The 70,606-nt window shown below is 50.9% G+C and overlaps 1 protein-coding gene and 5 gene segments (V, D, J or C); all 6 read right to left on the minus strand.

Annotated features, from left to right (window-relative positions):
• Positions 1 to 5,834: 5,834 nt before the first annotated feature.
• LOC132243497 (immunoglobulin lambda variable 6-57-like) lies at positions 5,835 to 6,427 on the minus strand. The segment is given in 2 exon segments: positions 5,835 to 6,265; positions 6,382 to 6,427. Coding segments are annotated over 2 exon segments (477 nt in total).
• A 1,451-nt stretch (positions 6,428 to 7,878) lies between these two features.
• Positions 7,879 to 9,051, minus strand: LOC132243498 (immunoglobulin lambda variable 8-61-like). The segment is given in 3 exon segments: positions 7,879 to 7,926; positions 8,566 to 8,879; positions 8,980 to 9,051. Coding segments are annotated over 3 exon segments (408 nt in total).
• A 23,847-nt stretch (positions 9,052 to 32,898) lies between these two features.
• Positions 32,899 to 33,908, minus strand: LOC132243540 (immunoglobulin lambda variable 8-61-like). The segment is given in 2 exon segments: positions 32,899 to 33,431; positions 33,579 to 33,908. Coding segments are annotated over 2 exon segments (573 nt in total).
• A 951-nt stretch (positions 33,909 to 34,859) lies between these two features.
• On the minus strand, positions 34,860 to 36,654 carry LOC132243499 (immunoglobulin lambda variable 8-61-like). The segment is given in 3 exon segments: positions 34,860 to 35,036; positions 36,129 to 36,484; positions 36,582 to 36,654. Coding segments are annotated over 3 exon segments (579 nt in total).
• A 4,344-nt stretch (positions 36,655 to 40,998) lies between these two features.
• On the minus strand, positions 40,999 to 42,048 carry LOC132243541 (immunoglobulin lambda variable 7-43-like). The segment is given in 2 exon segments: positions 40,999 to 41,831; positions 41,975 to 42,048. Coding segments are annotated over 2 exon segments (399 nt in total).
• A 10,915-nt stretch (positions 42,049 to 52,963) lies between these two features.
• Positions 52,964 to 57,587, minus strand: LOC106739251 (uncharacterized). The gene is made up of 2 exons (XM_019499137.2): positions 57,353 to 57,587; positions 52,964 to 57,251 (listed from the first exon to the last, which is right to left on the minus strand). The coding sequence occupies exons 1-2, from the start codon at positions 57,498 to 57,500 to the stop codon at positions 56,638 to 56,640; spliced, it is 762 nt and encodes a 253-aa protein (XP_019354682.2). The 5' UTR covers positions 57,501 to 57,587; the 3' UTR covers positions 52,964 to 56,637.
• Between the last annotated feature and the right edge of the window lie 13,019 nt (positions 57,588 to 70,606).

Raw genomic sequence — 70,606 nt, forward strand, 5'->3', positions numbered from 1 at the left:
GGACCAGGGCCTCTCAACACTGGATACACTCATTACAAGCAAGCAACACAGTGGAAGGGCAGGAAGGAGCCTTGCAGGCATCCCCAATTTAATGTCAACAGAACTGAGTGCTGACGGTTTGTGTCCTGCACCAGGGCCTCAGGCCCAAGACCTCTGTCCCCCTCATCGCCCTTGGTCAAGAGCAAAGGACAAAAGATGGCAGGAAAAGGACGTTGTTTTAGAAAGGGCCAATTCAGAAACTGTGCAACATGGAGCAAATCAACAGTTAGGCCATACAGAAGTGGAAAACTTCATTGCCCATTTCCCCTAAGGCCAGCTGGCATTCACCCTAATCCATTGGTGTTGCGTAGGGGGTGCACCCTCGCCACCCCCCTGCCCACCGCCCACACTGCCAGCTGCATCTGGGGGATCTCCCCACTTACTGCTGCCATGCTCCTGCTGCTGCTAGCACTGCCCTGCCCCGCCAGCTGCCGGGGGCACGTGCCATTCATACCCACATCGCTGCAGATCTGTACGGCAAGATTGACATCCAGTGGTCATGAGAACTCTCTCCTCACACATCATCTAGGAAACAGAGCGGGGGAGCTCTGCAAACATAAGCAGAGATCATTTGCCCTGCTTTATTGTCGAGAGTCGCCAAGGGAAACACCAGGAACAGGCTGCATGTAACCAATTAGTTGCTGGTCACAGCCCCTCCTTTACCCAGGAAAGCTGAGTCGTCTTCTTGTCCTGGGACAAAGCCCATGAGAGAATAACAATTCTCACTCCATTTCCAACAGCACAGGGATTTCTCTACTTAATTTCTCATGCTACAGTTGTATTTATTGTCATGCAAAAGCCAAATAAACACAGAAAGCATATAGGAAAAGGAGCAGAATTGCATGGCTTTAGATGAGTTCTCTGGGTGTACAACAAAAATGGTTTGCTGGATCCTCCATTATATGTTTCCAGACTATCCTGTCAGAGCACTCCATGGTGTGCATGTATACATGCATGCTTGAGTGTGTGTGTGTGTGTGTGTGTGTGTGTGTGTGTGTGTGTGTGTGTGTGTGTGTGTGTGTGTGTGTGTAAAATAAACCTGGATGAAGTACCAGATATAACTGATTTAGGTTAAATTGGTTTATTGAATGTCTGCCCCAGATGCTTTGCACCTCCCCTGTAAGCCCCTCCACCTCACAGGGTGGGTGGGCTAGCCTTTTCCCAGACTGGCTGCTCCAGCTGAGCAGGGAGGCGTGCTCTACAGCCCCCTTTGGCTTCTGGCCTAGGCCGCTGCAGGTATGTGGTTGCATTTCTAGAATCAAATGTGAATGCCTGTTCACTTGCTTATTGGTTCAATCTATGCAGCGTAGGCTAACCTGTGAAGATTGAATTGATTCAGCCTCAAGCTTTTTGACTGTCTGAACTTAGCCAAATGGCCTGAAGACATGAGTAAGGAGAGCAACAAGTGGCCACTAATACATTTGCAGCCTTCATCTCCTACTCCCTGTTAAAGAAGAGTACTCTTAAACCATTTGTTACCAGAGAGCTCTTTGTGGGGCTATCTCTCTCCCACTCCCCTGTCTAGGCCTGCACATCTCTTGACATCAGCATTAGCAGAGAATTATGGACACAGAGCAGTAATGAACTTCTTCAGCGTGAGATGTGGGACAACCTGCTCATGCCACTGCTATCTCTGTAGCTGAGCTTGCTGTTTTGTTGCTGCCCTGGCAGATGGTCCCCGTTCCCCAGGACAAGGCCCCTCACTCAAGCCTTGAGCGCTCCCTTCCCATGATTTCATTTCCAAGTAAGCTCTCAGCAGCTCAGTTCTCCTCCCCTCCTTGCTGGCAGCCAATCCAGGCTGGGAGCCAAGGCAGTTGTAATCTCTCAGGGAAATAACTCCAGTGGCTTTCCTTAGGGGTGTTCCTGCTCCCTCTGCACTGGTCTGCAAACAAAGCTCTTCTCATCATGTGTCACCCCATAAGGAATATTTCATAGATTTCATAGATATTAGGGCTGGAAGGGACCTCGGAAGATCATCGAGTCCAGCGCTCCGCCGAAAGGCAGGAAGTGAGCTGGGGTCATGGGACCCCAGCAAGATAAGCATCCATTTTTTTCTTGAATCTCTTCAATGTAGGTGCTTCAACCACCTCCAATGGCAGGCTATTCCAGATCTTGGGGGCTCAGACAGTAAATAAATTCTTCCTTATATCCAGCCTGAAATGGTCTTGCAGGAGTTTATAACTGTTCAACCTTGTCATCGCTTGGGGCGCTCTGGTGAACAAATGTTCCCCAAGATACTGGTGCTCACCCCTGATAAACTTATAGGTGGCCACTAGGTCACCCCTGAGCCTGTGCATTTCCAGGCTAAAGAGCCCCATAGCTCTCAGCCTGTTGTTGTAAGATCTGTTTTCCTGACTTCTTATCATACGCGTGGCTCTTCTCTGGACTCTCTCAAGCTTCTCCACATCCTCTTTGAATTGTGGGGCCCAAAACTGGACGCAGTACTCCAGCTGCAGCCTCACCAAGGCCGAGTACAAGGGGAGAATGACATCCCGGGATTTGCTTGAGAAGCATCTATGGATGCAAGCCAGTGTTTTGGTCACTTTACTAGCCGCAGCATCGCACTGCAGAGTCATGTTCATCTTGTGGTCAATGATGACCCCCAAGTCTCTTTCTTCCGCAGTGCTAGCCAGTGTAGCACTGCTGAGCCTATAAAGATGCTGCAGGTTTTTCCTCCCAAGATGGAGAACCTTGCATTTTTCAGTGTTAAACACCATCAGGTTCTCATCCACGCATTTGCTGAGCCTGTCGAGGTCAGCCGGGATCGCCCTTCTGTCCTCAGGTGTGGATGCTTTGCCCCAAAGTTTGGTGTCATCAGTGAACTCGGCCAGTCCACTTCTGACTCCAATGTCCACATCATTAATGAAGATGTTGAACAATATGGGTCCAAGAGCAGAGCCTTGGGGGACCCCACTGGTCACAGGGCACCATGACATTTGACTTCCGTCAATTACCACCCTCTGGGGTCGACCATGGAGCCAATTTCCCAGCCAGCAGATTGTGGTGGACCCAAGGCCACAAATGGCCAGTTTTGGCAAGAGGTGATCATGGGATACCAGATCGAAGGCTTTTTTGAAGTCAAGATATATGATGTCAATCTCCTCTCCTTTGTCCAGGTGATAGGTCACCTGGTCATAGAAGGAAATGAAATTGGTCAAGCAAGACCTACCCACAACAAACCTGTGCTGGCTATCCCTCAGGATGTTGGCGCTGGCCAGTCCATTAAGGATGACCTCTTTAATAAACTTTTCTAAGACCTTCCCCGGGATAGAGGTCAGGCTGATGGGCCTATAGTTTGCCGGATCCACTTTCCTCCCTTTCTTAAAGATAGGCACCACATTGGCCCTCTTCCAGTCTTCAGGCACTTCACCAGAGCACCAGGAGTTCCCAAAGATCCATGCCAGGGGCTGGGCTATGATGCCCACCAGCTCCTTGGTGGAGCTGGGGCAATCTGGGGTGCAGATTGTCACGGCCAGCTGACTTCAAGGTGTGCAGCCTCTCAAGGTGTTCTTTCACGAGGTCAGCATTGATGGAGGGCAGGGAATCTCCCTTACCTGGACCTCCCTGCCCCATAGTGGGCATGGGCATCCCATGGGACTGATGAAAGACTGATGCAAAGTACCCGTTTAAAAAGGTTGGCTTTTTCCTGGGCATCAGTTGTCAGTTCCCATCTGGTTCAGCAGGGGTCCAATGTTGCCCTTGCTTTTCCTCCAGCTCCCCACATATCTGAAAAAGGACTTTTTACTGTCCTTGATACTCGAAGCTAGTTGGAATTCAGTTGCAGCCTTGGCTTTCCTGTTTTGCTCCCTGCAGGACTGGACCACTGCAGAATATTCTTCCTTGGAGGTGAATCCCATCCTCCATCCTTTGTAGGTCTTTCTTTGTAGCCGCAGGAGGTCTGCTAGATCCCTGCAGAGCCAGGGGGGCTGCTGTGCCCTCTTGCTGCCTTTCCTCCAAGATAGAATAGAATTAGCTTGTGCATTGAGGATCACTCCCTTGAGGAGCAACCACTCTTCATTTCAAACTGACCCTCATGGCTTCATCACTATGAATGGCTCCAGTGCCAGTGAAACAGCCTGCAGTGAAAGGCGTGCATGTCCAGCATCAGTTACCACCCTCACACCTTCCTGCATGGGTGTCTCCAGTTTGGGAATTCACACCAGCAGGACTCTCCAGAAACCCTACCAGAAGAACACACAATCTTTTGACTCCCTTCCCTTCTCTGCACACACCAGCTAAACTGAAGTGGCAAATCCAAACTCATCCCAGTTCCACACATGTGACTGAAAGCCCTGGCAGTGCTAGGAGCAATGCAGTACATGGGGAGGGTGCAGGGGCAGCTTCCTCATGCCTGCAGCTGCATAGGTGCCAGGCACAAGAGATGCAGGATACTTCCTTGGAGTGCTCAAGGCTGGAGTCAGCCAGTACCTGGGGTCACTGCTCAGCTCTATTGGTGATGTGGCCAGAGAGAGTAGTGGATGCACACGCAGACCCCTTTGGATAGGCTCACATCTGGCAGCAGGGACTGGGAAAAGACTGGATGCTCCTTTCGCCAGAACCACTCTCCTCAATCCTCTGTGCTCTTATCTCCCTGCATCGATCCCATGCCAGTCCAGGGCATCCCTACAGGGCTGTTCTTTAAAAGCCTCCACAGCATTATGAGGACAGAGAACTGCCTTCAAATTAACCTCAGTATTTGAGCCCCTAACAGGAATGACAGGGGAGTGGCAGTTCATGTGGTGGGCTGGCTGCTTTTGCATGGCAAGCCTGGCTTGGAGAAAGACGCTTCCACCAATCAGGTAACAGCTAGGAGGGGCTTGCCCCGCCCCTGCTCAGAGGTGGGGAGGATACGAGGAGCCCCTGGACCTGATTGAAGACTCTGCTTGCAGGTCCGGCAGACTTCAGGGATGGGGTCTCCAGTGTAGATAAAAGCCCATTGTGCCGAGCACGCTGGGCAGATGCAGTGAGGGATGGTGAGGAGAGAGGGGCTCTAGAGAAGACCATCATCTGGACCCTGCCTGAGCCTTGACAGCGCGCAGGTCGGCACATGGAGAGCCGGCCCTGGGAGCAGCTTGAGGCTGCCCAGACCTCACACGGTGTGCAAGTTGGCACACGGAGAGTCAGCCCTGGGAGCAGCTTGAGGCTGCTCAAGTTAGCTCTAGGCCACCAGAGCCCCACAATGTGGCTCAGCATTAAACTAAAAGACCCCTGGTGCCCAGAGCAGGGCCTGAGAAAGGGAAAGACCCTTGCCATGAGGCTGGGGAACTGGAGCCAGTGAGGGCTCAGCCGCCATAGGAGCTCCCTGGGTGCCCAACGTGGGGCACTGGCCCCAAGGGAAGAACCCTCGACTTGAAGCCAATGGCTCCAGTAGACCTGAGGTGGTGTGGGGACCCAGAGGCCTGATTGACAGCACCCAGAGGAAGGACTATGAGTTACCGGGATCCCAGGTCCTGCAGGGGAGATACCCCCAGGCAAGGGACCTTGGGGGGAGTGGCCCTAGGGGGAGGAGACTCTATCCCATTTGAGGGACCAAGTGGTTGGAACCCACATAGGCTGCATCTAATATCTAGTATAGTTATGTTGCCTGTTTGGTATCTATTGTTCTTGCTGGTGTGATAAATAGTTGGGTGTCTTAATTCTGTATAATGGGCTCTATAAGCAAGTCTTTGTTAGCTAACCCACTTGTGGTATAAACTTGCCGGATTGACTGTCCTGGGATCCACCCCTCTTCTGGACCTGAGGAACAGCTCAGCTCCAGAAGTGCCATGGCCAGGTGAGGAGGCAAGGGAACACTTTCAGACACTGAGGAACTGCTCCCACCTGGCAGCAGGGCCCACTAGGAATTGAGAATCTAGACTCTGTAAACCTGAGGGAGGTTTTTGTCTCAGTTCTCCTTGTGTCTGTAGCACTGTGGGATTGCTGCTGCTGCTGTCATACGAGAAACAGTAATAATCAGCCTCATCGTCCGGCTGCACTCCACTGATGGTTAACATGGCCGTGTTGGCAGATTCATCAATGGACCCTGAGAATCGGCTGGGGATCCCCGAGGGCCTTTCAGTATCCTCATATATAACCATCACCGGAGCCCTGCCAGGCTTCTGCTGGTACCAGGATATATAGTAGTCACTGATGCTGCCGCTGCTCCTGGCACAGGTGATGGTAGCTGTTCCTCCGGGAGACGCTGACACCGAGGGCGGCTGAGTCAGCACGAACTGGGCACCAGCACCTGGGACCAAAACAGGACAGAGCGAGAGGAGTGAGAGGAGCTGGAAGGGGAGTAAGAGAGGAGAGTGACCGTGGAGGAAATCATCTCAGAGACAGGTCTGAAAGGTTTCTAAATACCTGAGAAGTAAATGCAAAGGACAAGGAGGAGCGGAGCCAGGGCCATGGTGGGAATCCAAACCAGCTCTGCTTCCAGCGGCAAGCAAGTCTGTGTCTGGGACCCTCCAAATCCCTTTAAAACCCCAGTGCAGAAAACAGCCCCTTCATGCAAATCTGCCTCCTGTTTACTGGCTGCTGCTCTCTTCCCAGCCACCCTCTCCCCCATAAGAAGAGGTGCAAAAAAAACAGCCTTTGTCTAACGAGAGAGGGTTGAAGATGTTTCGACTCAACAATGCCAGCATAGGCAGAGCTGCAAAATCCCTCTAGCAGGATGCGGCGAGGCCACATTCAGGTGCTTATTACAGAATGCATTATCACATCTCAGGGCCTGAAATGAGCTATTCTGCGAGGTGGGGAATTGCATGAACAGCACATAGCAGCACTACTGGGCTGTCAGACAAACCCCATTCCCAACCAACACGGTGAAGCAGGGAAGGCTTCCAAGGGATCATCCCTGGGCACCTCACACCCGGCTCTGGGGGCTGCTCCTTCCTTTATTCCAGCAACATCAGAGCCCTGCAATCTGCACCAAGGGACCGTCCTCAGATGGGACAGGTGCTCATCACCTGGGCCTTTGGTTAGGGGCTGGGGACTCAAGAAGCCACGGCAGCTACTTCCCATCTCATTGTGCTGGGAGCAAATGAGGCCACTGTTTGGTATATCCCCACTCAGCAGTGATGGGCAAATAGTGGCAGAAGAGTTTGCTGATGTGCAAAGGAAAAACCTGCTCCTCGCCTCACCACATGAACCTGGAGCATTTAGTCAGTGGCATGGGATTTGGAGGCTGTACAAACACAGGCACTGTATCTTTTGTCCAGTGCCTCATGGCTTCATTCTGATCTCATTTATTCCACCACAAAACCTCACTGATGTCCATGAAATGACTTTGCATTTGAGGCAGCTGTGCAAGATCCTGATGTTACCAGTCACCTCCCACAGGCTGTAAGGATTGGGAGCTGGGGCATCCTAGCAAGTCAGAGTTGCAAGATCTAAATGAGAATCTGCTCTGGATCTGGGTAGTAAGGGTACAGAGCCTAGCACACCGCTGCTAGACCAACATGCTCGTCTGTCTGTGGTTTGAAACCTTTGTGGTTGTGTCAGGGAGCATGGCTTCTCCTGGCACTCTTTTGTGGGGGACTGCTTGGTTACACCCCTGTCCCACTATGTATCAGAGATGTCCAATGTCTCCACCCACCACACCCCCAGCAGAAGGCTCGACATTTGGACCAAGGCCACCCACCAACCCATGCCAGGCCAGGGCTGTAGGGCATCCCTGCAGAGCTCTATCCCCGGGCACCCACGGGAGTGCCCGGACAGAAGGCAGCTGCTCGACAGGTTCCCCCTGATTGGAAACTGGACTGTCAGAGCTTAACAAGCAACAGCTCAGCCCACTACCCAGCCTCAGGAACAGTTACGATTCCTGATTCCTGGATCTATCCTACAGTTTGTACCAGAACCCTACATCTCCACATGCTTGTGTTTTCCATGAACCCGCTTCAGTAGTCCCTTACAGCACAAGCGGAAACATGACATCTAGGGAACTGTCCTGCATTTACTTCAGTTCATCTGACATCAGGATCTGAACCAGTGTCTCAAACAATGACATACTGTGGTGGAAGAGGTGGTGCATTCCTCAACATGAAGATGTAACATGTGATGAAAGGCCAAAGTATCTTCTTTTTGAAAATGCCAGAGGCAACAATGCTTTTTTTTCTCAGATGAATTCAGTATGGACACAACCCTGGCCATCCTGGTTAAATCAGTCAGGCAATCCCAAGCTGCCAGCACCAGGGGGAGTATAGGGTGCCCAGTTTCCACTTCAATGGACATCAGTTCTGATTCTGGCTGCTGCTGTCACACGTGTCAACGTCAGTGATTGGTCCACAATGACCATGAAATATTGTGATTGGCAAATGAAGTTCAAAGGGCATTTAAAATGCAGTATGGTCTGCAGGGCTCTGTCTGAGCTGACCTGCAGGACATTTGCAGTGGAGACAGAGACCAGGGAAGGTCTATGAAAATCTTTTTAATGAAAAAGGAAATAGCAAAACCACCCTGCAGCCTGAGCAGGGAATTCGTGGTAGGGAAGAGGTGGAGAGGAGGAGAGGGAGGTTTATGTCTCAGTTCCTCATCAGGCTCTATCACCGTGTCCCATGGAGCACTGCCAACATACACAGCACAGTAGTAGTCGGCCTCATCCTCGGCTTGGACCCTTGTGATGGTTAAAGCGGCCTTCTGACCAGAGATGGACCCCGAGAACCGGGTGGGGAGCCCCGAGGGCCTGGTCATGGTGTCATATATAAGCAACCGGGGGGGAGAGCCAGGTTTCTGCTGGTACCAGCCAGGATGGTTGCTGCTGGTGATGGCTCCGGTGCTCAGGCTGCAGGACAGAGTGACAGTCCCTCCTGGGGACACGGACACCGCAGGCTCCTGAGTCACCACAGGCTGTGACCAGACCCCTAAAATCAACATCACAAACCCATTATTAACCACTCATTGACCGCACTGGCAGGAAAGCAACTGCCCCATGACAGTCACAGCCTGAACCCTTCTGCTGACCTGAACAGCACGTCATCAGCGCCAGGAGGAGCAGGGCACAGGCCATGGTGATGGATCCTGAAGTGTTTGACTTCCTGAGGCAAGTGAGTCCCTTGCTGGGACCCACGGAGTCTCTCTTAAAGCCCCAGAGCTGAGAATGGCCCCTTCATGCAAATCTGCCCCCTGTTACTGACTGCTGCTTGCAAAGAAGAATTTCTCCAACTATCTGAGTTGATCTAATAAAAGATATCGGTTTTACCCAAAGAACCTTGTCTGTTTATTCCTTCTGCTTCCACCGCTCCAAGAGCTGGCAGAGCAGAGCCCAGTGCACAGCACTGGCAGGGAAGTGCTTTACTGCAAACTCCCATGCATACCAGTGGTTAAACTTTACACTTTTCCTGCTTGATCATCATGGGGAAAGACTACAGGTGCGAGGGATATGATTACAAATGTGTACAACCTCCTCATTATGTTCAGGTGTCCTAAATTGTAATTTCTCCAGCTCCATGATAAACTCTGGTCTCTGCTCTGCCCCAGCTAAAGCACACTGCTTCATGGGTGGGACAACAAGCTGACATTGGTGTCCTAACTCCTGGCATGGGAGCATGGACTGCACACTGTTACACAGACCTTCTGCGAGACACTTTTCTTCCATGATCCAATTGATGCTAACAGGGTTTGGGATCTCTGTTCAGGACACCTCTTTTTAGCACTGTCCCAAGGATCCCATGTTCCTGGCATGGCAATGTACATAGGCCCTTACCCAGATAAAAGCCCAGCAGTGCTGGGTGCTGCACACAGACATACGTGGACATGGCCCCTGCCTGGAAGAGAACAGGCTACAGGAAGGGCTGAGGCTGGAGGCGAGGACAAATACAATGCACAGGTTCTAATGAGCAGCCCCAGCTTTCCGGATTAGTGCAGGGAGGCTGGTAACAGCCATGGGACCGTGCTGATGGGGAACGCAGGAGAAAGGCAAGAGCAGACAGGGGGAGTCGTTCAGGCTGTGAAGGCCCTGACAGGGAGGGTGAAAGGCAACCTGATAAGAATCAAAGTTTCCTTTACTTAGAGGAAACCCTATCATTTGGGCTGGTATTCTCCTGTCTATTTGCTCCATCCTCTTGAGTCCTTTGTAATGCCCCTGCTGATGGAGAAAGCAAGGCGGCTCCACCGAGGACCACGGCCGCTCAGCGCTGCACAAGCCCAGAGGGAGCTGCTCCCTGGTCTGAAGACTTTCTGTTTCAAACAGACAAGACAGAGGAAAGGCAAGAAGCAGTCATGCTGCTAGCCCCATTATCTAGGCAGGGCACAAAGAGGGGACATGGGTTTCCTCTGGAAACTGTGTGTCCATGGCAGAGCAGAGGCCTGAACAGGGATCTCTTGAGGCACAAACTAGATCCTCAGTCCCAAAAGCATCTCATCCCTCTCGATCCAGGACTAAAAGCAGTGTCTGAGATGCAGACCAGCCTGGGCAGTTGGGTGGGAAGGAGCAGGGCAGTCCTGTGAATCCTTCGTGTCGAAATCTCCTGCAGGACCTTCCCCTCAGACAGGTCCCAGACAAAGGCAAAGGCCACCAGACAGAAGTACAGCGGGAAAAGGACCCTGCTTCAGAACGAGCCATTCCCGAAACTGTGTGACATGGAGCGAGTCCTCAGTTAGACTTTGCAGAAGGGGAAACGCCAGCACCAGCCCTCGCCCATCCCCCCAGCCCAAGCTCCTGTCCCTCAGAGTCAACTCATGTCAGATCTGTGGGGTAAGATTGACACCTTGTGGCCACGAGAAAGGTCTGCTGGTACACTGCCTGGGACACCGAGGGCTGTGCACTCTGGTGTTGTGCAGCCAGCACCGAGCAGAGACAACCTGCCTTTCTTTATGGTCCTGGTTCAAAGGAAATGCAGCAGGGACGGGGACATGCAACTCATTCACAGCTGGTCAAAGCCCGCCTGACTGCCAAGGAAAACTGCCGCAGGACAAAGCCCATGCGGGGAGAGCATTTCACAGTGTGTTTCCTGACAGCTCATCTATTTTCTACTCAGTTTCCCACTCTACACTGAGTTTTTTTCAGTCAAAAGCCAAACGTGCAATGGAAATGGTATGGGAAGAAGAGCAGAATTGCCTTGTTACAAATGGAATGTGCACGTGGGTATTGATTATGGCCCCCTGGATCCACTGGGCTGTGTAGCTAGACTATGGAGTGAAGGGCTTGAGATGGGCCCTTGAGTCCTGGCTATCAACTGCAAGGAGCCCTTACATCTTGCATCGGACTCTACAGACAGTGTTCCCTTGAGAGGATGCAAACGTCAGGGCAGAGGAGGCAAGGTCCAAGCCCCCAGCTGTGTGCAGTCAGCAGATGGGCAGCCATGTCCTCATCCAACACTCCCATTGCAGCACATCAGTGTCCTGCTCTCCCCTTCCCCTCCCTCCAGCATCTCTCTTTAGCATCCTCCCTTTTGGCCTCCCTTTTTTCCTCTTCCCCAGATCCCAGGAGCCGCAGGACAACAGCACTGGGGGTGTCACCCATGGGACAGCTGCAAATGCTGGACAGGACTGATTTCCTACATCTCTTGTCAAGAACTGCTGTGGGACACAAACCTATAAACACACACACACACACACACACACACACACACACACACACACACACAACTATCCCATTTCCTTAAACATGATGAGAAGTCCTGGCTGATCTAGTAGAGAAAGGTGAGATGCCAGCCTTGCCACCCCAGGACCCTGGGGAGTCCCCACTGGCCAGCTCTCCAGAGGCAGCCACAGCCTTATCAGCATAGACAGGAGATGTCTTCTCATGTACCCTCATATCTGAGATAGTGAGAGAAGAGACTAGGAAGCATCAATTCAATTCATTGCTGGGCAACAAGAAGACACTCTGAATACAAGAGAAATGAGCCTGAGCAGCTAAAGGAGGTTTTGGACTTGGTTCTCCTTGTTTCTATAGCCCTTGTGGCCTTGAGACTGCAGCTGTCATGTGATGCACAATATTAATAATCAGATTTATTTTTGGCTTGGACTCCACTGACGGTTATCATGGCCATGGCGGCAGATTCCTCAACTGCTTCAGAAACTCTGCTTGGAAGCTGAGGGCCTCTGGCTACCTTGGTACATACCCAGTAGGGCTCTGTGAAATGTCACCAGCCATTTTGTTTTGATACTGTTTCAACCAATTTTGAAGTTGAAACAGCAAAATCAGAACAAAACAAAGGCCTTCAAAATAGCCTCGAAACAAAACGAGGCTAGTCGAAATGTTTTGACCACAGGCTAGGGATGGGAAGTCAGCCCAGCTGAGCTGACGCCCCATCCCCAGCGAAAATTGAAACAGCCTTTCTGTTCCAACGCAACGCGACGGAACAGCTGTTTCGACTCGAAACGAAACTCGAAACGGGACGCTGCTCCATCAAACCGTCGAAACTGAAGGCGAAACAGAACGGTGCCATTTCGCACAGCCCTAATACAAAGCACAGCAGTCGTTGGCCTCATCCTCCGCTTGGACCCCAGTAATGGTTAAGGTGGTCTCATGAGCAGAAAGGGACCCTGAGAACTGGGTGGAGATATCAGAAGGCCTGCTATTGGTGGTGTATACAATTTGCCAAGGGGGTGGATCCCGGTTTCTGCTGGTGCCAGGAGGGCTGGTTGCTGCTGCTGACGACTCCGGTGCTTAGGCTGCAGGACAGAGTGATGGTCCCTCCTGGGGACACTGACACTGATGGCTCCTGAGGTATCACAGGCTGTGACATGACCCCTGAAATCAAGATTGCACACACATAGTTAACTGTTTATTTCCACCCCTGGAAAGTAAGCTCCCCCGGGACAGCCACAGCATGAACCCTCCTTGCTCACCTGAGCAGCATCTGAACAGAGTGAGCAGAAACCAGGCCCAGGCCACAGCAGGAATCCAGACCAACTCAGCTTCTTTAGGCAAACAGGCCTGGCTGGAGAATGGCACCATCATGAAAACTGCCTTCCTGTTCAGGGCATGCAGGGTATGTTGTAGAGAAGGTAAATTAAAACAAAAGGGGGGGGGGGGGTCAACTTAAAATTCCCAGGCACAAGTCAATCCTGAAGTGGAATGAAATTGGAGAAGGGGAAGACACACGTATTCTTCAGACTTCTGGCCAAGCACAGGCGTCCCAGACTGACACAGCTACTCGAAGCATGACCGGTTGCTAATGGGAATGCCATTGGATTCCAGGTATCAAGCAAACACATTGGCGTGTCTGCCTCTGGCTGCCCAGCCTCTGCAATTCATTACACCAGGTGTAAGTGCTACTGCTCTGTGTTATGCTACCCCATGTGTTGGCCATGTTGGGCTCTGGATGCCCTGGGCACAACCCTGGCATGACACCAGGCAGGGAGGATTGACATGGGGGTGACCGTGCAGGGTGTGCCACATGCAGTGCCAAGATCCAGGTGAGAAGGCTCCAGCCAGACCCCACCTGCAGGTACATTCCCATTAGACTGGTCCCTGCAAACTGCCTGAGTACCAGACCCATGTGGAGGAGGGACAAAAAGCCCCTACCTGCTCACCTCTCATGAGAAGAGAACAGTGCTGCTCCACTGCCCGCTGTGCAGCTGCTGCTTCTTCCCTGCCCAGACCGGGGAAAGGATCTGCACAGGCTGCCTGCTCCCTGCCTGCCAGCCCAGCAGCCTGCCGGTGTGCACAGCCCCTCAGGTCTCCGCACCGTGTGGAGTGAGGCAGGGAGACCTGGCCCCTAAAGAAGCAAAACCTCAACAGTGAGCAAGTGGGTCACAGCCCAGCCCCAGACAGAGATCATGGAGGGGAGGCTGGGGGAGGCCCTGGGCAGTGCTGGAGCAGGCTGAATACTGGAGCTGGCCTGGACTGAGAAGCAGGGAGCACAGCGCTGGTCAGTAGGGCTGTGTGAAACAGCACTGTTTCCTTTCAACTTCCGTTTCAACGGGACAGTGTTTTGTTTCGTTTCATCGAGCCTGCTTCGCTGTTTGGAGGTTTCACCTATAGGCTATAATGGGGAAGCACAGCCTATAACTTGGTCATTTCTTGTCTGATTCAGATGAAACTTGCAGAGATGGAAGCCGCTTCTGAGGCCATGAAGTCTGTGAAGTGTCAAGGAGATAGATGCAGGTGTTTCTGGGAAATGGCACCTCAAGCTTCTAACAAGCAAAACTTAGGGTGTGTGACTGTGCATGTGTTAAGGTGCAGCTGTTTTTCTGTCCCTGCCCCAGAGCCCTGGGGTTGGAAGGGACCTCAGGGAAGGATGACAGTCACTGCCCAGCTACAGTCAGTATCAGAGCAGTCCTTCCCCACTTTTCCCCCTTCCTCTCCTTACTTTCTCATTCCCTGAAAGCAACCAAAGCTTCGAAACACGAAATGTTTCAAACCTTTAGAAACATTTTGAGTGTCTTTGTTTCGTTTCTAGGCTGTTTCAAAGCCTTTCATTTCATTTCAATTTCAGCATTTCAAACTCGAAAGGAGTCAAAACAGTGTCGAAATGAAACACCCAACGAATTTTAGCACAGCCCTACTGGTCAGTCTCCTGGCCAGGCCCTGCAACATCCAGGCCTGCTTGGACATTGCAGTAAGTGGCATAGCCTGACAGCCCAGGCCAGTGATTCTCTGCTAGGTGGCTGTGGTCCCCTTGGGGGCCTGGAGACCCTTTCAGGGGTGTGTGGGCTGCCACATGGTGCTCGTACTGTTAGGTACGCCCATGATTCACCAGATAAACCCAGGCAGAAATGGGAATCCACAGAGTTAAAACCATAAGAAAATGGGACCATGAAATACTCTGCTTGGCAAACAAAATTTACAGAGCATTTAAAACACACATCTGGTCTTCAAGGGCTGTCTGAGCTGATCTGCAGAGAGGAAGGTTTATGTCTCAGTTCCCCATGGGGCTCTATCACTGTGCACCACTCACTGCTGTACCACAATATACAGTAGTAGTCAGCCTCATCCTCAGCTTGAGCCTCTGGGATGGTCAAGGCTGCATTTTGACCAGGTATGGACCCCGAGAACCGGGTGGGGATCCCCGAGGGCCTGCTGCTGGTGCTGTATATAAGCTGCTGAGGGGGAGAGCCAGGTTTCTGCTGGTACCAGCCAGGGTAGTTGTTGGTGGTGATGGCTCCAGTGCTCATGCTGCAGGACAGAGTGACAGTCCCTCCTGGGGACACGGACACCGCAGGCTCCTGAGTCACCACAGGCTGTGACCAGACCCCTGAAATCAACATCACAAACCCATTATTAACCATTCATTGACTGCGCTAATGGGAAAGCAACTATCCCCATGACAGTCACAGCCTGAACCCTTCTGCTCACCTGAACAGAATGAGATCGACACCAGGAGGAGCAGGGCACAGGCCATGGTAACAAATCCTGATGAATTCGACTTCTTGAGGCAAATAGTTTCTTGCCTGGCACCGTCTGAGTCTCCCTTAAACCCATAGAGCTGAGACCGGCCCCTTCATGCAAATCTGCCCCTCTCACTGGCTGCTGCTGGTGCATCGCCCTGTCGGGACGTGTGTTTGTTCCTTCTGCTTCCACCGCTCCGAGAGCCGGCAGAGCAGAGCCCGGTGCACAGCGCTGGGAGGGGAAGTGTTTTCCTGTAAACTCCCAGTCATACCGCGGGTTAAACATCCCATTCTTCCTGCTTGATTGTTATGGGAAAAGAGGTGCTGGGTGTAGACTACCAATGTGCATGTCCCCTCACCCTGTTAAATCTTTGTCCATGATTAACTCTGGCCTAACGCACACTGCTTCACAGGTGGGGCACCAAGGTTACACTGGGGCCCTAACTCCTGGCATTGTAGCATGGCCTACATTGTGCAACATAGAGCTTTTGAGAGACACTTCTCTTCCATGATCCAGGTGACATGGAACAGGGTTTGGTGTGTCATGCTCAAGACACCTCTTCTTAACACTGTCCCCAGTGTCCCATGTTCATGGCATTGTCGTGGGCGCAGGGCCTGATGCAGATAAAGCTTCAAAAATGCTGGGTGCTGAACTGTGGCATGCAAGAAGATGGCCCCAATTTGGAAGAGCACTGGAGAGGAGGAAGGCAAGGGCAAGGGCCTCTTTTGGGCATATACAAATTTGTACACACTTGTTTTCTGAAAATATGCAATCATTTATGCAGTTAAGTCTCCCTTTCTTCCTGCTTCCCTGAACATCATATGCAGCCAGTGTCCTTGGGCCCAGCAGAAGAAAGAAGACTCAAAAAAGTTTTCGAGGAGCAGGCAGCAGCTCTCTAGATCCATACAGGAAGGCTGGCTACAGTCACAGGACTGGGCTGACAGGGATAGGTAGGAAAATAGAGAGCAGCCAGGAATAGTTGATCAAACTGTGAAACCCATGAGAGGGGGGACTAAAACTCAATTTGTTGAGGACAGAATTTACCTCTCCTGCCCTTTCTACTGTTCCTGCTGGTGATAAAGACAGGACTCAGCAGGGTCTGCCCCAAGCCCCCAGAATATATCAGGATTCCCTAAAGAACAGCTGGCAGAGATCAGTTTGTATTGCATGAAACCCAGAAGGCCCCACTTCGAGCCAGGGCCTCTCAGCACCAGGCAAACTCAGTGAGAGATGCTCCCTGCCTGGAGACTTCACGTTCCAAACCAGCAAGACAGAGGAAGGGAAGAAGGAGTCTTGCTGAGATCCCCAATTCACAGGCAAGAGAACTGAATGCCGACCACCTGAGTAGCGCACCAGGGCCCTAGTCCCAAGACCTCCCGCCCCCTGATGTCTTTGGTTCAAGAAACCAAGGACAAAAAGTTGGTAAGAAAAGGAGCTTGTTTCAGAAAGGGCCAATTCAGAAACTGTGCAACATGGAGCGAATCAGCAGTGAGATGGTACAGAAGGGGAAACCCTTGTTTACATAGTTCCCTGGAGGCTGCCTGAGATCCCTCAGAGGCATCTCCTGGCACCTCTGTACAGCAAGATTGACACCTAGTGGTCATGAGTAGCCTCTCATAGATTCACAGATGTTAGGATTGGAAGGGACCTCAATAGATCATCAAGTCCGACCCATGCATAGGCAAGAAAGAGTGCTGTGTTTAGATGACCCCAGCTAGATGCCTATTTAACCTCCTCTTGAAGACCCCCAGGGTAGGGGAGAGCACCACCTCCCTTGGGAGCCCATGCCAGACCTTGGCTACTTTAACTGCGAAGTTCTTCCTAATGTCCAGTCTAAATCTGCTCTCTGCTAGCTTGTGGCCATTATTTCTTGTCACTCCCAGGGGCACCTTGGTGAGTAGAGCTTCACCAATTCCCTTCTGTGCCCCTGTGATGAACTTATAGGCAGCCACAAGGTCGCCTCTCAACCTTCTCTTGAGGAGGCTGAAAAGGTCCAGGTGCCCCAGTCTCTCCTCGTAGAGCTTGGCCTGCAAGCCCTTAACCATACGAGTGGCCCTTCTCTGGACCCTCTCCAGGTTATCCGCATCCCTCTTGAAGTGTGGCACCCAAAATTGCACGCAGTACTCCAACTGCGGTCTGACCAGCACCTGATAAAGGGGAAGTATTAGCTCCTTGGATCTGTTCGTCATGCATCTGCTGATGCACGATAAAGTGCCATTAGCTTTTCAGATGGCTTCGTCACACTGCCGACTCATGTTCATCTTGGAGTCCACTAGGACTCCAAGATCCCTTTCCGCTTCCGTGCCTCCAAGCAGGTCATTTCCTAGGCAGTAGGTGTGCTGGACATTTTTCCTCCCTAGGTGCAGCACTTTGCATTTCTCCTTGTTGAATTGCATTCTGTTGTTTTCTGCCCACTTGTCCAACCTGTCCAGGTCTGCTTGCAGCTGTTCCCTGCCCTCCAGCATGTCCACTTCTCTGCAAAGCTTTGTGTTATCCACAAACTTGGACAGAGTACACTTCACTCCCTCGTCCAAGTCGCTGATGAAGAAATTGAAGTGTATCGGCCCTAGGACCGAGCCCTGCGGGACCCCACTGCCCTCACCCTTCCAGGTCGATACCGACCCATCCACTACGACTCTCTGGGTGCGACCCTCTAGCCAATTTGCCACCCACCGGACTGTGTAGTCATCCAAGTCACAGCCTCTTAACTTGTTGACCAGTATGGGGTGGGATACCATATCAAAGGCCTTCCTGAAGTCTAAGTAAACGACTTCAACCCCTACTCCTGCGTCCAGGTGTTTTGTAACCTGGTCATAAAAAGAGACTAGACTTGTCAGGCATGATCTACCTGCTATGAACCCGTGCCGATTTCCCCTCAGCATAATTTTTCCTGCCAGGCTCTTGCAAATGTGAGCCTTGATAATTTTTTCAAAGACTTTGCCTAAGATGGAGGTGAGACTGACTGGCCTATAGTTGCCTGGGTCCTCCTTCCTCCCCTTCTTGAAAATGGGGACCACGTTGGCCCTTTTCCAGTCCTCCGGGACCTGGCCCGTGCACCAGGAATGTTCAAATACTCCCGCCAGTGGCTGTGCAATGACATCGGCCAGTGCCTTCAGTACCCACAAATGTAGCTCATCCGGGCCTGCTGACTTAAATGCATCCAGTTCCTCCAAGTGCCTCTGCACCATCTCAGGGTCTACACACGGTAGTCTGGCGCCTTGCTGCTGCCTCTCTACAACCCCAGTGAGAGACTTGTCCTGCCCCTCACTTAGGAACACTGAGGCAAAGAACTCGTTGAGGAGTTCAGCCTTGTCCCCCCTGTCCGTCACCAATTGCTTCTGCCCATTTAGTAGGGGTCCTATTCCTCCCTGGGCCTTCCTTTTACTCCCTATATATCTAAAAAACAATTTCTTGTTATCCTTTACTTGGGATGCCATCCTCAGCTCCATGGTAGCTTTGGCCCGTCTAACTGCCTCCCTACAAACACGAGCAGAGGAGGTATATTCGTCTTTGGTGATTTCTCCCTGTTTCCACTTTTTATGTGCTCCCCTTTTGGCCCTTAAGCTGCCCTGGATTTCTCTGGTCAGCCAAGGAAGCCTCCTGGCCCCTTTCCCTCTTTTACCTCGCAACAGGATCATCTAGCTTTGTGCCCGAAGGATCATTTCCTTAAGGCACAACCACCCTTCTTGGGCTCCCATTACTTCAAAACTCCTACTCTGCAGTGCGTCCTTGACTAATTGCCTGAGTTCATCGAAATCAGCTTTCCTGAAGTCTAGCACTTTCACCCTACTAGTTACCTTACCCACTCGACGTTTTATAAAGAATTCTATTATTAGGTGATCACTGTCCCCCAGATGGCTACCGATCTGTAGGTCCCTACCATGTCATTCCTCCCAGGCTCAGGCCCACTGCATTTTGCTGTGCTCCTGGGTGCATTCAGGGGCATTATAGAAAAGCTATATCCGATGCTTCTGGAAGGGAGAAACCTTAATGCCACAGCTAGTATCAGCCCCAGCCCCTGCCCCAAACTGCTGACAATCCAAGACAGAAGACTTCAGGCCAATATGAACCCGCTGGAGGTGGGGGTGGTCTCATCACATCTCCATTCTCCAACAAGGGGTCCTTGTCATTAGTCCCAACGCAGCCTCTGTGCTGCCGGCTAAAAGAGGTGCTGCCATTCAAGCTCTGAGTCCTGGATCCTATGAGGGAGTGACTTCTTGCCTCTCTGAACATCCCTTTAGCTCTCAGCCTGGCTGACACTGCTCTCACACTCACTTAAAACTGTTATTCCATCAGCCATAGCAGAGACCTGGCACTCACCTGGGCTGTAGTTGACACTTGTAAGGATGCTGGCAATGGTCTGCATTGCCTCCCTTGTCTTGGGGTGATGTCCTGTTAGTGCCCCATGCCTTAGAGTCACAAGTGTCTTTCGGGCTAAATCCACAAGTGGTGACCACCTGGTTGTGCTCTGACCAACATACCATTCATTTCACAACCCCAGGGGCAACTTAAAGGGCAGTGTAGGACCATCATAACACACACTTTAAGGTAGGGCTGGGCAAAATGCGTCCCGCAGGCCAGATGCAGCCCGCCAGGCCATTCTATCCAGCCCGTGGGGACCCTCCCTAAAAAATTTAGAAAATTAATATTTATTCTCCTCGGGCTGCCTGTCATGTGGCCCTCGATGGCTTGCCAAAACTCAGTAAGTGGCCCTCTGCCTGAAATAATTGCCGGCCCCTGCTTTAAGGACGCTGCTAGTGTAGGACTGTTAGGAAATGATGGCTGCTTAAGACAGAAAGTTTTCAATGCACATTGCAGGATGGTTAGAAGTGCAACAAAGCATTACATGGTCTGTAAAAAGAAGCTTCAAAATGAGCCAGGAAAAGGCCAGGGCTGCCAGCCTTGGCAATCTTCCCTTAAGCTATAGTTTAGCAGCTCAGAAGGGAATGAAATCAGACCTGGCAAGTAGTGGCAGTGTTGCATCACATTTCCTTGGTTGTACTTGTTTGCTTTGGAAGTGAGAAACACTTACAGCATGAGTGATGGGTGCCTCCTGAATCTGGGGGGGCACTCGCAGAAGCTGCCAACGGTGGTGGCCCTGTCAGGGAGGGCACCAGCCCCACCGACAGCATCCGTGTCAGCCATCTCAGGGGCACTGGGCCCATCGGGGGGGAGACATGCACCCCCGTGCACTCCCTACCAGTCACCTATGACATATGACATACAGCCAGGGCACCCAACGGGACAGATCCTGAGAAGCGCTGAGCTCGTACAGCTCTAGAAAACAGGGCTCTGCGAAATGGCACCGTTCTGTTTTGACTTGAGTTTCGATGGAACAGCATTCTGTTTCAAATTTCGTTTCGATTTGAAACTGCTGTTCCGGTTCGCTTCGTTAAAACAGTTTCTCCATTTTGACGCTGTTTTAACGTTTTGCCCATAGGCTATAATGGGGAAGCTCGAAACAGCCTATAACTTTGTCATTTCTGGCCTGATGAGAATGAAACTTGCAGGAATGGTAGCCACTTCTGAGGTCATGAAGCCTGCCAAGTTTCAAGGAGATAGGTGCAGGTGTTCAGGGAATATGCACCTCAAGGTCTTGAAAGCAAAAAAACTCATGTCACGTGTATGTGTTAAGCCACAGCGGGGTCAAAACTGCAGGCTTGCCAGCGTCTGCTCAGGCCACAAAGCCTGCCAGATTTCAAAGAGATAGGTGCAGGGGGAGTCTGGGTTCTGGGGCCCTGCACCTCTAGCTGCTGATAGGCAGAACTCGTGACATGGGTGAGTGACACTGCGTGTGTTAAGATGTGCCCCCACTCAACACACACCAAGGCAGAAAGCAGGGCCGTTCAAACAGTGCTGCCTGTTGTGCAGTTTGTCCATCTCTCCCCCAGAGCACTGGGATTGGAAGAGACCTCAGGGAAGGATGACAGTCACTGCCCAGCTACAGTCAATATGAGAGTGCTCCTTCCCCCACTTCCCCCAGCCTATCCTTGCTTTAAATTCTGTTTCCCTGAAGGAAAGCCCAGCTTGAGCTTTAAAACTTGAAATGTTTCAAAAATTTCAAAACATTTTGACTTGCCTCGTTTTGTTTTGAGGCTGTTTTGAAGCTCTCTGTTTCACTTTGATTTTGCTGTTTTGAGCTTGAAATGAGTCAAAACAGCATCAAAATGAAACTGATGCTGAAATTTTGCACAGCCCTACTAGCAAGCACACCTTACAGAGAATGAGAAAAGAAGCCCAATGTGTTTGGCTTATCAGAGCAAGGACCAAGAGATCACTGGATCCCAGCTGACACTCAGGGCTCTTTCACTGAGCAGATCAAGGCTACCAGGATGCACTGGCTGCAAGGCAAGGTGGGGAAAGTTCAAACGGGAAATCCTGTTATCATTAACCATGAAGAAGAGGTCTCTGCAAGGGATTAACAAGTGCAACATAAATCCTTCCCCACTTGGACTGTTTGAATCAGGACTGGGGGTCTCTGAAAGAAATGGCCTAGTTCAGCCACATGCAGGAATTCCTGGGTGAAACGCTAGGTCTTGTGTTACTCAGGATGTCAGACAGGATGAAGAGAAAGGTCCGTTCTGTACAAAAATCAGGGGAACTATGGTCTGGAGCTGGAAATCTCCTAAATGCACCAAACACCCTTCAATCACAACCTCCTGTTGATCTCCTATCACACTGTAATGCTGACAGCAGAACGGGCCCATGGGCACTCTAGGGGCGGTAAGTCGAGACCCTGTCATTAATGGTACAGACACATGTACATCTGGGGCCTCGGTCTGTCCACTGGGGTGGTGGGTTTCAGTCGGAAGGCAGGTGAGATCTGCAGCCAGAAAAGCCAGCAGCTGCCAGGTTGTGAGAGCTGAGAGGAACTGGAGACTGTGCTGAGCCTGAAACTAGTAGCTCTACTGCATGACCAGGGGATCCAGAAGGGGCTCTGAGCCCTGCTTGGCAATGACAGATCCCTGGGCACACTCTCAGCTGGGACATTTTAGACAGGTCTCTAAGCTCAGAAGGAAAGGGAGGCTGAAGGAGGTTGTTGCTGCTGCTGAGAGAGGCTGGAGAACATCTGTGGCCTGAACCAAGAGAGGCAATGTTGTTTTGTTGCTGTTGTTGGGCAGAGTGGGCAGAGGGACCTGAACCTTTTGTGTTAAAGAACAACTCTACATAAGGGACTGGCTTGTTTGAACCATGAAAGTGTTAGGACTGTGACTCGCACTAACGCAGCTGGCAGAAGGCATGACCAGCTCACGGCCCATGACAGGAGCAGTGCAGGTGGGCTCCAGGCAGTCAGCCAGGGTGAGGATGAGTTTTTGTTCCTCCACTTCGTGCAGCTCTTCTACTCTGAATTGCTTAGAGAAATCATCCCAGCCAGAGCAAAAGTACTCAGCCTCATCCTCTGCTTGGACCGGGGCAATGATTAAGAAGCAGGTATTCATGGAAGAGTTTTTAGAAGCTGCGAACCAATCAGGGACCCCAGAGCCTTTGTGATTTGTAGACTCATCCCTGTAATACAGCAGGTATCTTGGCTTCTCCCCCGGCTTCTGCTGGTACCAGCGTAGGATATGATCAGCGATGCTGCTTCCACTGCTTGTAACACGTGCCAGTTTGACAGTTTGTATTAGAGCCAGTGACGCGCTGGATGGCTGAGTCAAAGTGACCTGGTAAGTGGAACCTGAATATCAAACAGAACCACAGTTCATGACAGTAACTTGGAAAGCTGTGTGTGTGTGTGTGTGTGTGTGTGTGTGTGTGTGTGTCTATACACATGCATGCCATGCACTCTCGCATCACATGCCATTCAATCATGCTGTTCTATTTACCTGCCCAACAGGCTACCAGCACCAGCACTGCAGTGACCCCGGCCATCCTAGAAGCAGAAGAGGCAGTAAGAGGGGACTCTGGACTGAGTCAAAGTGACCTGGTAGGTGGAACCTGAAAACCAAGCAGAACCACAGTTCATGACAGTAACTTGGAAAGCTGTGTGTGTGTGTGTGTGTGTGTGTGTGTGTGCCATGCACACTCACATGCTATTCAATCATGCTGTTGTATTTACTGCCCAACAAGCTACCAGCACCTGTGACCCCAGCCATCCTAGAAGCAGCAGACACAGCAAGAGGGGACTCTGGACTCCACTGGACACTCTCAGCTTCCTTAATAAAACCATGTGATGGGAGGAGATGTCCAGAATGCAGATCTGGAGGTCCTGGCTGTGTCCAGCTAACCCCCCAGTTCATCAGCACCTGCCCCACATGCATCCCAGGTTTGCCTAGAAGGGGCAGTAGCTGCTGTTGGCCTTACCTGCTGCTCTCATCAGCTTTCAAAACTTTTCCTATTAAACTCCCCACAGCTGCTGTATTCAGTAGTTGCAGTTAACACTGGGGAAGGAGCTCACTGGACCCAGGGACACTAGACAGAAGTCACTGCTGAGGACAGGACACTCAGCCAAGAGCACCAACAATCTGTTGTGGTGCCGGCGGTGGCATTTGTTGATCCCTGGCCCCTATGGCAGAGATGGGCTGCCTGCACTGTCCTCCTTGTGTGCAGCAGTTCTGCTCCTTCCAGTGGCATGACATAATGGAGGGATAGGTGTTGGGAGGATTGGGGAAGATGCTGTCCCTTTCACTGAGGAAGATGCTGACTCTGTCTACATAGTGGTCAAAGTTATTCTGTGAACTTGGGTGAGCTGGCTGGGTCAGTGGTGGCCGGCTTCACTAGCAGGGAGCTGCAGAGGAAAATCTCCCCTACCCCAGACAAACAAAAATCAGAAGCTGCTGTATGGCTGCTATCTGACATAGCAGCCTTGGTTGTCATTGGCCCCAGGACCTTTCATGCCTCTTGTAAGGAAATCCTGGAGGATGCCTTTGCTCATGAGACCTGGGCTGGTTTGAAAACAAGCAAGCCAAAGTGACCTCCTGCAAACTGCTTTTATTCTGGACTCTGTGGATGCCATCTGGGGTGTTTGTCAAGAAAAATCACCTGCCCCAAACCAGGTGATTTGGTTCAGGGCATGCTTATTGCTGAAAGAGGGTTTTTTTTTGTTGTTTTGTTTTTTTAAATGAGCCATTAACCCCTATAGTCACAAAGGCTGGTTCCCACTGTCTCAACAGGAGAAGCAAATTCTTAGTTTAGTACACACAGGGGGTTACAGGACGAGTGCATGGTTTCTAACACACAGTCCTCCTGCAGAAAGTTTTATGATAACGCTGTCTCAGGTTGCTTGATGAGATGCAACATTTCGGAGTGACTTAATAACACTACTTTTCATCTGGGGCAGTGTCTCGTGTTCCCAATACTATGGACAATGGATTTTTCTTTTTTTTTTGGATCTCCATAAATACACTCTCTTCAGCTTGAGTATTGCTCAGTCCTGCCACATCAACTCATGCAAAAAGCACCTACTCCCACAGGTTTTCAATAACCTCAGTAAGAAGAGAAACCACTCAGGGGAAGTGGCCATGGGGGAGTAAGGAGTAATGTGCCTGCAGTTTGCTCCAAGACTAGGATGGCCATCATAGAGGACATTCCCATTTTCTGCTACTCTGTTGTCTATTGATAGGAAACCCAACGCCTTTATGGCCTGTATTTTTCTCTTCACAAAAAAAAAAAAAAAAAAAAAAAAGAGAGGACATGAAGGTGTCCTGTTTCATATCAATAGGGGTCAGAAGACAACTGGACCATCCTCTATGATGACCACCCTATCTAGGACTCTTTCACCCAAACTCCTTTGCTGTGGCATCTCTTTGCATTCTCTCTTCTCCATTCAGCTGTTTTTGGAAACCTGCTTATTTTCCACAAAGCCCTAAGAGCATGGATAATAGAAACCCATTTATCTTCCACAGCATCTACTGGCCACCTGGACAACAGCAAAATTTGCTGACCTTATTTTTTTTTTTTTTAACTTCATTGACCCTAAGCAGAGAGAGTGGTTTAGGTGGTGCTGCTGCTGCCACTGAGTCTGGAGGTTTCTGCTGCTGAGAACAAAAGCAGATGCTGCAGTCCAGGGGACAAGTCCTCTTCTTGCCAGCTGCCCCAATTATAGTTTTTGACCATAGGATGTTGTCTCCAGGAAATCTCTGCCTCTACACTGAAAACTATGAAGAGAAACAAAAGGGCAGCTCTCCTGAACAAAAAGAGGTTTCTTGTTAAGACAAGAAACAGTCATCTCTGAGTGAGTGTGAGTGATGCATGTGTACATGCATACGCTATGCAACATAGTACGTGGGTTCAACCCTGCCCAGATCCCTTTGGTCTAATCAACACACTAATCCCTGCCTGGAGATCCCTGTAGCAGTCTCTCCCCATCCATTAAGATCATCTGCCATGGAGGCAGACCATAGCACTGGGGTAACAAGTCAGCATGGAAAGAGCACAGCTTCTTGTGAAGGAGCACCCAGGACAAGACAGCCCATCTTTCTCTATTGATTTTCTAGTCACTGCTGATTCTGCTTCTTAATGAAATCCTAAGTAGGTTTTGCTGCCAAGAAGCTTGACTTTTCATGCTCTTCCTCACTGTGGAAGAGCTGAGGCTCCTAACTTACCCTAACCCCAACTGGCAGAAACACAACAGTTCTTGCTCTCCCTTCTTATACTGCCTGTTCCCCACTAAGAAGCAATTAGCTCCAGCTGAATCCAGCCAGGTCCTAATCTCCCACACTCCTTGCAAGGGAGCCAGACACCTGTTGAGCCTCTCTGGCTATACAGGGGGTTTAACCCTTGAAGTCCTTCTAGAGCAGAGTATCACAAGCCTCTGGACATCCCCCTTGCAGCAGTGCAGGGAGTGTGTAGGGCAATCTGGTGAGCTCCTCTTGCGGGGAAAGCTGCAGAGCTTTTTGCATGTCAGAGCTGGTGCTATTTACCAGTGGAATAAGTGGCCTATTTCTATCATTATCTTCCTAAACCTCTGGTTTCTGTCTCAGTTCTCATGGGCTGCTGGTCCCTTATTAGGGCTCCTAGACATTAAAGGAATACAATTAATTACTCATATGCAGGGATCCTGGTTTTCTCTGTTCAAAAATCACAAATTCTCTGATAAAATCCTGAAGACGGTGATTAAAATGAAATGCCACTATATATATATATGTATCAATTGAACACAATGTTTTCTTGATATATTTACAATTTTAAGCAATTTGGAAGCCTACCACTGCCTCAATCACTTGAATACAATCAATTCTAAATACTTATACATTTTGGCATTTGATTTTGGGTTTTTTATCATGGAAAATCAGAGCTTCCCCCTGCCTTCTTAGCTCACTGAACACAAGTCCAGACCCCTCACTCCCAAGCCACAGCCCCCTGGCCCTGCTGGTGCCTCTCACAGCCCCCCGCCACCACCAAGTCGTGTCAGAGGAGGCCAACAGCTTCCAGGACTGTGGGGCCAAGGACCGGAGTCTGCACCCCTGCCCCCCACAGCAGCTGATGGGAGGCATGGCTACAGCAGCGTCCATGGGGTGGAAGCGGGGGGTCAGGCCACCTCCTGCACGTTTGGGCTACCCACCCTGCTGCCCACTTCCCAGGGCCTCCACCACCCAGCAGGAAGGACCCAGCAGAGCACAGCACAGCAGGACCAAGCGGGAAAACTCCCTGCTGTTGCAAGCTCTTGCACTGCCCTAGCAAGGCATCCCCTGCCCACCCAGCAGTAGCGAGGGGCACAACTGCACGCCTCTGCCCTACTACTGCTGCGCGGGCAGCACATGCCTCACCAGGGCAGCCCAGGGCTCAGGGAAGCAAGGAGCTCCCCTGCCCATCCCTGTTCTGCCCTGTCGCACCGGGTCCAGGCCCCTGGGGAGGGCAGCAGGGCAGAAAACTCGAGCCTGCAGCAGGCAGCCTGCACCCACCCCCACCCCACAGACAGGTCGGGGGAGCACTTTCCCCTCTGCTCCTCCAGGAGTGCACGCAATGGCAGGGAGCCAGCCCCACCTCCGCACCCCCGGTTGAGTGCCCGTGGTCCTGTCCCGCTCTGTGGCCAGGCCCTGAAGCCATGTGTTCCAGTCCCGCACGGCTTCTCCCTCCCCTCAATGTGCCTCCCGTCCATGGACCTTGGTGGTAGGCTCAGTACCAAAACAGCTTGACATGGGAAACCTGCCCTGCTCTGGACTGTGTTCCTATAGCGTGGGTGCACATTTCAGGATAAATGGATACAATGGCCTGCTTAAGAGGCAGCCTTTTCAGCTATCACGGTCCCCACACACTTACAGTGGTGGCCCCTTGTCATTGCACTGAACCTGTGAAACAAGCCTGTTTTGATCCTTAGCTAACACATGTAAGCAGGAGTTTGTCACTGGTACCCCGGTGGCCCACTAGACTAGAGGAGCAGCTAAGAAGGGATATGATGCTATGCAGTGAAATCCAAGGTGCACACAATAAATAGCACTGACTTTCTGTTTATCTAGCTCTTCTAGATTCCTCTTCCTAGCCCCAGTGTCACCCCAGCACCTTGAGAACGGAGAAGGCCTTGAGGCTCATGTCAGCAGATTGAAACTGGGGAAACTGGAGCTGTCCTGAAAACTACTCACACCGAAAGCTGATCCATGCCACATGAAGCTCTGGGATCATTGCAAAGGGACCTCCTTTGTGTGGTGGGGGTGAGGGGCCTGGACTTTGCCTGGTGAGGGCGAGTGATCAAAGAAATACACATCAGGATGGTGATCACTAGAAGCTTGTTCTACCCAACAACTCCCCAGTTACAATGTACTTAGACAGAATCCGATACGGCTAGATCTCACAGCTGCCACGCACATTTTATCTGCAGGAGGGAGCTGATGAGGAGATCTCTGAGTAGAGCTGTGCAGAGTTGAAATTGCATAATGAGCAACTCGTTTATGTCTTTGGAAACGATCCATCGCTCTTGTTCAAGAGCACGGCACCCGCCACTGCCCAGATTCTTACACTGCACTACAGCAAAATCCAAAAGCATCTCAGCTCCTGGTTACAATCTCCAGGTGGCCTCCAGTTGACTTCACTCAATGGCTTTTCTTTCACAACAGCTTTTAGCGTTTTTCCTTCCAAGAGACACTTGAGCAAATTCTAAAGAAGAGATATTTGGAGATTGCTCCCCAGAATAACAAGATGGCTTTGTCTAAGGAGACAGTGATAAGCAAAGGGCAATAGCGGATAGATAGATATATTTATATATATATATAACGGTTTTTCATTTTAATCATGGAAAAATGTGGATTTAGGATTACTTTTTTTTAACCAAAAATTGGGGATTTTTTTTTTTAATCAGAGAAAACCAGGATTCCTGCTGGATGTCCCCTGGACTGTTTCTATTTCACTGGAAATAACTATAATATTTTTTGTCAGGATTGTGATCTCAATTTCTTTCCTTTCCTTTCCTTGGGGGATACTTCCTTGTTAAAAATAAAAAATAAAGAAGAAGAATTGAGTTGACCATTTTTTGATGTAACTATTAAGAGCAAATCTTGATAAGAAAACTCTCCCATGCCCCACAGCATAACTGCAGCATCTCCTTGTTTCATATATGGGGTTTCCTGTGTTCAGGACTCCTTTTTTCCCAGTTCAGGTGTGCGATTCTTCCATCACTTATACGAGAAGAGCGCTCCTGCTCAGAGCTGGCAAAGCGCAGGGGCAGCCCATGTCCCGCGGCATTCACTTGAGTCCCTGTATTACACTTCTCTGCTGTATCCAGGAACCTTTGCTTTTGTTCATAGGTGTTTTCACATTGCCCTCAAATCTTGTGATCAACCTCCCCTTTGGTGAAGAACTTTACTAAGTGAAATGCTGTAATGTGGGAAGAGCTTGTGATTCCAGGGAAGGGCAAGGTCAGGGTTAGAGATGGGCTGTATCTTCAGTGGGGCCGTACATAAAATGTTATGGGAAAGAAGCCGGGAAAGGACAGATTTGGCAGGAAAGGACCAGGAAGTACCAGATATCCAACTTATTTGGAGCATATTTAAAAAATTGGAACATCCATGAAATAAGAGTTGTGAGGAGCAGGAGCAGGATCTGATTCATTTCTCTCCATTCAGACTTTCCCGACTGAACCAGGTGCCTCAGAGACATCAGCCTGCCAAGGCAGCAGTGCTCAGCACGGGGAACCAGAGAAAGCGGAGTAGGACCAGCACGAGGCCAATCACTTGGATTGCTCATAAACCTGCCTGGGGGCTTCTGGCTTGAAGTCGAAAGGGCAAAACTGCAGCCCTTTCCCACCCCAGCCCCTGTCGTCACGACAAGCTGTGCTTTCACGTCAGAAAGAAGCCAGGCAGTCAGGCAGTGCTGAGGAAGTCACGTCTTACTCTCCTGTTGTGACGTCACGCTCGCTCGCTCACGGTGCTGAGCCAGGGACCTCATCACACCTTGTGTCTTCACAGCAGTCGAGCAAGACAGAGCAGCTCCGTTACACACTTCACAAGGCTGCTGTGCTCCGATAGCATCCCAGCTCAGTACAGCTACTTTGCAGGCCTCTGCCGTGACTTCAGTCCATGACTTTTCCTTCATAAACCCTTTCCATGTTTCCAGAAGGACAAACCTTTAAGTGCTGGTGTAACAAAGGAAAGCAACCTCCCCAAATGCAGCCAGAAGACAAAAGCTTAGGTGAACGCAAAGATTCACTGACTACAAAAAATGACATTTTAGGTCATTATTGATATAACCATTCAAATGGCCACAGGCTCCTTTCATGATATGAACTCATTACTGAGCATTGCCTCAGAGGGCTTCTGGATTTGCTACCATCTGAGAGCGGAGGGGTGATGCCTGAACAGACGCCAAGAGCTCAGGAAATCTGCTGTCTCCTTCCTGCTCTCCAAACCAGGAGATCCAATGCAGAAGTCCTTCAATCCAGCGTATCCTCCTCGCCACAATATTTGTCCATAATATTATACTGCCTTCTACCCAATCAATGACCTACTGTCTTCACAAAGGAAATTGGGTTTGTCTATATATGGCCATCGAATTGTTTCCTCCCCAGCCAAAATTCAATACAGGGAAACACACAGATGTCATAACCAATGCCCATGGTCATAATAGAGGTGTCTTTCCCTATATGGGCATTTGACCATATGGACAGGGACCAACCTGATGGCCATATATAGACAACCCCTGTCTGCTTGGTCCCAGGTGCGTGATGATGTGGGGCCCGGCTCAGCAGCAGCTACTCTATAAAAGGCCCCAAGTTGCCAGGCCCTCTCTGAGGACAAGGACTTCTGACTACAGTGAGGAGCTCCTTGACAGCAGCGTGGTCACGAGAGAAACCACACGGGAATGGCACGGGGGAAACGAGGCAGAAGGACCAGTGGAGAGAGGTGCCGCCACAGCCTGCGGAGGGTGGATCACAGCCTTCGAGAAAGGAAATGGTGCAGAACAATGTGGCTGGACAAGAGGCTACGGCCGCACTCCCACAGGAGGAGGTGGTGCAGGACAAAGTGGATCCCCGTGTTTGGGAAATAGGTGAGGGGGCCTGTGGAGACCAAGAAGCTCTTGTCTGGGCAGAAGTCGAATCTCCTACTTGGGAAGAAGCCAGAGTAATGATCTGGGGGAATACTGCTCCTGGACGGTTATGTCGGATCAGCTTTATGTTCTCAGGACCGAGAAGGGGAAGAGACCGTGCTCTGAGACTCGGGGGCAGGCTTCAGAAGGCATCAAGGACAACCCTCTGCTGAGGCAGATTTCTACCCTCGTGGATGTGTTCCTTGCCAGCTGCACAGGACATTTGAATTGTGCCCCGTGGGTATATGGACGCTGAGGGTCTCTGCGTTCTTCTTGGGGCAGGGAAATGACAGGTGGACGCATGCTGCAGAGGCAAGAATCAGCACGATTGGGAACAAGCACAAGTACTTAGAAAACTTGTTGAAGCCTAATCAAAGAGCACAAGCCCTTTCGCTGAGACCCAGCCAGACGTGTGAGTGCTATGAGGAGAAGAGGGAGGAAATGGCTCTCTGGTTTGGGCCCTCAAGAGTCTCTCAAACCGCCACACAGAAGATCAGCTCCTTCTTGCAAAGCCGGTCCCTGCCTGCTGCTGCCAGATACCCGTGGGGTTTTCTGACTGATCTCCAAAAAGCCTTTTAGTTTTACTAGAAATAAAAATTATTTTCCCAGGATTGTGTTCCTCTGACTATTTTGTTCTGTGATCATTCCTTGTTAGAAAAAGATGGTCAATGTACAATCAGTTCAATTCCATTATTTGGAGCAAGTCTTGGTAAGGGAGTGCTCTCCGGTGCCTCACAGCATTACAGCTGTACCTGCCTGTCTCATGTATGGGGCTTCCTGTGTTCAGGATTTCTTTCTTTCCCAGTTCAGGTGTGCAATTCCTCCATGACTTATACCTGAAGAGCACTCATGTGCCAACTTTGACTTGACATAGTCAGTCCTCATTTACGCTGGTTCAACTGCTGGAAAATTATGTTTTCAGTGTTTATTTGATATTTATTCCTCAGTGTTCATATTCAGTTTAGAGAACCTGTGGGGTGATTGGAAATGTTACTTTCCCCAGCAACCTAACAGTCAATTAGTGGCCTAATTTTGCACTTGCCAACACTGAAACTTTTAAAAGAGCCTTGCTATTGGTGATCCTCCTGACCCCACCACAGGTGTCATGTAACTATTCAACACATGCAAGATGTGATTCTCACATAAGGGAAGGCTCCAGCACAAACCACTTCACCAAACTTAAAATGAGAACCAGCTCTGGCTGGACCCTTCCCATTTTCCTTAAGCCCCCAGAGATCAATAACAGCAACAGCTCTGCTCTCGGTTTACCAGCTCCACTCTCCTCTTGGCTTTGAAAAAAACAAGAATTTAAGCCTAGGAAGGAAGAGAAGCTGATATGGTGGCAACACTAATAGTCATGCAGACAAAAGCAGATTTCAGTTTTTCATAAAATCCTTGGCCCAGAGGAGTTTCTCCTGAAAAAGGAGAGCTGCTTTCAAGACACAAAGGTGGAGGGGGAGTGGGATGTGTGTGTTTGCGTGTTTTGGTCTCCCCTCACTAATTAGGGGAACTTCAGTCTTTGTAGGAACCACAGTCATGTTCATTCACATGAGAGCTGTAACATGCCCTGGTGCCCTCGGGACACATGAGGCCTCTCCCAACCAACCACCCCCAGAGCAACCAGAGCCAAGGCAATTCCAACGGCATGGGTGACCTCTTCCAGTCAGTGTTATAGAAGAGGCACGGAGAGAGGAATAAATGCTCCCCCTTTGCCTGCGATCCCTCACTGTGCATGTTACAGGCTCTAGGGCTGCACCCTGGGCTGCATCCAGGGGACGTGTCAAACATCGACCCTGGAAACTTCAGGAAAGGAGAGGCCTTCACACCACTATTGGTACAAGTTACTGTACAGGCACAGGACAAACTCCTGATTTATGTCCCCAGGAGCTGACAATTTAGGTGCAGTTGGGTCCAGGTGAATTTGGGCCACTGATGGGGAAGCCTGTCTCATCCAATTTCCATTTCCAAACAGGGAGTCCTGATCCTAAACAGCTCTTGGCTCGATACGAGAATTAACACTCGGGGATGCTACTGAGCCTGGGCTGTGTTTTCTTCCAAGCCATGGCTGGGAACTTGAGGGGCTGAGAGCTGGCAAGGGATGCCTGCTGCTATCTCAGGGGGTGGTGTGGTGGCAGTGTGGGGATGTGAGAGGCATGTCAGGAGGTACCAGTGGGCACAGAGAAAAGGAAGCATGCCCCCCTCATCCCCCGCTTCAGTCCAGAGTGTGCAGAGCTGGGGTTCCCGGGGAAGGAGGACCAGCTGTCACAGTTCCTGCACGGAGAACTCCAGCTGTAGAGCCAAGGTGGCACCCAGCAGGGCACAGGCCAGGGAGGGAAGGAGGTTTTTGTCTCACTTCCCCATCTGCAAGCATTGCTGTGGTGAGCACTCCCAATCCATGCAACACAGTAATAATCAGCGTCATCCTCGGGCTGGGCCCCAGTGATGGTCAAGGACATGGTGTTCCCTGATCGGGACCCAGAGAAGCGCGCTGGCACACCAGAGGGCCGGGTACTGGTGCTGTACATCAGCAGCCGAGGAGCTTGGCCCGGTTTCTGTTGCACCCAGTGTGGGTAGTTGCCATCACCAACTGCTCCACTGCTCAGGCTGCACGCGATGGTCACAGTCCCTCCGGGAGACACCTGCTCTGATGGCTTCAGCGACTGCAGCTGCTGGGAACTGGAGCCTGCAAAGAAAGAAACAAGCTCACGAGGACCGCGGCAGAGCACCGGGCAGGACAGCCGTCCTCAGTGCCCTGGGCAGGGAGAACAGCACTGCAGGCTTTCAACAGTCGCTTTTCACCTTGTTGTACGGGTAAAGACCCCTCCCTTACCGACAGAGCACATGAGCAGAGCGAGAAGGAAAGTGACCCAGGCCATGGTGGGAATCCAGACCCGCTCGGCTTCCTGAGGAAAACGGGTCCCTGGCTGGCAGCCTCCGTGTCGCTCTTAAACCCTCAGAGCTGAGAACGCCCACTTCATGCAAATCTGCTGCTCATTCAGCCTCTGCCATCTCTTCCCTGCTGTCTTCCCTATTTTACTTATAAAAGGCAGGGCCAGAGAGACCGTTCCCAGTGCTGTGAATGCAAAGAGGCTGAATCCTGCCCTGAGCACAATAGTTTTGGGTCCAGTCCAGGAGCTTTGGGAATTGCTCTTTGAGGAGTGTTTGGGGTCCAAACATTGTTGCCGGGACTCACAGCAGCTCCACGGGACACTTCCCCTTGGCCAGCACCGCACCGTTCATAGTGGAAATGTCCCGTCTTGCTTTCATCATTTCTTAAACTGGACCCACTCTTTCACAGCTGATAACTGGCAGGATTCGGACAGAGCATATGGGGGCTGACACAATATTTTCTCACTCTACTCCAGACCTATTCCCACTTGCTTCAGGATCTGAAACATCTCTGCTCTCCCTCTTAGGTCAGTGGGTCAGCTCATCCTGACTAATCACTTTGACCGTTAATCCTGCTCTCAGGTTGCTCTGTGTTCATCCGGAGGTCATGAAGGAAGCACCAGAGTAATGCTCTTGAGACCAAGTCAGAGTTTTACCTCCACTCTCCAAAGGAAGCAGAAACATGTCGTATTAGTATGACACAGAGAAGCACATCAGATTGCCCGAGCTCCTGGTCAGGACTGGGGCCATGTCAGGTAAGATGCTGTACAAAACTGTATCCCCAGCTCTGTGAACATCAGAGTTGCCCTCTAACCTAGAGGCATGGGCAGACCCACAGGTCTATCAGTGGAAGCACCATGGTTTGGGGATGCAGCAGGTCCTGGGCCCTGATTGTCACATCAGGTGTGGGGACGGGCCACACAGAACCCCAAACTGACAGGATGATCAGGCTCTGCGGCGTAATTCGTGCTGCCAGTGGGTCGCGCTGCGGCACTGGGGAGGTCAGCTGGGGCTTATCTATACAGCTTGCAGCAACAGGGCCAAGTGAGGATGGGGCTGCTCACACCCTGCAAACCCAGGTCTCTTGCTGTGCCCCAGACCCAGAATTTTGCCGGTGAGATTGGGCTCATCTCCCACAGCTGCTCTGAAGGTCTTAGTCTCTAGCAGACCAGCAGACAGACATGGAAAATAAGCCTGCGGCAGTCCAAGTTAAGGCAGGGGTTTAGGGGGGTTCTTCCTTATCAGGGACTGAATCCCCACGAGGAGGAATCCACCGTTTATCTGTCCCACAACCCCCCGTTTTCTCCTGCTCTTGCGATGAGTCCAGGGGGCACAGCTGTGGCCTGGCATCTTTCCCAGCCAGGAAACCTTGGTGCAGGCTGATCTCACAAGCCTTCTCCTGTGCAGGAGGAATACATACAGACAGGCAAAAGGATTGTTCTTCTGTATCCTGGACTTATCTCCAGATCCCCACGCATCCCCACCATGATTTGAGAAGTGACAGAAACCTGCATGTGGAATCAAACTCTTTCCCACAGGCTGCCTCAAGCCCTTTCCACCCTCCGCAGTCAATCACACAGGGGACTTCAACTGATGACCCTGGAAGTGGTTTTCAGTCCCATGTTCCTGTGAAATGTGTTTTTGGTAGTTGGGACATGACCAGTAGAGACCAGGATGACTAATGTGCAGCAGTCAGTCAGTCAATCAAAGGCGCCTGAATTGCAATCTAGCCATACACTAGTCATGCATTGTCCTTTCCAAAGCCAGTAAGGCCTCTCTCTCATCTCATGTACGCCGTGAGTGTAAATCTGGAGTTGCTCTCTGGGGTTTTATACGTGACTTTGCATTTGGAACCACATATCTGAGAGCAGAATCTGGGCTTTTCCTCCCCAGAATGACACAGACAGTAGAGAGAGGGATACGCAGGACAATACTGTGCTGTAGAAAAATAAGATCAGGTGGATCTTGTATGACCCCTCATAATAATACATAGATGCCATGGTGCTGCCTTGAGGAAATGTAATATGGACCCAGGGCACACAACTGACCACTCATCTAGTTGTATGTCTCCATGTTGCCATCATGTAGGTGTACGTAAGGGAGACCAACTAAAATACCATATGCATCAACTCAGATTTGGTCTCACTGTGTGGTTGTTCAATGTTAGGGTTGGGTAGGTGGAGACTATGAAGATAGACCATTAAAAAAACAAGCGCAAAGTATGTTTAAAACAATCCAGGTCTGCAGAATACAAGGACTTGGCTGAGCTGCCCTGCAGGGTGTGGACAGCAAAGATGTACCTGGCAGAGATGTTCCCTATATGGAGGCAGGCAGGAGGGAACAGGAAGGGGCTGTTCCCATTGAGAAAAGGGCTGGGCTTCTCAAAGAAACAGAATGAAGCAGTTCAATTTGTTCGTGGCCAAGCCCCAAGTCTGCAGCCCGAGCAGGGAAAGCCCAGGACAACCCATGTGGAGACAAGAGGAGCAGAGACAGGTTTGTGTCTCAGTTCCTCATCAGCACGAAACACAGGGTAGCATGCATTGTTGCTGCCAGTATACTCAAAACAGTAGTAGCTGGCCTTGTCCTCAGCTTGGGCCCCGGTGATGGTTAAGGCGGCCTTGTGACCAGAGATGGACCCAGAGAACCGGGTGGGGACCCCGGAGGGTCTCTTATTAGTTTCATAAATAAGCAGCTGAGGGGCAGAGCCAGGTTTCTGCTGGTACCAGGAGGGATAGTTGCCAGTGGTGATGGCTCCGGTGCTCAGGCTGCAGGACAGAGTGACAGTCCCTCCTGGGGACACCAAAGCCTCTGAAGGCTCCTGAGTCACCACAGGCTGCGACCGGACCCCTGGGATTAAAAGTACAGACCCATTCTTTACCATTCATTTATTGCACTTGCTAAAAAAGTAACATCCTCCAAGACATCATGAACCCTCCCTGCTCACCTGAGCTGTATGCGAGCAGAACAAGAAGGAGAAGGGCACAGGCCATGGTGGGAATCCAGGCCAGCTCGGCTTCCTGAAGTGAACGGTCTGTGGCTGGGATCATCCAAGTCTCTCTTAAATGCCCAGAGCAGAGAATGGCCCCTTCATGCAAATCTGCCCCTGCTCACTGGCTGCTGCTGGTGCAGCACGTGGTCTGGGTGTGCTCTTATTCCTTCTGCTTCTCGTGCCCATGAATTTGGCACGTCAGTGCCCACTGCTCAGAGCTGGGAGGGAAAGTGCTTCAGGCTGTCTGTGCCGGTTTTTAAACACCTGACTTCTTCCTTGGTGCAGTGGGATAGAGGCAGGTGGGGCCAGGTGAGTGTAAGGTCCATTTCCCCCTCATTGTGCTCATCTTTCACATTGAAGATGTTTTGAATGATAACATCTCCACCTCTGTGACAAACTCTTGGGTCTGCTCTGCATAAGCCACTGTCCCCAGCTTCCTAATAGGAGAAATACCCCAGGTGAAGCACAGTGCTAGCATGACTGTGCTGCTTCCAGTTCTGCAGGTCACCCTGCTCACAGTGCTCCTCCCTACCGATGGCACCAATATTCAGTGGTCCCACCTCTGTTGTGCACAGGGGCCCGGATCCTGAGAGGGGCCAGACTGCATTGGGCATCGCACAGATACATCTAAGGACATGACCCCTTCTTGAAACAATCAACAGCGGAAGGTGACAGAGGCCCGAGAGAGGCAGTAGCAGGAGGATACAAGGAAGGATTATGAGGAGGTGTAAGCTGTGCCCTTCTGGATTACTTCAGGGAGGTTGGTGGAGCTAGGGCGCAGCACAGTAAGAGACAAGGGCAATCAGGAAGAGTCAGTTGAATTTTGAAGACCTGGATGCGGGCAAGAAGGCAATTTGTGAGGAGACCCTATGATTCCTGTTGTTACTCACCTCTGCAGACCCTGGGGGTGCCTTAAAGAACAGCCAGCAGAGACCAGTAGCAAAAGGGTCTGTATTGCATTCAAACCAGAAAGCCGGGGCCTCTTAATGCTGGGCCAATGTAGCGAGAGACTCCCTGGCATGAAGCCTTCATGCTCCAAACTAAGAAGACAGCAGAGGGACAGGAAGAAGTCTTGCCCTCATCCCCAAGCCCCAAGCAGGGAACGAAGAGAGGACATGGTTTGTCCCAGGAAACCAGGACCTCCACGGCAGAGCAGAGGCATGGGAGGAGAGAGAGGGAAATACCCGGGTGCCCATTTTCTATACAAAGGTTTCTGCAGCACTTTTCCCTCAGATGGGACAAAAGCAGAGCCCACCAGTATTTCACACAAATCCTTCTTTCTCCTGGACACAAGTACACCAGGGGAAGGATGTGTTTCAGAAGAGGCCAGTTCAGACACTGTGGGACATGGTGCCAATGGGCTGTGCAGAAGGGGAAACCCCTGCCCAGGGTTGCCTATTTCCCTAGTGGCACCTGGCCTGTGGAGGGGGGTCAGGTCTGTGGGGCAGACGTGACACCTCGCAGCCAGAACAGTTTCCTGCTGCATCATCGCCAGGGATCCTGGCTTTCTCTGTTTACGTTCCAAGCAGGCAACTAGCTGGGGTAGTGCAGGTGTCCCAGTGGCAGCAATGAGCTTCCCTGCCTGGCCCCCTCTGCCGTGCCATGCTGGGACCCGTCCACTGGGCCCCAGAGGCCCTGGTGTGGAGGGAAGCAATTGAACATTGTGTTCAACTGATACCTATGTGTTTCTTTTTAATCACAGACTTTGTTTGCATTGCACTAATCCCCAGAAGGCTCCACTTGGAGCCAGGGCCTCTCAGCACTGGGCAAACTCACTGAGAGATGCTCTCTCCTCTGAAGCCCTTACGTTCCAAGCAGGCAAGACAGAGGAAGGGCAGGAAGGAGTCTTACTGACATCCCTAATTCACACAAGAGAACTGAATGCCGACCCCTTGAGTCCTGCACCAGGGCCTTAGGCCCAAGACCTCCATCCCCCTCATCTCATGGAACAAATCAGCAGTTAGACTACACAGAGAAGAAACCCTTATTTGCCCATTTCCCTGGACGCTGCCTATTACTCATAGCTAGTTATCTCGTGGCAGATCTGTATGCCAAGATTGACACCTAGTGGTCATGAGCACCCTCTTCTGCAACAGCACTTGGGAAACAGAGCAGCGAAGATCTGCAGGCATAATCAGAGATCCTCTGCCTTGCTTCATGATCAAAGGTCACAAAGGGAAGCAGCAGGGACAGGCTGCATGTAACCCAATCACTGCTGTTCACAGCTCGTCTGTCACCCAGGAGAGATGTCATGCAACAAAGCCCATGAGAGAACAACAGTTCTCACTCCATTTTCTGACAGCCCAGGGATTTCTCTACTCCACTTCCTACACTACAGCTATAATTACTTTCATTCAAAAGCAAAATGTACACAGAAAAGGTATGGGAAGAGGAGCACAGTTACATGGCTTTGATGAGGTCTATGGGTGGGACTGATGCCAGCTTGATGGATCTTCCATAACGTGGCTCTAGACTATCTTCCCAGGGCAGCCCGTGCTGCGCATGTATGCAGGCAGGTGCACATATGCATGCATGAGAGTTTGTGTGTCTCTCTCTGTGTAAAGCTGGTTGTAGCATGTTTAAAGGTGCTAAAGAGTTTCCTCAGAGCGTGCAAGCTCAATCAGGGTGTTTGCACTCCTGGGACAAGGATCTGCAGCAGGCTGTAACTCCAGGGTGGGAATCCTGGGAAAAGAGGGGAAACTAGCTGGGAGAGGGTAGCTGAAGCTGTGTGGAGAAGGACAGCTTCTGCGGGGGCTGCTCCCAGGACAAGTGCTTCTGAGAGGACGACTGCAGAAGAACTGTGACTGAGTGACCTGCTACCGAGGGCAGAGGAACCACCGGCTACTGAGTACCCAGGATTGCCTGGTATCCTTTACTAAAGGAGGAGGGGTGTGCAAGCGGGTTCCCCTCCCTACTCTTAAGATCCCTGGGTGCAGGGAGTCACTGGGAAGGACTCAGGGACAGGGGCTGCTAGAGGAGGTTTTCTGGGAGAGCTAGAGAAAGCAGCAGGGAATCGTGGCTTTGTGGGAGCTCCAGCAGAGCTCAATACGGGTACAGCTGAGAAGGGGCACTCCAGGTGCTAAATGCAGGGGAGCTGCCTTGGGAATCATGTGATTGATTGCAGGCATCCAGGAAAGACTGGAAGAGGGAAGAAACCCTGGTCTCCGGAGCAGCCACACCTGAGGTCCTGACAGGCACCCCCATCTTCTGTCCAGGTGACGGCATTGCTGCCCCACTTCTGAGGCAGAGCAAGCACCGATCCCCGGGGCTCCAATGCAGCCCCTCCCCAGTGAGCAACTTTGCCGTGGGCAGAGTGATTTTATGGAGACCTGGCTGATTAACTGTATCTACCTATTATTAGTTGCCCGAGTGTTAAAGTTGATAACATAATTGCTTTTATGATATGATAAGTATTTGATTTATCTGCTGGTATAGATTATTATTGAGCTCATTGAAAATATTTTGCCTGTTATTTATGGGATGCTGAATTTGTCAGTCTCTCAGCTATTATTGTAAATAATAGATTATTGTAAATAGTTACTTAGTGTGTGGTCTGGTGCAGGGAGGACCATGGGACAGCACTCCCATGAGTGGTGCTCCCAGCCGGTAGACAGTGGGAGTAAACCAAGACCTATTGGCACCCCAGGATCCCAAAAAGTTGGCCGTGGCTGCAGGTAGTGCCGCTGCCTGGTTTACACATGGATCTCTGGAAACATGTAGGGCTTCATACACCAGGGCTTAGAGACAAGGTCGTTCCCCAATGTGCAGTCAAATAGGTTGTGGTTTTTGTGACCCTGCTCTGTACTCTTCCTCTCTTTGCTTTATTTGTCTCTTTCCTCCCTGTCTGTCCGTCTGCCTGCTCTGTCTGGGACAAGCATACACTGAAAAACTGGGGCAGGTTTGGGGTTTCAGTCTCCCTCACCAGCCAGGGGAACCTCAGCCTTCACAGGGGCCATATTCAGTGTCACAAGAGCCACGGACACACCACAGTGCTCTCTCTAGGCACAAGAGGCCTCTTGCATCCAGATGTCCCCGGAGCAGGCAGAGTGAAGGGCATTCCTAGGGCACTTGCAACCTCTTCTGGACAAAATGCTGATGGGTCAAAGGGGTGAAGGCTCTCCCTCCCTCATCCACTGGAAGTCAGGCCTCCATAATCTACCAGTCAGCTGCTGGCTCTGACCTCCCTGCTGGGCTGTTTCTGATGGATTTCTCACAGAAAATGTTATAAGCTCAATCCCAAAGCACCAGGGCTACGCTCCTGGGCACTGTCACGGGAAGAGCTGCTCCTGATACTTCTGGAAAAAAAAATGTCTTCATATTACTTCTAGTATCTGGCATTGGTTGTGTTGCACTTGTGCATCTGAACCTAAATCATTACACAACCTTCATATGATCAGCACTAGAAGGACGCAGGACACAGACACTGTCCCCAAAGGTCTGATAGTCTAAGAGAGGAGACACTAAACAGAAACGTGCTCTCCACTGGGGAGTGGTCTCATCCTATCTCCATTGTCCAAGAGGGAGTCCTGGTCCCTGCCAATAGTCCACATGCCCCTTCTCTGATGGGAATCAACGCCCAAGGATGCTACAAAGCCTAGAAGACGTGCTTGTTCCTAGTCATGTTTGGAGAGGGCTGTTGGCCTGGAGGGAAAACATGGAAGTTACTGGTTCTGTCTTTCTGTAGACGGTGGGATGGCGGCTGGAGGTACTAGGCACATGGCAGTCTGTGAAAACTGGTGCAGGGGAAAAAGAGGAACAGAGTCCCCCAGCTCTATGTGCCCAGAGCAGGGACTCTAGGGCAGCACATAACAGCAGCTGCATTTCAAGCTTCAGATCTTGTTCGGAGGAGTCAGAGCAGAGAGAGTTTTTGTTGCACTTCCCCATAAGACCGTATCACTGTGCAAGCACTCCCAGTCCATACTGAACAGTAATAATCAGCGTCATCCTCGGGCTGGGCCCCAGTGATGGTCAAGGACATGGCGTTCCCTGATCGGGACCCAGAGAAGCGCGCTGGCACATCAGAGGGCCGGGTACTGGTGCTGTACATCAGCAGCCGAGGAACATGGCCCGGTTTCTGTTGCACCCACTGTGGGTAGTTGCCATCACCAACTGCTCCACTGCTCAGGCTGCACGCGATGGTCACAGTCCCTCCGGGAGACACCTGCTCTGATGGCTTCAGGGGCTGCAGCTGCTGGGAACTGGAACCTGCCAAGGTAGAAATAAGCCCGTGAGGACCTCAGCAGAGCACTGGCTGCAACAGCTGTGCTCAATGCCCTGGGCAGGGGGAACAGCACTGCAGCATCTCACTAGTCACCTCTTGTACCTTCTGGCAGAAAAACCTCCCTTACCCACGTAGCCTGTGAGCAATGCGAGGAACAGGGCCCAGGCCATGGCGCAAATCCAGGCCAGCTCACCTTCTGAGGTAAATGGGTCCCTGCCTGGGCCTCTCTGTGTCTCTCTTAAACCCTCTGAGCTGAGAACAGCTAATTCATGCAAATCTGCTCCTCACTCCCGAGTAACTGGCCCTTCCCCAGTTTTTCTCTTTCTATCATAAAAGGCAGAGCCACCTGCCAGGGGAGCCCTGCCGGGGCTCAGAGCGCGCAGCGGGCAGAGTCCTGCACTTAGCTCTTTTCTGGTACGAGGTGTCATTGCTTTGGTCGCCCTCGGGGAACTTTGAAAAATACCCAGCGTGCATCGACCTTTGCAGGATACGTCCCCTTGCTCAGACAGAGCACGTTACATTCAGAGCAGGGAAAAGCTCTGTTTTGCTTTCATCCTCTCTCACACTGGGCTCATTGAGGGGATACATGTGCTGCGTTTCCCAGCTCATATCCAGCAGGACTCAGGCAGACTAAAGGGGGATTCAGTACAAGCTGCTCGCGCAGTAGTCTGTGCCCAAAGGGAGAGGGAAGCGGAGCCACAGACCACTGCCCAGGTTTCCCACTCGCTCTGGGACCTGCAACATCTCTGCTCTTCCAGCCACAGGTCAAATACTCAGTCAGTGCCAATCCTGCAGCAGGTTTGTGCCACGCAGACCCGGGACCATGAGGGAACTGCCACAGCCATTTCCTTTCCAGTCTGCATGAGGGTTTCTCCGCAGTTCCTGTGAGCTAACAGGAACCTGCCACATCATCCCCATGGTGATTAGTATATCAATGCCAGTCACCTAAGCTGGGGCTCCATTGTACAAGGTGCTGTGGAAAACCATGTCAGCACTGCCCTGAGTACCTGAGGGTCCCACCCAGGGCACGGGCATGGACACACCCCGGGTCTGTCAATGGCAGCAGCGCAGCCTTGAGCATGAAGCACAGGTTTGGGGGCTGAGGGCTCCAGAGCCCGATTACCCCATCAGTTATGGGGACAAGCTGTGAAAAGGGTAACAGAGCCCACCTGGCTCCCAGGGGTGTAGTAAGAAATACTCAGTGACTCTGCACCAAGCCTCCACGATGCACCGGGCAGGAGAAACCCAAGGCACTAAGGGATGGGAGCAGCCAGGCGCTCTGGGGCTCACAGCGCTCTGCGGCTGGTGCCACGTCTGAGCCACCAGGGAACGTGTCCCAGTCTGTGCTGAATCCGGTCTGGGCGGCTCCTCTCAGTGCTGACCCCAGTGCTCAGGGTCCTGGTGACTCCTTCCTCAGAGCTGTCCTGCTCTTGCCCCACCAAGGAGTCCTGAGCAAGGAGTCCCATGGGCAGAACCAGGGGCTGAAATCTGCCCCGGGCTCCTCACCGCCTGGCCTTGGTTCAGATTTCCATCTGAAACATACTTGTCTGCAAATGAACTCTTGGACCTCAGTTTTCTACCACCTTTAGGGGCCTTGAAAGTTTTTAAATATTTCTATGTATATTCTCAGATCAGCTCTGACTGTCTTGTTTGTGTATCTCCAACCTGCGGGGCAATAAAGTAGACAGTGCCTTTTCTATCATCACTGGGTCACCCTGAAAAGTCCCCTGCTTCGTGTATAATAGTATGTGTGTAGTACCCTGGCTCTACAAAGCTTTAGCCCCATCAACCATTTCTTCTCAGCAAATGTTTCAGGGCACTTCTCCCTTAATTCCCTATCTCTATCACTTCTGTTACTTTAGACAACATTTCCTAGCTTCCTGGGCAGGTTTCTGTCTCTCTCTCTCTCTCTCTCTGATGGTATCTCAGGGCACATACAGTGACTCTGATCTGTAGCATTCACACAGCCAAGACCAGGAGCTTTCTCGCTGTGTCGCTTACAGACATTTCAGTTCGCTGTTCAACCTTCGGCAGCATCAGAGCTCTGTGAATTCAGTGCAACGCCAACTTCTGAAGCTAGTTGAGGTTTTTAGCTCTGCTCTCCTGCTGCTGGCACATAGAGGGCATGTCTACATGTTACCCTATGTGATCACTAGCTGTGTTGCCGTAGCTGCACACTCCCTGCTTACACAGGGACGTAGCGGGGAAATTTAAGCATGCGCAGCCCCATACAGCACAGTACAGGCAGTTTCTGCACCCTCTTTTGGTACTTCCAAAAGGAAGTACTAAAACATGGCACAGTAACAATATTGCCATATGTCAACTTGTAAATGCACCCAGAGCACAATAATCATCAACCTCATCGTTGGCTTCAGCCGCACTGATAATTACCCTGGCTGCATTGGAAGAGCTGTCAGCGGCACCAGAGAACCAGCCTGGAATCTCCCAGGGCCTTTGTACACGCCACAACATCGGCCTTTAATGCAGCTTAAGCACCCTTTTCAACTGTTTTAATGGCGTTGCTGTTTACACCGTCGACAGCATATTGCACATTAAATGACTTTGGGAGGTAGCAAAATAAATCATGTCCAAGGTGCTTTAGTTAGCTAGCTTAGTAACCGCGGAGGGAAGCACCAGGCCCCGTGCAGCTCAGGGGCTGAGCAGGCAGGCTGTGCAGGCAGGCTCCACTGAAGCAAGAAAAAAAAGCATCAAGCCTGATCTTTTTTTTTTCCTCCCCAGAGATTGCCTGCCTGCCTGCCTGGGATGTGCGGGGGCCGCCTGTTGCTTCCCTCTGCAGCTGCAGTGCCCCCTGGGACTGCCCAGGCCAGATGCCAACAAGTAGGTGCTGCCTGGGTAGGCCCACCGCCGCGGCGGAGGGAAGCACCACCCCCTTCCACTCCGCCTGCAGTTCAGGGACCGCTCAGCCTGCCAGCGGCTCACCCTCATTTTCCCTCCCCACCTCCCGCCCCGCTGCCAGAGAAGAAGATAAGGATTGGGCCCCACCCTTGTGCACACGCCACAGGGTTTTATTTTGGTTTAAATTTAAACAGGTTTTTTAAAAAGCCACTGCTTCAATTTAAGGAGAATTAAACCAAAGTAAACCCCTGTGGCGTGTACAAGCACCCCAGGAGATTTTTGCTGTGATCAGATGTAAGCATCACGGGAGTGTGGCCAGGCTGCTGCCGCAACCAGGCGTTCCAGTTGCCACCGATGCAGCCACTTGGCCTTGCTACAGGAACTCATAACCATTCCTCTCTGAGAGGCTGATACCTAGAGTATCTACTATGGGCAACTGGTGCCTCCTGAGTCTGGGGACACACCCACCGACGCCGCCAGCACCATTGGTGGCATGGACGGAGCTGACAAGCCCCTGCAGACACTGCTGGCATCATCAGCAGTGGGGACAGAGCTGGCAAGCGCCCACAGATGCCGGCGGCAGTGGTGACATCAGGGATGGCCCTGTCACAGGGGGTACATGCCCCTGTGGTGTCTACAACAGCACAAACTGAGCACTGGAACCTGGAAAATCAGCAGCAGCAAAACGAGGACTGAGAGTTTGGAAAGAATGTAGAAAAACTTCTGAGGAGCAGTTAGGAACGATTCCCAGTTATCAGGAAAATAATTGAGGAGAGCAAGAAAAAGAGGAGTGCAGGCCATGGTGGGGAATCCAGACCAGCTCATCTTCCTAAGATCTCTGCCTGGGACCTTCTGAGTCTCTCTCAAACCCAGAGCTGTGAACATCTGCTTCATACAAATGTGGCCCCGACCTCTATGGAACACTTCTATATTTAAATATGTTCCCACTTGAACTACTCCAGTAGAGTTAAACCTCACGCTTCCCTCCCAAGCCATGGTTATGTCACATACAAGTGCTCATTAATGGGTGCACTGGTATCTGTTGGGAACCACTTCAGGGTACCTGCTGCACTTCAAAGTGGGTTTTTAAACCTAGTGCTTTAAGAATTGACACAACACTCAGTTGATTAGTAGTAGAAAGGCTTGCTTTAATAACTACCAACAAGCTACAAGACTATGTGACAGAAAAAGACTCTTTCCCAATATAGAATGAGCTATTACAGAAAGTCCTGGCTGTTTGTAGGTGATACTTTTTAGCGCGTTTAAAGCGGGCTAAATGCCTTTTGCACCGCTTTAATGGCATTGCTGTTTGCACATCTGGCAGCATATTGCGCATGAATTCCAGCCTCTGTAACACATTTGGTGGTGTCGTGCACCTCAAATAACTTTGGGACGCAGCAAATGACTTTGGGGTGCTGCAAAGTAAAACATCTCCAAGGAGTTTTAGTTTCCTACTCTACTGCCACAGAGGGAAGCACAGGGTCTGTGAAACTCAGGAGCTGTACAGGCAGACCGTGCAGGGAGCCTGGCAGCAGCCTGGGAAGGCAGGTTCCACAGAAGGAAAAAGTGGCGAGCCTGATCTTATTTTTTTTCCCCCTGGAGCCTGCCTGCCTGCCTGAGCTGCGCAGGGGCCTGGTGCTTCATTTTTCTTTTCTTGTGGCAGTCTTGTCACCACAACCGAGTCTTGCCCCAGCCACTTTCTTGCCTTGTTGTGCAAGAGACACTGCCCAAGCTTTTACAGCCATCAGTACCTGTGCACCAGGACACCTGCATGGGCCCTATGGTGCTAGCTCATGAAAGCATGTCATAGACACAGCACATTCCCAACCAGCATAGCTGAACCAGTGCTTTTTGAAAATATTCACCATCCCTTGGTAGCCCAACAGCAGGGAGTGGGTAACACTGGCTATTCTTTCACAAATAACAGGAAAACCCGCAAACCCATATCAAGTTACTTCCTTCAACAATAGGACTTTGTTTAGAGGCTAGAAATTCAAGAGCCAGCTACAACCATCTCCTGTCCAGCTGTGCATGGAAGGAATGGGGCCAACACGTGGGGCTGCTTGATCAGCAGGCAGTGAGGCCTGAACAATGCAAGTGGCCATTGGCAGATGAGTGCCTGAGAGGGAAAAATGTGTCATTCACAACCCTGCTTTGGGAGTGGAGGGTGGGGATGTGCAAGGACTCTGCAGTCCATGTACACAGTGGCCAAGCCACGGACCTTTTCCAAAGCCTGAGAGCCAAATCCAGACTTTATTTGCTCCCCTTAGCTATGTAGAAATTAAACATTATCGACTCTCATGAACTGGCACTGCATTGCCACTGGTTTATCTGACCTGTTGTATCTCAAGAATGACAAGTTTTATAGCGGCAGGGAGTTGAGGTGTTCTTGCAGTGCAGAGATGTAAGATTAGATGAAATGGCAACAATATCTTCCTCTGAAAAATCCCAGGTGCTGCAAGTCATGTCCAAAGGACCCAGCATGGATACAAAGTTCATCTCCCATCACAAGCACTTGGCTTTGGGCTGTAAACATCAGAATATGTAAAAAGGAGTTAAGCTTGTGCTGCCATAAGCGTCAGTTCTGAACTTGGCTTCCTCTGTGAGAAATGTCCATGTCAGGGTTTGCCACTCGCACAGCCATGGAGTACTGTGACCAGAGAAACACACAGAGAGCTTTTAAAACATGGGTCTTCATCTTTGGGAGCAGGGCCTTGCCGGAGGTGACCTGAAGGCCTGGTAAGAGAAAACTAAAACAGCAGTTCTCTCTGCAGTAGAAAGCTGAAGAGAGCCAGGAAGCACCATTTCCCACTGGACAGGAATGGCTGTAGTTCTTCATTGCAACATATTTAGCTTTGGGAGTTTTATCAGGTAGAAACTAGGATCTGTAGCCTGAGCAGTGAGTTCCCAGCAAGGCAGAGGTAGAGAAAGAACAGGAGGAAGGTTTATGTCCTTCAGAGCTTCCCGGTGAATGCTTCTCCTACCACTGCATTTTCTCTTCAGTAAAAAGCAAGCCTACTCCACCACATGCTATGCTTCCCAAAACCTTGGTGCCCACAGTGTTGCCAGTTTGGAAATCAATACAATCAGGACTCTCCAGGAAAACTCCCAGAGAAACACCTTCTCTTCCAGGCTCTTCTCTTTTCCACACACCCCAGCCTAACTGGACCCGTGAACCCCAAGCCCATCCTAGTTCACACATGCAAAGGGAAGTCCTGGGTGTTCTGGAGGAGATGCAGCAGATGGGGATGTGGCTATGAGCGGCTTCTCCGCTGCAAGGCACAACAGCTGCAAAGTGCTCTCTGGCATGCTCACAGCTGGGGTAGCCAGTGCTTGGGGTCACACCTCTGCCCCATGGGTGATGTGGCAAAGGAAAGGGGTGGAAACAGAAACATCCCTGTGAACCTGCTCAAATCTGGCAGCAAAAATGGTGACTCCAGTCCTGCTGAGGCTGGGAGGAGCCCGGCTAGGTCTGCACTGGCCAGCAGAAGTGGCTGCAGAGCCGTGTGCTGCTTGGGACGGGACGGGACGAGCCCAGCCGGAGCGGCAGGGGCTTAGCTGCATTTTCCCCCTGCCTGCACCAGTCAGTCCCAAGTGGCACACGGCTCCGCCGCTGCCTCTGCTGGCTGGTGCCAACCTGGCCAGCTTCCTCCCGTCCCCAGCAGCACGGAGGAAACTGGCTTCAGCTGCGTGCTGCTCCAGATGGGACAGACCTACCCAGGTTGGCACCAGCCAGCAGAGGCAGTGGCAGAGCCATGTGCTGCTCTGGACTGACTGGCGCAGGTAGGGGAAAGTGCAGCTTGTCATAACCCAAAGGGTATGATTTTGTGTGTGCTTCAGCACCACAGAATTATTTCCCGCCACGAGGCGTTTTCTTTGCACGGTGAAATTCTCAGTTGCAAAGAGAAAACCCCAGTGCAAAGGAGTTCCCGCCATTCGCATGCAAATTTGTTCGCCACTATTGGCTGTTTCTAAATTATTCCCACGTGGCGGCTAGCGATTGGCTTGCTAGCCGTATAAGAGGCTCGAGCGGTTTCCGCCCAAGTTGGAGATCTCCGGGGAGGACCTCATTTAGGAGGACTCCACATCCATCTCGTGGAGAACTCTAAGCGTGCTGTGGAGCTTAACAAACCCAGCGTGCCTTAGAGGAGGATACAGGGGCCTGATCAACCTCTAGCCTCTCCCTGTCACCGCCTGATCCCTCGACGTACCCTTCCCTGCACGCTTTCATGGAGAGTCACCTTTGGACTCTCATCGTGGTATCCAGAGCTCTTTCCGGGTTATTTCAAGAGGCTCGAGTTTTCTACGGTTCTTGTTCGAGTGAGTTTTCTTTTCGTTTGTAACTGCAACTTAAGCAAAGTTTTCCTGCCTGCACCGCGATCATCTACGGTGTAAGTAAAATAATCTTTAATCAACCGCTACGAGTCTGTGCCTAATTCTAGTCCGCCGTGCTGAATTCCCCGACCCACGTGCCAGGGCTGCTGGCCACAGCCCGCTGCGTGCCCCCGAAAGCCTCGGACCGCTCCCAGCCTGCACACAGCTGAGCCCCTGCTGCTCCGGCTGGGCTCATCCTGTCCCGAGAGGCACATGGCTACTCCTCTTCCCACACGCACCTCGTTGGCAACGTCAAGCTGACGCGGTGCGTGTGGGAACCTTGTCCCTTCCCCAGCCCTTCAGCAGCCATTAGGAATCTGCTGAGGGGCTGGGGGAGGGACAAGGGGTGGGAACGAAAGTAAACAGCGTTTACTTTCATTTCTCATCACAGCACCGTGGGCCTCAGAAAATGCCTTGACAGGCAACATGGCAGCCCGTGGGCCATATGTTGGACAAACCTGGATTACATCATACCATTTACATGGCTCGGGCATGTTGATAGCTAAACTGGTGATTTGCCCACCCTCTCGAGCAAGGAGAGCCAACTGAGTGTTTTGCCGAGCCTTTGCTTTAAGGCTTTGCAGCTGATTTTTCACTTCATTCCAGTTTTCTAACCGTGGCACGTTTACATCTGATACCCATGAAGTGGGTATCATAAAGTTAAGAGGTATAGTCTCACAGGAAATTTCTGGCTATTCTAGGGTAATAGTACAGTTACTTAATTGCAGTAGAGCAACGGCTCCACTTTTAGCTCCTAAGCAACCCAAATTAAGTAAAGTCCAGGTGGTACCATTTCCATGCAGCGAACGACTTGATCCTTCTTAACAAACACATTGCCTTATTGTTACATATGACACATTAGATAACTCGTATACGCAGGTCACGTTAGGTGGGCTGAGAGGCCAGCCTCTCCATAGGGTCCTTAATCCAATCGAGGTGCTACTAATTTGAACTAAGGGGGACTGTGCTACATACCGAGGGCCATCGGGGGTATCTATTTCTCATATGGGGCGATTCTCTATCTTTAGTGTTGTTTATTACCTGGGAAAAATGCATACTCAATGATAATTGAACTTGTGCACAAGCAGTACTCCAAGTTTGATTTTTGCCTGCTTTAAAAGCAGGATTCATCATGACCTGGGCAAGACAGGCTGTCTCTAATCCTACATCAGTTAACAATTCATCAGTGTGCTCTAACGTTTTTCCTTCGAGCATGCTTCCCCTAGTGAGCAGCCTTACCGCCTGTTGGAGATTGGCTACTCCTTCAGTGTTTTTCTGGGATTTATCTACGTTCTACACATTCATAGCTGAGTTAAGTCCGTTCTAAAGATAACTTGGAGTATCTCTGCATCTGCGGGACTTAAGTGCACTTATGAAATGGAAAATGATTGGCTATTCCCATCTAAGCAACCCTTTACCTACCTGGGCTCCTTCTGAACAGTTTGGAAAAGTAGCTCGGACATACCATTGTTCTGGTCTGAACAATACTCGGGCAGTGAACAACGAAGCATTTAGGAGGGTCCATAATACCGGATGCTTTCTATCAAGGCTGGTAGTGATGGGACAGCGACTGTTAAGGGGTCAGTTTTAGCATGCAAAGCTCAAAAGTCAGTAGTTAGCCGCCACCCTCCATTTGGCTTGTGCACTGGCCACACTGGATTGTTATACGGAGAGTGGGTTCGGATAATAGTTCCATCTTTTAACTGCTGACTTATGATACACTGGATAGGTTGGGTGGCCTTGGGGGCAGTTCAATACTGGTGTCTGTGTACTCCTTTCATGGGAGGCAGTTAGTAGCATCATGCTACATCGAGTTACAGCTGTTATAGCTGTTTCTTCTGTTTCTCGGTGAGGCACTGCGCACCCAAACTGCTAATTCTCTTGTTCAAGGGCAAACCGCTGTCCTCTTAGTACATTAAGTCCTAGTAAGCTTGGTCCCCCTTTAAGTATTACTGTGGCCGCTGTTACCTTAAAGCCATTAGGTAACGCGAAGGTTGCTCCGACTAGATGTCCTGGTTGTCTGGTGCCTCTGACTCCAGTTACTTGATAAGGGGTTGCTTTCTCCCCCTTCCAATCTGAGGAATCTAAAATGCAAATCTGGGCACCCGTATCTAATAGCATGTCAAATGACTTTTTACTTTTACCTAATTGAATCTGTACAGGTATCTGAATTAAGGGGTCGATATTATCTTTACATACTGGTCCCCAGCTTGCTACTGCCCCCATTGTGGCCCCTTTCTTTGGGGGTTGGCCGCCCGGACTCCCTAGGCCACATGATCAGGCAGGGTAAAGTCTGGCGGCCCCACAAGTGCCTGGGAAAATGTCAACAGTTCTGCCCTCAGGGCAGAGAATCCCTTCGGTGACCCTGCTGGTGGTGCTGACAGCTCTGCTTTTGGGCTTGCTTCTTCGCTGCTTTGTTTAGCCCACAGCCCTCGCAAAACATTGGTGGGCACTCCATCAATTTGCACTTTATTAAAACCGGCAGCTAACAAGTCTTTCCACAATTTTGCTCATGGGGTCTTGGCCCAGCTTTCTCCAGCTTTTTCCAACAATTCAGGTGGAACAGGGGGTTTGTCTTTTGCTGAGGCCACCGCCACAGCCTTGGCAGTTTTTGTTGGCTTAACCAGCCCGGGCTTCAGCAAAATGGGTAGAAGCTGCACTAATCGCCAGATTGCATCTCTTACCGGGTGATCTACCACATCTGGCTCCAAGGCCAACAGGGCTGAGGTGCACTCTGTTGGTGCTTGTCAGCAAAACCTCCTCCACAACGGTACTGTCACGACTTCTTCATCTGGCATGCAAGTCCAAACTGCTGCATGAATGATTTCAGTTACTGCTAATTGATACAAGCAGTGGACAGCCTCTTCTAAATTGGTCCATGCCCGAGGGGCAGGGTAAAGCTTTTCTTCCATATTACCATAAGTGGCCTCAGTGGCTTGCAGCTCAGCAGAAAACAAAGTAACATTTTCATCACCTCCTGCAAACTGATTTAACTGGAGCTCAGGGCGCAGAATGATTTGGGCTGCTTTGGCTCTATTCACTGACATTGCAGAAGCTCCTTCACTGTACATTCAAACTAGCCAGTCTATTACTGGTTCTCCTGGCTTGGACTTATGCTGTATTTGCATATCTCTTATTTCTGCCCGGGTAAACGAACTTAGCTCTATCCGAGGATTCCCTCCTTGCCTCCCTGAAAGGGGTTACTACCATGGGGAAGACCTGGCTAGGTTCCTCCCTCTAGGCAGGGACATATGGGGGCGGTTCAACACCAGGCTCGTCATCAGTCTCCTCCTCTCCATCTCCTCAGAGCTCAACTTCCAGTTTCTGTCCATAAAGACACTGTTTGATCTTGTGGGAGGATAGCTCCACAGCCTGTACTAACTGTGCCCCCTTCTGGAGGGAAGCGGCCACGCGTGCAATCATAATTTTTTCTTCCCTCCATTCTAAAGTCTCCAAGTGGCTCTGAGCGGTTCGCGCTGCCTCACATGCCACACTGTTGGACTCTCTCACATCTTCTAAGTCCTTACTCAGCCGAGTGACCTTTTCCCAAAGCTGGGCGACTTCTTCAGCCCCCAACCGCAGGCATGTGGCCAGCAGCCATGACAGGCATCCCTTCCTGGGTTTACCCTGGGCAGCAGCAGCAAACCTAGCCCAATGATTGGGTACAGTTCCCGAGTCACTCCAAGCAGGTCTCAACCTATCCTTATCCCACCTGGGATTTTCCATCCCCATCACCTCCTTAAGCAAAGCCACTAATGGGGCCCACGCAACTCCCTCCATTCTGCCCTTTCTCTCTGGACCAGAGCCTCTCAATCCTGTTCATGATGCCAATTTATGTTCCAGCTGCCTGCGGAGGGTTAGGGATTGAAAGTATGGTCAGGGGTAGAAAGGTAAGAAAGGTTTATTGACTTAACAAAAACACAACTATGTGTAGTAACAAGACAAACAATGACAGACAAGAACAATTTGCATTGGCACTTATTGGCAGTCCCCTCTGATGCCTGATGTACAACAAGTTTCTCTTTCCACAAAGTTCAGTGAAGTCAGGCGTCCCTGATCAGCGCTGTCCGAGAGGTACCGGAAAGAACCCTGGAATTCAGTTTTTCGGGCTCCTCGAGGTCCACGGGCCCACTGATCCAGGCCAACAGCTAACTAATCCTTTTCACGGAGCTGTATTTTCCTTCTGAATGGTTTCTAGATATTCCAGCTAATTTATAGCTTCTGAATGGTACTGATAACATACAACCACTCAGATTCCTTTTACTTCAACTGTCCTCAGACTGACCAATAGCAGTACAAGCCTTGCATTCCTTTGATAAGGTAATTTTAACTGTGCCACAGGGTCTTACTACTTCTAGGCTTTGCTAAATTTAGTAGACCTTACTTTATACAAGGCCTTACTACATCTTAAACTTTAATTAGGCTTTTAGCAACAACATATAGCTTAAAATCTAAACAAATACAGAAAAACACTTAGTCTAATCTTCATAGAGCCTTCAGCAAGCACCTTTATCATACAGACATAATTTCAGCTGTCACACTCATGGAAGTGGGGAGAGAACTCGGAGCATTTACTCAGGAACATGGGATTTGGAGGCTGTACAAACACAGCTGCCGTATCCTTTTTCCAAAGCCTCAGGGCCACTTTCTGATCTCATGTGACAGCCAGATCCAGAGGGATTAATAAGCAATAATATGTGCTTCTTGGAGGCATTTGGTATTTTGCTTAAACAGGTAATATTAGTTAATATAAGCTTGTAAATTTGTAAACTGGAAATGTAACTTGTCTGTCATAAGTTTAACCAAAATGATAAATTAACTGTTCATGGAACTGACTGGGCCCCATTGGCAAAGCTGTAGCTGTGAGATTAGCTGGCCTCATGGTTTTTTGCTCAGGGTTCAGCCTTAGCGATAAAAACTGGATCCAACTGCGTGGCACACCCAACACATTCCAAGAAAGCACATCCCAAGAAAGCATATGGAAATGAAGCCTAAAAGGGGTTGGGATTTAGGCGGAGTGATGTCAATTCCAAACCTAAAGGTGCTGCATCATAATTTGCTCATTGGATAAACCCGAGTCTGGGTAGTAAACTTTTATGATAATTTTAACACCTTTCAATCCCATAGGGTAACAGCTATAGGGCAACATTGTGAGTGGCCCTGAGGCCAACAGATGAACATAAGACTAGGTATAAAAAACACATGCATCAGGTAACCAGCAGGAAGGAGGGAACAGAACGGTCTTTTCTGTTCCACGCCCGGACCCCAGACTCCCGGTGTGAGTGAGGATCGTATCCTGATCAAGGGGCCTTCCCTGGTAATCCCTCTGACAGAGTTGATCAGGGACGCCTGACTTCACTGGAATCATTTGGCGCGCACCTGGCATTGAGGGACTATGGATAAGTTGCCAACCCATGTCTGTCTATTTGTTGTTTTGAACAGCCCAGTGTGGCTAATACCCTCGCAGTGCCCAGTTGGCCTGTGACAGATTGATCTCTCTATCTATCTGTTGCTATTATCTGTTGTTATTATTTACTATTAGCTCTTTTATACTGTGTTATCTGCTTATCACATTTATCTTTCTGTTAACTGTTGTGAGTGTGTAAGCTATAATAAATTTGCCTTTATCTCACTCCCAACTTTGCCTCCTTGATCTGAAACTGAATCAAACAGCCCAGTTGGCCTGTGATAAAATTGATGCACTCACAGTGCCCAGCTGGCCTGTGACATCTCATTTACTCCACCACCAGATTTCACTGACATCTATGAAATGACTTTACATGTGAAGAAAGTATACAAGATTATATGTGCCCATTACTTCCTAAACAGGCTGCAAAGCTTGGGAGCTGGGCATCCTAGCAACTCAGAGTTGCAAAATCTTAATGAGAAACTGCTCTGAATCAGGGCAGTAAGGGCACAGAGCCTAGCACACCGCTGCTAGGCCGACATGCTCATGTGTCTGTGGTCTGAAACCTCTGTGGTTGTGCCAGGGAGCATGGCTTCTCCTGCCACTCCTTTGTGAGGGGGGATTGCCTGGTTACACCCCTGTCCCACTGTGCACTGGAGCTGGCCAAGGCCTCCACCCTCCACAACCCCAGGAGAAGGCTTCACATTTCTATGGACAAAGACCCCCAACACATGCCAATCCAGGGCTGCAGGGCATCCATCCCTGGGCACCCACAGGAGCAGCAGGACAGAAGGCGCCTGCTTGACAAGTAATCCCTGTTTAGGAACTGGAACAGGAGAGTTTGAGGAACAACAGTTCAACCCACTACCCAGCCTCAAGCAGCATCAGGACACATGATTTCAGTGCCAAGTGTGCTGCTGAGGAGGTTTTCTCAGTTCCTTTGTGTCTGAAACACTGTGACATTATTGCTGCTGATGCCAAGTGAAGCACAGGAATAATCAGCCTCATCATTTGCTGGACTCTGGCGATGGTTCACATGGCCGTGTTGGCAGAGCTGTCAACAGCAGCAGGGAATCGGCCTGGAAACCCACAAAGTCTATGGTGAGCATCAAAAATAACCCTCCCCAGAGCACTTCCAGGCTCTCTGAGTTCAGGAGAGTCGAACTGTTCCCCCGGGAGAGGCTGATGCTGTGGGCGGCTGAGTCAGAACAGGCCAGCACCCGAACCTGGGACCAAGTCGAAGTAAGAGGGAGCTGAGAGGTAGAGGAGCTTCAGTACTGCAAGGAGAGAGGGAGAGAGGAGGGTGACTGCATCACTACCAGCCTTGACCATAGTGGCAATTCTGGAGGACGCCTAAGTCCCTGAGAAGTAAATGCAAAGCACAAGGAGAAGCGAAGCCCAGGCCACGGTGGTAATCCAGAGGAGCTCAGATTCCTGGGGGAAACAGGTCTCTGGTAGGGACCCTCCAAGTCTCTCTCAAATCCCCAGAAATAAGAAGAGCCCCTTTGTGCAAATCTGACCCCTGCGCACTGGCTGTTGTTGTCCCCCTGACTTTTCTCACGATCCTAAGGAGAAGACACAGAAGAAACGGGAACTCCTCTTTGTGCTCGTTCATGCTTTAGGTTGGCTTGGCTAAAGCCAAACCCTTACACTAGTGTGTTGCTATTATCAAGTGCTCAAGGACAACTCATGTGATGCCTTATCCCAATGCAGGAACCACGGCACTGGGATTGCTGGAAGGCTTCCAGATTCCTGCATCTACCTTACATCTTATACCAGAACCCTACATCTCCCCATGATTGTGTCCGCCGTCAACCCACTTCAGAAGTCCCTTACAGCACGAGGGGAAGCATGACAGCCTGGGAACTATCCTGCATTTACATCTGTTCAACTGACATCACGATCTGAACCAGTGTCTCAAACAACAACATACTGTGCAGGCAAGAGGTGGTGCATTCATCAACATGGAAATGCAAGAAGTGAGAAAAGTATCTTCTTTTGGAAAATGCCAGAGGCAACAATGCTTTTTTTTTCAGATGAATTCAGTACGGACACAAGCCGTGGTCATCCTGGTTAAGTCAGTCAGGTATCCCCATGTTGCTAGTACCAGGGGATGCATAGGGTACCCAGTTTACACTCCCATGGACATCACTTCAGATTTTGACCCCTGCTGTCAGACAAGTCAACATCACCCATTGATCCACTGACATCATGAAATATTGTGGTTGGTAAATGAAGTTCAGAGAGTATTTAAAACATGCATCTGGTCTGCAGGGGCTGTCTGAGCTGACCTCCAGGACATGGGCTGTGGTGGTAGAGATTAGGGAGTGTATAGGGGTTTCTAATGAAAATGGAGCCGGCAAAACCAAACTCTGCAGCCTCAGCAATGAATCGGCAGCAGGCACAGGTGGAAAGGGAAGTTTATGTCTCAGTTCCCCATTCAGCTCTATCACTGTGCACCGCACACTGCTGCTAGCATACACAGTACAATAGTAGTCGGCCTCATCCTCGTCTTGGACCCCCGTGATGGTCAAGGCGGCCTTCTGACCAGATATGGACCCTGAGAACCGAGTGGGGATCTCCGAGGGCCTGCTGTTGGTGTTGTATATAAGCAACCGAGGGGGAGAGCCAGGTTTCTGCTGGTACCAGCCAGGGTAGTTGCTGCTGGTGATGGCTCCGGTGCTCAGGCTGCAGGACAGAGTGACAGTCCCTCCTGGGGACACGGACACCGCAGGCTCCTGAGTCACCACAGGCTGTGACCAGACCCCTGAAATCAACATCACAAACCCATTATTAACCATTCATTGACCGTGCTGACAGGAAAGCAACTGCCCCCATGACAGTCACAGCCTGAACCCTTCTGCTGACCTGAGCAGTACGTGACCAGCGCGAGGAAGAGCAGGGCACAGGCCATGGTGACAATCTGGATCAGTTCAACTTCCTGGCACAAACGAGTCTCTGGCTGGGACCCACTGAGTCTCTCATAAAGCCCCAGAGCTGAGACCGGCCCCTTCATGCAAATCTGCCCCTCTCACTGGCTGCTGCTGGTGCATCGCCCTGTCGGGTTGTGTGTTTGTTCCTTCTGCTTCCACCGCTCCGAGAGCCGGCAGAGCAGAGCCCAGTGCACAGCGCTGGCAGGGAAGGTGCATTACTGTAAACTCTCATGCATATCCATGGTTAAACTTTGCACTCTTCCTGTTGATCGTAATGAGGAAAGATGGCACGTGTGAGGGATATGAATACTACGTGCATGTCCCCCTCACTCTGGTCCATCTTTCCTGAGGAAAATGTTCTGAACTGTAATTTCTCCAGCTCCATGGAAATTCTGGCCTGTGCTCTGCCCTGGCTAAAGCACATTGCTTCACCGGTCGGGCACCAAGCTGCCCTAACTCCTGGCGCTAAAGCATCGGCTACACGCTGCCACGTAGTCCTTCTGAGAGGCACTTCTCGTCCATGATCCAGGTGACACTAACAGGGTTTGGGGTCTCATGCTCACAGCACCTTTTCTTAGGACTGTCCCTAATATCTCATGTTCAGTTTGTTGCTGTGAGCATAGGTCCTGACCCAGATAAAGGCCCAAATTTGCTTGGTGCTGCACAAAGACTTATGTGGGCATGGCCCCTGCCTGGAAGAGAACAGACTACAAAAAGGCCTGAGGCCGGAGGCGAGAAGAAATACGACTGTCAGACTCTAATGAGCAGCCCCAGCTTTCTGGGATAGGTCAGGGAGGCTGGTACCAGTCATGGGACTGTGCTGGAGGGGAACACAAAAAAGGCAAGAGCAGACGGGAGAGTTGTGAAGCCCATGATGGGAAGGATAAAGGGCAATCTGATGAAAATGGAAGATTTCTGCACTTTGAGGAAACCCTCTAATTAGAGCTGTTAGTCTCCTGTCTTGTTGCTTCATGCCCTCAAGCCCTTTCTAATGTCCCTGCTGGTAGGTAAAACAGGACTGAGCAGACTCTGCCACAAGCCTCCTGCAGACCTTTGGGTCCCCTAAACAACAGCTGTGGAGATGAATGGGGAACGTGTTTGTATTGCACGAGTCCCCAGACAGCTCTACCGGGGACCACGGCCGCTCAGCGCTGCACAAGCCCAGAGGGAGACGCTCCCTGATCTGAAGACTTTCTGTTTCAAACAGATGAGACAGAAGAACAGCAGGAGAAAGTCATGCTGCTATTCCCATGTTGTAGGCGGGGAGCAGAGGGGACGTGTTTTTCTTCAGGAAACTTGGTCTCCATGCAAGAGCAGAGGCTGGAACAGAGACTTGGAGGCCCAGACTTGGTCTTCAGTCCCAAGAGTATCTCTCATCCCTCTCGATCCAGAACCAAAAGCAGGAGCTTAGACGCAGACCAGCCTGGGTAGTTGGGGTGGAAGCAGCACAAATGTCCCGTGTACTGTTCATGTCAAACTCTTCTACAGGACCTTCCCCTCAGACATGTCCAGAAAAAGGCAAAGGCCACCGGTATTTCACACAGCTCTCTCTTTCCCCTGGACAGAAGTAGATGGAAAAGGACACTGCTTCAGAAGGAGCCAGGTCAGAAACTAACAGGAAGCGAGTCCTCGGTCAGATTGCGCAGAAGGGGATCCCCATCAGCTCTTCCCGTCCCCACCACCCCCAGCTCCTGTGCCTCAGAGACAACTCACGTGAGATCTGTGAGATAAGATTGGCACCTTGTGGCCATGAGAAAGGTCCTGATACTTTGCCTGGGACGCAGGGGGCTGTGCACGCCAGTGTTGTGCAGCCAGAGTTGAGCAGAAGCAATCTGCCTTTCTTTCTGGTCAGGGTCCACCAGGAAATGCAGCAGGGACAGGGACATGCAACTCATTCACCGCTGCTCACAGCCCTCCTGACTGCCAAGGAAAATTGCCACAGGAAACAGCCCCTAAGGGGACGGCATTTCATAGTGTATTTCCTGACGGCTTGTGGCAGACCAGGAGCGGGGCACTTCTGCGCTGAGCCACCCACCTCACTGCGCCCGATCACCTACCAAGCTCCAAGTGCCTCCCTGGGATGCCTCACATCTGGCTGACACCCTTCCCAGAGCATACCCGCAACACTGAGGTCACTGCTGACACCCACCAGGGGTTCAGGGCTGTCTTCAGCCTTTTGCCCCCTGGGGTGCGTAGGCCTTGTAGACCTTGAGGGTGCTTCCCCACTGTGAAAACTTGGGGTGCTTCCTTTAGCCTGAAGCACAAAACATAGCCTCCCTTAGTCAGCCAGACAAAGGGGACACAAAGGCTCGCCCCTCTCCCTCTCCCAGTGAGACCATCATTCTTTGTATAGTGTGGGGGGCGGCTTTATTGGTTACACAGGGAAGACTTGGGGAAGGCTACAGGATAGAGATGCATCACAGAATAACCTTAGAGCAAACAGTGTGGCTACGTAGCCTTTGAACACGCATCTACTTTACAGCAAGCTATATTTCTAGACAGGTTTCAAGTAGCTTGCTCACAAGTATCATCCAGAGGCTGGTTGAGCTTTTCCCTGGAAGCAGGCAGTTCATTGTGCGTCAGAGAGTTCCCAGAGAGATCCCCATCTCTCTGCCTAGTCCGTTGCTCACATGATCCCCAAAATGGCTCTCTCCCTCCTCCTGGGCAATCTTAGCTTATATAGGCCTTTTGACATCACCTTTCTGAGTCCTATCAGGGCAAGTGATGGATGCCAATCAATTTAAAAAGCCTCACTGGTTACCTGGTGGAGTGAGAGGGGCTCCTGCCCCTGCCCCCGGGCCATGAGGTCCCTGCTTAGGACAATGAAGAGCTCCCCCTCTCCCCTCACTTGCTCAGCAACCAGAGTGATAGACACCTGAGACTGAGGGTGGGGGACACGGACGAGCCCCAGGGCGAGGAAGCTGAAGTAGGATTTCATCACACAGCTCATGGACTTTCTATTCCAGTGTGACCCCACCTGCAGGTGCATTCCCACATAGCTGGTCCCTGCAAACCTCCTGAGTACCTGACCCATGTGGAGGAGAGTCAAGGAGCAATAACCACAGCAGCCCCCATGCAAGGAGAACAGCGCCGCTCCACTGCCTCTCCCCAGCTGCTGCTCCTTCCCTGCCCAGACCGGGGAAAGGATCCGCGCAGGCTGCCTGCTCCCTGCCTGCCAGCGCTGCAGCCTGCTGGGGTGCACAGCCCCTCAGGTCTCCGGACCGTGTGGAGTGGGGCAGGGAGGACTGGCTCCTAAAGAAGCAAAACACTGGCAGTAAGGAAGTGGGTCACAGCCCAATACCCAGACAGAGAGCATGGACGACACAGGCAATGCATAGGGGCAGCACAGGGGGGCATGTGCCCTGCTTTATAGGACTGCCCCGTCAGCGACGCCGGTGGTGGTGCCTGCAGGAGCTCACCAGCTCCAGCCCTGCCACCAACGCTGGTGGCGGCGCCTGCTGGTGCCCACACAGACTCAGGGGGCACCAGTTGCCCATGGTGGAGGGGAGACTGTGGGAGGGCACTGGCAGTGCTGGAGCGGTCTGAATACAGAATCTGGCTTGGACTGACAAAGAGGGAGCACAGCACTGGTCAGGCTGGGGTCTAGCCCTGCAACACACAGGCCTGCTTGGAGATTGCAGTAAGGGGCACAGCAGGGCAGCCCAGGACAGTGAATCTCAACCAGGGGCCCTTGGGTGCCACACAGTGCTCATACTGTTAGATGTCCCCACAGGATTCACAAGAAAAACCCAGGGGTAAATGGGAATCCACAGAGTTAAAAGTGTTCTCGGCTCAGCATCAGGGCTTGCTTCGTGGAAACCATGAAATACTGCCATCAGCAAACAAAGTGCGGGGAGGATTTAAAGCACACATCTGGTCTGCAGCGCAATGTCTGGGCTCACCTGGAGGCCATGGACAGGGGAGACAGAGGCTAGGGAAGGTCTGAGGTGTCTAATGAAAATGGAAATAGCAAAGCAGCTCTCTGCAGCTGGAGCAGGGAGATCCCTGCAGGGCCCAGGTGGAGAGGAGGAGAAGGAGGTTTCTGTCTCAGTTACTCATAGGGCACTATCACGGTGCACTATGCATCACTGCTGCCAGCACGCACACCACAGAAGTAGTTAGCCTCATCCTCGGCTTGGACTGCCATAATGGTTAAGGTGTTGTTCTGACCGGAAATGTCCCCCGAGAACCGGGTGGGGATCCCAGAGGGCCTGCTGCTGGTGAGGTATATAAGCTGCCGAGGGGGAGAGCCAGGTTTCTGCTGGAACCAGCCAGGATAGTTCCTGCTGGTGATGGCTCCGGTACTCAGGCTGCAGGACAGAGTGACAGTCCCTCCTGGGGATACGGACACCTCAGGCTCCTGAGTCACCACAGGCTGTGACCAGACCCCTGAAATCAACATCACAAACCCATTATTAACCATTTATTGACCGCGCTGGCAGGAAAGCAGCTGCCCCCATGACAGTCACAGCCTGAACCCTTCTGCCCACCTGAGCAGCACGTCATCAGCACCAGGAGGAGCGGGGCACAGGCCATGGTGATGGATCCTGACCAGTTTAACTTCCTGACACAAATGGGTCCCTGGCTGGGACCCTCTGAGTCTCTCATAAAGCCCCAGAGCTGAGACCGGCCCCTTCATGCAAATCTGCCCCTTTCACTGGCTGCTGCTGGTGCATTGCCCTGTCGGGATGTGTGTTTATTGCTTCTGCTTCCACCGCTCTGAGAGCCGGCAGAGCAGAGCCCAGTGCACAGCGCTGGGAGGGGAAGTGCTTTCCTGGAGATTCCCGCTCATACCACGGGTTGAACATCACACTTTTCCTGCTTCATCGGCATGGGATTAGAGGGCAGACGTAGGGAGTCTGACTGTAATGTGCAGAGCTGGGAGGGAAAGTGCTTTACTGTAAATCCCCATTCATGCCAGTGGTTAAACTTTGCAGTCTTTCTCCTTGATCGTTATGGGGAAAGAGGTGTGGGGGGCATGATTACTATGTGCATGTCCCCCTTACTCTGTTACAACTTATCTTTCCTAAGGAAGATGTTCTGAATTGTAATTTCTCCACCTTCATGATAAACTTTGGCCTCTCCTCTTCCTCAACTGAACAAAGCTGCTTCACGGGTGCGGCATCAAGCTGACTTTGGTGTCCTAACTCCTGACACTGGAACGTGGCCTGCATGGTGTCATATCCACCTTCCAAGAGGCACTTCTATTCCATGATCCGGATGGTGATATCAGGGTTTAGGGGCTCATACACAGGTCACCTTTTTTTATTACCGTCCCTAGTATCACATGTCCATGTCATTGTCGTGGGTGCAGGACCTGATGCTGATAAAGGTCCAAAAATCCTGGGTGCTGAATTGTGGCATGCAAGAAGATGGCCTCAGCCAGAAAGAGCTCTGGAGGGAAAGAAGGCCAGGACAAGGGACACTTTTGGATGTATGCAGCTTTGTAAACACTTGTTTTGTGAAAAAATGCAATCATTTATGCAGTTCCGGTCTCCCCTTCTGTCTCTTTCCCTGAACATTGTTTGCAGCCGGTGTCCTTGGGCCCAGCAGTAGAAAGAAGACTCGTGGAAGCGTCCTGAGGAGCAGGCAGCACCTCTGTCCCTGCAGAGAGGCTGGTTACAGGCCCAGGACTGGGCTGACAGATACACAGGAAAATGGAGAGCAGCCAAGAAGAGTTGATCAAACTGTGAAAGCCTTGACGGGGAGGACTAGGAGGCAGTTTGAGGAGGACAGCATTTACCTGCCCTGGGAGAGGAGACGCTGCCATTTGCCTTGTTACTCTTCTGACTAGTTTCTCCATTCTCTCATGCTCTTTCTGCTGCTCCTGCTGCTGGAAAAAGCAGGACTAAGCATGTTCTGGTGCAAGCCCCTCAAGACCTCTGGGTTCCCTCAACAACGGCTGGCAGAGATCCGGTTGAATTGCACTAATCCCCAGACGGCTCCGCATGGAGCCAGGGCCTCTCAGCACCAGGCAAACTCAGTGAGACTCTGCCTGCTCGGAAGACTTCACGTTCCAAGCAGAGAAGGAAGAGGAAAGGCAGGAAGGAGCCTTGCTGACATCTCCAATTCACAGTTAAGAGGACCAAAAATTGACCACCTGAGTAGTGCACTAGTGTCCCAGTTGCAAGACCTCCCTCCCCTTCATCTCTTTGGGTCAGGGACCCAAGGACCCAAAGATGGGAGGAAAAGGATGTTTTTTCAGAAAAAGTCAATTCACAAACTGTGCGACAGGGAGCCAATCGGCAGTTAGACCACACACAATCTGAAACCCTTGTTTGCATGCTTCCCTGGAGGCCGTCATTTGCTCAGTCATTTCATGGCACATCTGTACAGCAAGATTGACACCTAGTGGTCATGAGTACCCTCGCTACATATATCACTGAGAAAAAAGAGTGGGGGAACTAGGCAAGCATAGTCAGAGATAATCTGTCTACTTTAGGATCAAGGGCCACAATGGGAAGCAGCGCAGACAGACTGCATGTAACCAATTCCCTGCTGTTCAAGGCCTCTCCTTCATGTAAAACATGTCATGGGAAAAAGTCCGTGAGAGAACAACAGTTCTCACTCCATTTCCTGACACCCCGTGGATTTCTCTACTCAATTTCCTACTCTAGAGCTGTAGTTATTTGCATGCAAGTGTCAAACAGACACAGAAATTATATTGAAAAGGGAGCAGATTTGTATCATGGCTATAGATGAGTTCTGTACATGGGCATTGGTGATGGCTTGCTGGATCCTCTGTTATGTGCTGGATTATCCTGCCAGGGTATGACCGTGGTGTGCCTCCGTATGCTGGAGTGTGTGTTTGTGTGTGTGTCCACCTGTGCACGTGCATGTGTGCATGCATGCATGCATGTTTGTGTAAAGCTGGCTCTAACATGTATTTCTGGAAACATGTAGGGCTTCGTGCACCAGAGCCAAGAGACCAGGTCCTTCCCCAATGTACAGTCAAATAGGATGTGATTACGTGCAAATTATTTCTCAACTATCTCATGAAACACATTGCACCCAGGCCAGGCACACAGGATCCCTGCACTTTGCACCCATGGTGAGAGGACCCATCTGCTGCAAGGACAGTCCATTCTCCTGGACTCCCCTGGAGGGAAAAGAACGACCGTGACTTGTGCTGGGGACCAAGCTTTGTACTAACCAGGTGCTAGTGAGACCCAGATTGGCAGGGAAGACTGAGTTTTTGTTGCAGTTCCCCATATGACTGTGTCACTGTGAAGAGAGTCAGAGTGCCAGACAGCACAGTAATAATCTGCTTCATCTTCGGCCTGAACCCCAGTGATGGTCAACAGTGCTGTATTACCAGTGGTATCAGCAGAAAAGCGTTCAGGGACACCTGAGGCTCTGCTCCTGGACTTATAGATGAGCAGCCGAGGACTGCTCTCTGGGCGCTGTTGATACCAGGCAGGATTGCTGCTGCTAATGAACTCCACGCCCTGCAGTGTGCACTGCAGAGTTGCCGTTTGCCCCAGCGCCACCGACAATGTGGGATGTGCTTGTGTCAGCGCACTCTGAGAGCTCTGCCCTGCAAAGAGCAATGCAGACACCCCGTCACAACCTGCTCCACCCCCAAGAAACGCTTCTTACCGACTCGGAGAGCAAGACCCCAGAGCAGAGGGAGCCATCAGCCCCATCTCTCAGGACTCCCTTGGAGGAAGCCCTCCCCTGCCTTACCAAAGCAGAACAGGACAAGCATGAGAATGAGAGGGCCCAAGGCCATGGTGGGAATCCAGAGCAGCTCGGCTTCCTGAGGCAAACAGGTCCCTGGCTGGGACCATCCAACTGTCTCTTAAAACCCCTGGTGTGGAAGAGCAGCCCCTGCATGCAAATCTGCCCCCTGCTCAGGGGATGCAGAGTGCACTCAAGAGACGACACATTTAGAAAAGGGAAGTTGAGGATCCAGAAAAGCCGCACAAACACAGGGGCCTGAAGAAGAGGAGTCTTGTCTGAAGGACAAGACCATTTCCTCATCCGTCCAGCCCAGCCCCATGAATTCAGATATCAAGGGTCACTGCCCAGTCTCTGTGCAGGGCACATGGACATATTGTTCCTGTGGGACTTCTCAAAACTACAGTACGTTCCCATTCATTCTGTAACCACCTGAAGTGCAGCGGTACGGGGCGCTTATACACGTGGTCTAGGGGGATGAGGGGAGTGGGAGGCAATTTAATTAAATTGCCTGCAGGGTCTCATATATCAGTGTCCCCACACTTCCAAATGGTGGCAGAAGCACTTTATGTAAAGCTCATCGAACCAGCTTTAATTAAAGTGCCCCTGCCACCATTTTGAAGTGCAAGGACACTGACACATGAGGTGCTGGCAGCTGCTGGAGCGTGGCAATTACCGTGTTACATCACTTTTCCTTGGTTGTACATGTTTGCATTGGAAACGAGAAGCGCAAGGAGCTGGGCACTCAATGGCACAGATCCTGAGAAGTGCTGAGTTCATACAGCTCTAGCAAGCACACCTTACAGAGAATGAGAAAAAAAGCCCAATGTGTTTGGCTTATTAGAGCAAGGAGCAAGGGATCACTGGATCCCAGCTGACACTCAGGGCTCTTTCACTGAGCAGACCAAGGCTACCAAGATGCACTGGCTGCAAGGCAAGGTGGGGAAAGGTCAAACGGGAAATCCTGTTATCATTAACCATGAAGAAGGGGTCTCAGCAAGGGATTAACAAGGGTAGAATAAAGTCTTCCCCACTCGGAGTCTTTGAATCCAGACTGGGTCTCTCTGAAAGAAATGGCCTGGTTCAACCACATGCATGAATTCCTGGGTGAAATGCTAGGTCTTTTGTTACTCGGGATGTCAGGATAGGATGAACAGAAAGGTCCATTCTGTACCAAAAAATCAGGGGAACTATGGTCTGGAGCTGGAAACCTTGTAAATGCACCAGACACCCTTCAATCACAATCTTCTTTTGATCTCCTAGCACACTGTAATGCTGACAGCAGACTGGGCCCATGGACATTCCCAGTGAGGTAAACTGGGACTCTTTCACTAGGGGTACGGACACATATACAGCTGGAGCCTCAGTCTGGCCACTGGGGTCATGGGCTCTAGTCAGCACGCAGGGGTGTAGGTTGTAGCCGTGTTGGTCTAAGGGTACAGGCAGACAAGGTTCTTTGGGTGAATCTGATATTAGACCAACTTAAATAAATGGAAAAACATTTTTCGCAAGCATTTGAGTTTAAAAACCCTTAGTCAGGCTGAGGAAGTTTCAGCAGCTGGTGTGTGCTCTTCCTGGATGGGATGAATAGTAAAGATGCCAGAGGCTGGGCTGGTCTGCATGCGAGACAGGCAGTCAGCGAAGATGTAAATTCAGGAGTCAGCGGGTGAGAGACAGGCTGGGCGGAGGGGTGTGGGGGCAGCATGGAGAAAAGCAGGATGATTGTAGCAGTTAAATAGTGGAGAGGTCCCTGGGGAGTCAGATGTCAGGCAGGTGATAAGGTGTCATAAATCCAATGTCTATATGTAGTCCATGGTTTTTTGTATCCAGGAGGTTACTTCTGAGTGCAGGAAACACTGGATCCCCATGTCTGGCAGACAGATCAAAGGAAAGGAGGAGACAACACTCGCAGGCTTCTGCAGGAATCGAGATCTTGTTCCGTTATCCGCAAATTGCTTCTACCTACGACGTACCCACTATCAAGCTGGGCAGGAGGTTTTAGTTGTGCTTTTTGGGGATTTGGCTAAAGCCATGTAAAGCAACTCTGGAAATAGAGACATCTCTGCTTTCTCATCGGGGCAGGAAGTTCACAGGTAGACACGTTGAGTTGAGACAGGACTCAGGGTGATTCAGAACGAGCACAGGAAAAAGTGTCGAGATTAAATCAAACAACAGAAGCCCTCTCCTGATACAAAGCCAGTCACGTGGGGCACCATGAGGAGAAGAGAGGCTCAAGCCCCAGGAAACCCAGATGAAGTTGATGGTGCGAAGCAAGCAAGTCTCTGGGTCAGACTCTGAGTCTCTCTGAACTCCAGAGATCAGCTCCTTCTCGCAAACTCTTCTCTGCCTGATGCTGCCAGCAACTCCTGCTCCTTTCAGACTGATGACTCTGGAGTCCTTTAAATTCACTGTGAATAAAAACAATATTTTTTTCCCCGGAATTGTGATCTCCTCCTTTCCTTTCCTTTCCTTTCCTTTCCTTTCCTTTCCTTTCCTTTCCTTTTCTTGGGGTGACACTTCCTTGTTAAAAATTAAAGAAGAATTGAACTGTTTCTGAACTTGATTTAACTATTTAGAGCAAGTCTATGAGGTTTTGTGCTCAGGACTTCTTTCTTTCCCAGTTCAGGTGTGCAACTCCTCCACCACTTACCCCAGGAGAGCACTGCTGCCCAGAAGCTGGGAGAGCGCAGGGTCGGGCCCACGTCCCACTGCATTCTCGCTTGTCCCCGGTGTTTGAAGGGAAACGTGTTACATTTCTCCACTGCCCCCAGTCCAGGCTCCCATTTGTGGGTGTGGGTTAGCCACCCTCCATGCTAACCCTTTATTTTAGGGAGCGTGATGTCCCAGATGGAGGGAGGAAGGCTCCATGACAACTGTTGAGGGCAGTTGGTGCAGATTAAAGTTGGGAGCTCAGAGAAGTGTGATGCCAGAGCAGGTGGCGGAGAGGTTATTGGGCCCAGCTGGTTGTACTGGGAGGTTGGGAAGGAGCTGTTATGTTGGGCCCTCTCGGCCCTCCTGCCCCCGCCCGCACAGATCCACAACCCCACTCCGCCTGTCCGCAGCCAGCCCCGCTCTGCCCACCCCAGAGACCGTCCTGGACAAACTCGGAGCTGACCAGCGCACTTGCTGCCAGTTCTGCAGGGAAGCCTGGGCCTCTTCATCCCCAGACAGGATCTCTAATTCTGCTCAGCTGTCCTCAGGTCCAGGCACTCCTGCAAGGGAAAAGACCTATTTCCCTCATGCAGGGAGAAAGGAAGGCTTTCAAAACTTTGCTCCCACAGCCACACTGGCTCAGTATGTCCAAACTTTGGCACAGATGGGGTCTGGCGTGGAAGGGCCCAAAAGATTTCCTTTATTCAGAGATTTGGAGAAAGAGAAAGCCCTTTTCTTGCTGCTGCAAAACAGACTCTTCTGCAGGCACCCCTGGGGAACCGGCATGAAATTCTAGCAGCTACCATGCAGAACGATCTATAAAATAATCTACACACATTTGGGATATGTCTATCTCACAGTTTGCATGTCTGTTTTATCTGCATGTGGAAGCTGCTAAGAAAATCTTGGTTACAACCATGCACAGTTAAAATTGTGTGGTGAACAGCTTGTTTGCACCATTGCAGATGATCTGTCACCTTTGCTCAAGATCACAGCTCTCCCTGCAGCCCAGACTCATCATGAACTGTGTGTTAACCACCTCACCCAAATCCTGGATATATTCTCCATTCAGCCAGGATCTAAGAGAAATGTATTACACTTCTCACCTGTATCCAGGAACTTTTGTTTCTATTCTTGGGCGTTCCTGTTGCCCTCAAACCTTTGTGATAAACCTCCTCGTTGGTGAAGTGCTTTGCAAAGTGAGATGCTGTAATGTGGGAAGATCTTGTAAGTCAGGGGAAGGGCAGGGTCAGTGTTAGAGATGGGCTATATCTTCAGTGTGGCCGTAAAAGAAAGTTTATGGGAAAGGATCTGGAAGAGAAGGGTTTTGGCAGGAAAGGGCCAGATATCACACTTATTTGTAGCATATTAAAAACACTGGAACATCAATATAATAAAAGTTATGAGGAAGGGGATCAGGAGCAGGATCTGATTCATTTTTCTCTATTCAGAGTCTCTCGACTGAACCAAGTGCCTCAGAGACGCTGGCCTGCCAAGGCAGCAGCGCTCAGCACGGGGAACCAGAGCAAGCAGGACTAGCACAAGGGCCAGTGCTGGCTTGCACACATGGCGGAAACACACAATGGGCATACAAGACGGCCAAGCCCTGAAATCATAAAAAGACACTCAACTGGTGACTTCAGAGTGGCTGAAGCCCTGCTACCAGTCTAATCTGCTGCATTGCTCATAAGCATGCCTGAGGCCTTCTGCCTTGAAGTCAACCAAGCAAAACTACAGCCCTTTCCCACCTAAGCCCCTGTCGTCACGACAAGCTGTGCTTTCACGTCAGAAAGAAGCCAGGCAGTCAGGCAATGCTGAGGAAGTCACATCTCACTCTCCTGTTGTGACGTCACGCTCGCTCACTCACGGTGCTGAGCCAGGGACCGCATCACACCTTGTGTCTTCACAGCAGTCGAGCAAGACAGAACAGCTCCGTTACGCACCTCACAAGCCTGCTGTGCTCTGATAGCATCCCAGCTCAGTAAAGCTACTTAAGCAGCAACCTCACACAGGCCTCTGCTGTGCCTTTACTCCATGACTTTTCCTTCGCAATCCCTTTTAGTATTTGTTCTTTAAAGAGACACTTGGCCAAATGCTAACATAAGCAAGATTTCCTGCTCCCAGAATGACACAGCATGGCACCTCTAAGAAGAAGCTGGGGTAAGCAGGGGGCAGTACTGTGAATGTGCAGGGGGTCTGATACTGCCACATTTGTGCGGAGGAATTTCCATGCTTCCAGAACCACCAGCCATTAAGTGCTAGTGTAGGGAAGGAAGAGCAACCGGTCCAAATGCAGCCAAGAAACAAAAGCTAAAGTGAAACATGAAGATTCAGTGACAAAAAGAAATGACATTTCAGGCCTTTATTGACATCATCTATTCAAATGGCCACAGGCTCCTTGCAAGATGTGAACTCATTGCAGAGCATGGCCTCAGAAGGCTTCAGGATTTGCTGAAGTCAGAGCGGAGGGGTGATGCTTGAACAGAAGCCAACAGCTCAGGAAACCCACTGACTCCTCCCTGCTCTCCAAACCAGGAGATCCAATACAGTCATCCTTCAATCCAATATATCCTCCTCACCACAATATTTGTCCATAATATTATACTGCCTTCTACCCAATAAATGACCTACTGTCTTCACAAAGGAAATTGGATTTGTCTATACATGGTCATCAAATTGTTTCCTCTGCAGCCAAAATTCAATATAGGGAAACACACAGATGTCATAACCATACATGGCCATGAAAAATCCCGTGCCGATGTAAGGGCAATGCCCATGGTCATAATAGCTGTGTCATTCCCTATATGGGCATTTGACCATATGGACAGGGACTAACCCGATGGCCATATATAGACAA

The sequence above is a fragment of the Alligator mississippiensis genome, chromosome 10 (assembly GCF_030867095.1).
Source record: "Alligator mississippiensis isolate rAllMis1 chromosome 10, rAllMis1, whole genome shotgun sequence".
In the NCBI taxonomy this organism is placed as follows: domain Eukaryota; kingdom Metazoa; phylum Chordata; order Crocodylia; family Alligatoridae; genus Alligator; species Alligator mississippiensis.

Coding starts and splice junctions, on each gene's coding strand:
- LOC106739251 (XM_019499137.2), bottom strand. CDS start 57,500: ATGAAGGGGCCGGTCTCAGCTCTGGGGCTTTATGAGAGACTCAGTGGG. Junction 57,252..57,352: donor GCTGGTCACGTACTGCTCAG/GTCAGCAGAAGG, acceptor TGTTGATTTCAG/GGGTCTGGTCACAGCCTGTG.